Source organism: Ylistrum balloti, unplaced genomic scaffold (genome assembly GCF_031769215.1).
Source record: "Ylistrum balloti isolate Yb309-2 unplaced genomic scaffold, AGI_CSIRO_Ybal_v1 Utg370104, whole genome shotgun sequence".
NCBI classification, from domain to species: domain Eukaryota; kingdom Metazoa; phylum Mollusca; class Bivalvia; order Pectinida; family Pectinidae; genus Ylistrum; species Ylistrum balloti.
The window spans coordinates 1,483,948-1,547,872 of record NW_026782129.1 but is presented as its reverse complement, the minus strand read 5'-3'; the positions used below and the strand labels follow the sequence as shown (position 1 = coordinate 1,547,872).

Here is a 63,925-nt window from a genome sequence, read left to right as displayed (position 1 = left end):
AGTAAACAAGGTTTGTATATTAGAAGAAACGGAGTAAAACTTGTCGGAACATCTACCTGTAATATGTTCATTGAGCATTCCAACACAAGTGTTTCAGAGTAATCAAGCAGGAAATATGAGATTCAATTGGAAAAAAAGCTATGTCTGATGGTCTGTTACAAAAATATAAATACTCACTGCATGTTAAGTTGTGCGAAATACGTACTTGTGATAATAAATTGATGGAATAGAGAGATATAGTAACGATATTGTTTCAGCATTAATAAGTGCGTCCAAAGAATGTTTACATATGAAAAAGTTTAACAAGTATTTGAAGCCCTATTGGAATGAGCAGCTTTCGTTGTTTCATGACGCAATGATTAAAGTGAGGACGGTGTGGGTAAGTCATGGGAAACCACGTGACGTACACGGAGACAGCTACCGTAAGTACAAACAGGCAAAAGCTGACTTCAGAAGAAGTCTTAAAAAAGCATTTAATAATTACATGTCAAAGCAGTTTTTAGAGATTGAAAAATCAGAGGAGATTAACAAAAAATGTTTTGGCAACTATTTAAAAATTAAGCATTAAGGAAACAGTATGCTCAAACAGAACTGAAATACGATGGAGTCACCTATCGTAACCCCAGTGATATAGTTGATAAGTGGGCGGACCATTTTGAAAACATATTTGCTGACAAATCAGACAATTGCTTTAACAATAAGTTCCAAAGCGAGATTTTGAAATGTGTTGATAACATTGAACTTAACATCTCGAAGGAGAATGACCCTTATCTGGATGAACCTTTTACAGAGCGTGAGGTAAGATATATTTGTTGCAAATTAAGATTAAATAAAGCAGGAGGGGACGATTGTACGTTTTATGAGCATTTTAAATATGGAAATAGCTCGCTATATAGCCATCTGTGTAAACTGTATAATTCTGTTATCAAAATTCAGCATATTCCAGTTGATTGGAAGAAGGGTGTTATAATAACTTTGTATAAGGGCAACGGTAAACCGAAGGATGACCCAAACAGTTATCGGGAGGGGGTGGGGGGGGGGTGGCACTTTTACCAGTAATTTATAAAACCTTTGAAATGATTTTATCTAAGAGGTTTAACCCTGTCCTCAACTCTAGTAGATTTCCTAATATACAACAATCAGCATATCAGAAAGGGTTATGTAGTCTTTTAATCTTCAAGAATTTGGATAACGAAGAGGTTCGGCGAGGACGTTATGTTACAGTGGCTGGACGAAGGCGTACTTGTGGGTCACTGACTAAAGGGAACCATGGTCAAGCCGCTACATCCCTGTTTGTGTAGAAGAGCACGCCCAACTTCTCACAGGAGGAACAATTAGAAAAGATAATAGGGTACGTTTTTTAGGTGACAAGGCGCTTTGTGGTTCCCAGAGATGCCCCCTTACGAACAAGAGCAATATATCTTGTGTAATTTGTTTGAAATAAATAATTGAAGAGTATTCAATATTTTGTTTCTTTATTTATAAAGGAAACAATTCTTCATCATCTTATCTAATTCAATTTTCTTAGAAATCTTTATTGATAAAACAGGTAGATGAGATGTTGACATTCATATTACAGTATATACATTCCAAATCCTATAGATACACCAGGAAGAAAATTCCGTATTTGTCATGTTTCGTTCCATTTTCGTTAGAGAACGATATCGCGAGTTTTTAGTTCCATTTTGACAAGTTTTAAAGGTAAATGGAGAAGAGAGTATCAAACGGAGGCAGCCATTTTGTTGCGCCATTTTTCGATTCATGGTATATAATACTGTTGACGTAAACACAAAAAATATTCTATGGGCATAATTAATAGATAGCATACGGAATGTGCTTTAAGTACATGATATATTATGTATGATAAAGGGAAATAAGATGCTGGTTGATGAAGACAACGTAGATGTTTTACGGTAGTCGTCAGAAGAAGATATGCATTTATATATAAAACAAGCAAAAAAGAGCATAATGTATATTTTTATGCATGTATAATATTTCACTTCGTTATATTTTAGCTAGCTATGAATTGTACTTCAGATAAACAAGCGAACAGCGTATTTCCGTACAGATTTTATCCTAGATATTTCGTGTATGCCAAATTATCAAGCATGCAGCTGTTTGTTCCTGATTTGTAGGAATCTACGAAAAGGAATACGAGTAAGGGGTTATGATTTGAGTTGAGTTTAACCGCCCGTTATCATGAACGCTGGACAAAAAAATAATAAGTTTAAGTATTCTTATATATCTGAAAATTTAAGCACAACGTCAAGTACATCTGCGTTGCAGTTACGCAGTTTTCGGTATATCATATGTGTTACAAAAAGGTAAAGGCATTTGTCAATAATTCGTATCGTGGACCTCAATGAATGAGGATATTGAGAAAAGGAACGGAAATTTCATCTTGATATAAATCGTGTATTTCACAACATGAATATTTCTATAACTACTAGAAAGGTTCGATAACCAGAGGAAGAAGGTACTAGATACAGTACATGGTTTAGAGATGTTTTATGGACTTTAATATACTAAATTGTAACTGAAAAATATTGAATCTGAAGGATTGGCATATTTTGATTGGCTGAAGACGTATAGTCCAGCTGTTTTATTATTATTATCTAAGCTTTGATAGGAATGTGTTTTAGTTTCATGCTAGTGTGAAAAACATGATTTGTAAAATGGTACTTTCATGATACGTTTGCAAATAGGTTTTTCTTTTATAGCAGCTGGAAACTAAAAACATTCCTATCAAAGCTTATAACTAATTTCTCAGTTGGGTTTCAAAAACAAAACAAACACATCATGTATAGATTTGATATTGTCATGAAAAATGATTTCATAACAAATCACTACGCAGCTAATTCGTTCTAATTTCACTCATTCAAAATTCATTCATTTAGTGGGCCTGTCACATTTTAAACGGAAATTTAAAAAAAAACCTATCATATAACATATTTTCCCCCTGATAAATCCGTTATTTATTCGTTGTTTATTGTTTGTGTACATGTACATTGTCAGATATTTGGATATTTTATGACGTGGTAGTCAGTTTTTGGTTTACATTTACTGTGGAAAGAGATATTCCATTCATATAAAAAGGAAGTTCCAACAGAAACGCCGCGAGGTGGCGTGTTGCCATTGACTCCTCCAATAATTATTAAGTGGGCGGAGTTAGATGTTTTCTGGAAAAGAAAACGTCGACGAATCTACAAGCTGCATATTGCGTACAAACAACGAAAAATGAATGATTTCTTATATATCTAATCAAATCTTCTGTCGTTTTAAAGAAACGAAGTGCCAGAGCAACTTAACCAAAATTTGCATTTCAAATACATATTAATCTTTAATATATGCGGGTCACGGTGTCAGTGAGAGATAGCCATATGGTGTACAGAAGGCACTTTCTTATCGTCCGACTTAGTTTTAGTTTTCAGGTAACCTCTTTAGATAATTTTTTCACCATATCATCTGCAAAATGGTTTTGGCCGTCATCGTGGCACTGTCCATGTTGTTAGCATATGTTACTTGTAATGAAAACATCGAGAAGAGGATTCTTCTGAGCGACCCCGCCTACTTGCAACAACAATTAGCCCACCTTCAAGGAGAATTACAGACCTTACAGGCAAAAGTAGAGGCACAGACGAGTGAAATATCCTCACTAAAACAGGGAAACAGTTGTAAGTTGCTGTAATATTATTCGATATTATGTTAACAATGTACAACAGAATGTATCATATCGATACCTTAAAACGCAAACTTTAAAAAATCGACTAAATTATATCATTTCAACAATATCAATTTTCTTGTTTTGTTCATTGCGTCGACAATTATGAAATCTAAATTTTTCCTTTTTATTTTCTTAGGAAACTTGTCAATAGTATAAGTTCACTCTAATACCGAATAAATATGAAATCAAATTATACTTTTCCCAAATCAGAGGGTTTCCTGGTAATTTGTAATGGAAAAATCACATATAGTACAAATAAATAGGTCATATGACCGTGGGATACCATATGATAACTATGAGAGCAATACAACGTTATAGTTTTAAAAGTATTATACAGTGTGTATATATTTTATAGCCTGATATTCAAAGATCAATGCATCCTATTACATCAGTACCGACAACGTGGAAATGAAGTATGCAAGATGCATGGTGTATTCATTAATTACAAATATGTAACAAGTAATTAGTGAGTGTATTTAATTGATTATTGATACAGGAACTTAGACTGGGCTTCCATACATACCGAAGAGTGATTAGAAATAATTTAAAAAATATAGCCTTTAATACATTTTACTGACAACAAATAAACGGTCTTAAACATAACCTGATTTTCATGTATTTTTTTTCTTCTTTGTTTTATTCTTGAGATATTTACTAAATTTATTTGTGAGACTGTTTTTCTTTTCTCTTTCATTTGAACTTGTGCCCAATCCTCTTGTCACTGCTTTGGCTAATAAACCTTAAACCAACAAGATACACGAATATATATATTACAATGAATTAAAGGGAAATAACTCTATATACTATACTTTCCTTAGGTGTTTACCGGTAAAACATACGGATATCTTTAAATGGAATTCATGGAGAGCAGTAGAGCATAGTTGTTTATCCCAATCAGAAACGTTTAAATTGCGGGTATTACATACGCCCATGCTAAAGTTTTCTTACAAGAAAATCAGTGAATACTGCTATTAGTACAAAACAATGTACTAGTGTTACACTTCTAACCATTATTTCGTGTTGATGGTGATGTCATGATCTCAGTCATGACGTTCAAACTTTGTTCTCTGTATGTGACATAGGAATAAACAGGAATGATATTAGATTGGAAATTTAAACAGCACCATTCACATAAGCAGGCCAGTACGTGGCGGTGACGCGACTTCAGCGGCACTGACCAAAACGTATTTCATATTTATAATAACTGAAATTCATTTAAAACAAAATACTCCAGAAGACAGCATCGGAACTGAAATCACTTATTCAAAGGTTGATTAATAAAATTAATTCTATTTATTGATTTTTTGCATAACAGTACATCATAAAAAATTAAATTACGAGCGGATACTGATGTGCAAAGTGACCAAATAGTCTTAACGAATTAAAAACATGATAGGTGAATGAATGAATGAATGGGTTTTATTTTTAAATACAAAGGTATAATACATGAAGATTTATTTAAACGCTTTCGAAAACGCAAACACAAATATCAACAATATTTCGTTGGACATTTATGTGAAAACTTCATTAGAACTAATTAATGCATTTTGTATTCTTTACAGTTAGAGGCGGGTCCATATTTGTCCGCTGGGGACGAACAGATTGCCCTGCCAACCTTACCGAACTTGTGTATTCTGGTATGTATGATATCGAATTTTAACCAAGAATTTGCTAAATATTTCACCTCCTTAATCATGTCAAGTTGATTCTTACCGTTATGTATTAACTGAGGTCTGAAATGAAAAATAATCAACGGAAATATCTATTTTTCATTTTGATAATTACAAAAAAAAAAGAACTTAAAATATCGAAAAGAATTGGATGTATTGTCGACGAATCTTAAATACTGGTGTTTAAAAAAAAAACTCTCATCAACACTGATTTAACCACTTTGGTCTTATTGCCCTCGTCTTAATAGAGTTCAAAGGTCAAATAATTTGTGTATAGATATAGAACATTAAACAATAAAGCAAACACACAATTGGTAGAAACAAGAATGTTATAGGTACATCATGTAACAGTAAGGTTAAGACGTAAAGTGATCCTTGATAACGTCACTTTAGTATGATAACATTAACAGTGATTGTATAAAGGGCACAGAAGAGAATGATATGTTTCTATATCAATTTTCAATTGATAATGTAGAGCCAAATACATAATTCATCTGTTGTATATAAATGTATCCTCTTTCTAAGACACCTCAGTAATGTTAATAATTAATCTGTACCATATACCTGTTTCTTCTTTCTAGGACACGTCAGTGATGTTGATAATTATCTGCCACGTGAAAAAAACCGATTATAGTTGAGAAATCTTGTATAGTGGGAAGTAGTGTGGATTTAAGAAGAGAAAACTTGTTTCCTTTCCCTAAGACACGTCAGTAAATGCTAATAATTAATCTGCAGTACATACCTGTTCCCTCTTTCTAAGACACGTCAGTAAATGCTAATAATCAATCTGCAGTACATACCTGTTCCCTCTTTCTAAGACACGTCAGTAAATGCTAACAATTAATCTGCTTAGGGCATAAAATTTTAAAATTGTCGAAAGAAATGTTAGAATTTAGATCATCATGTGAACAAGCCCTTGATATAAAAACATTTTGTATTGAACATAAGTCAAGAAAAGGACATGTTTGCGTCCATGGATATGTCTTTTTTCTTTCAGAATATTTTATTGTCATGGTGGTATTGACAGTAGGAATTGGGCAACAGGCAGAGCCTATGAAAGCCCTCTCCTTAAATGATATGTCTCTTGAAACACCAACCGTCAAACTTAGAGAATGCATTGGCAACCACATACTCGATAATTCTTACAATGATTTTACAAAAGATAAACTTTTAAATTGCACTTTTAAGTATAACTTTAGAGATTAATACAATTGAGTCAAACAATGAATTGAACTGCATCATACAGTTGTTATATATATATACTTCACAACCATATACATGACGGTGTTTCGGTAGTTTGAAATGGGTTATGCTAATAGAATATTTGTATAGAGAAAAGGTTTTCATACGAAGATGTGCAAGATTGATATTCAGTTTTTGGAAATTCCTTAAAATTAAATTTTCATTAATTACACTTATCGACTGTACTATAAATGTTAGTAAGAGGTCTGGATATATATTCGTGTCGGTTGAACATAGCTGGATCAAGGCTATCAGTTGATAATGAATAGTTACATGTGAATGATTTGTCTTGTATTGTGTTTTTATATATCTCATGTTTATGTAAAATATTTCACGTTTTATGCTAGCGTGTGGTTCGGTTAAAAAGACCTTATATAGACTGATGTTTAAACCTTTCTCCGTCTATATGGGTACATCTGTGTCAGTATTTTGTTAAATGATGCCCTGATGTCTATAAGCTTTTCTATTCATTAAGCGTTGTGTGAAAAAAAAATCATCATCATCATCAGTATCAGAAGATTATCATCGGCAATATTAGTTACCTGTTACAGTTACATGTAAACCTAGCTATGAACGATGACAGATTCGGTGACATTTAATATACAGTAATATATAGATACTAATTACCGGTTAAGTTGTTAATCACCAATTAAATATCTATGATATGAATTTTTATGTTAATGAGAGTATCTACTAGAAATAACTTATCTGAGTAGATCTTGACTAAAACAGATGGACAGACCACATGGGAACACCGAACAAGGCTTACCTGCCAAAATATATGTTATTGTAAGTCCAATTCATGTCGTCTGTTTTCTTCCATTGCCAAATTGATCAATTGTGCGTTTGAAATAGTTAATGTTGTAAAGTTTCTAAATTATCATCCTCAAAAGACTTTCTAAACATAAGAGTTAATTTCGATTGTCTATTATTGTCTATTGCTTTGCCTATCAATTCATAGTTCATTAAATCAAATTTCATCTGAACACGAAAAACTGAATTTCGTTTTCACTTACATCACATAAATCTCTCTTTTTCAAAAAATAAAACAAAAGCTGTTTCACCTCCAATAGTTATGCTCCTATACTGTGCACACAAAGTAAGGAATCAGTTTTTAAAGATATTTTGTGTATCAAAAGGCAGAGGCATTTGGAACATGAAATTTAAGAATGCAGTAAAATAATACGAAAACATCACCATGGTTATGGTAAAATGAAGCATTACACTATTTTCTTATTCATTATTATAATTTTTGTTTTATTTTCATGATTTCATGTTATACGAATTCACCTTTTTTTCATTTTTATAAGAAATGTTATATATCTTTCCTCGTCCGCTGAAAGGCTGAAAGGCCATAATAGTGGACGTAAAATCCGTTAAATAAACTTACTTGATCTTTGAATACATTTTCCCTGTTTGATATGTGTACTAATTCCCCAGCCTTATTCGACTTACACACATTCTCTATTTTCCCTTCTACCGACCTATATTTACCCATCTCTCTTTACTCACCTTACATTCTCTTTTGAGTTAACGATTTCACATTTTGTAATTGTCTTTCACATTCTGTTATAATTAACCAAATGATCAGTTTATGACTTCATTTAGATTGGCTTAAAGACACTACGTCAAATTGCTAGTCTGAACTGCTTTTCTGAGGCTATCTGTAACCGTTTCTTATTCTTTATTCATCTTAACTCTTCACACTTGGCTTTCGGTATGATCTACTTCTCTGGGTTCTTTCTTAAATTCTATTCTTTATTAATCTTAACTGTTCACATTTGGCTTTTGGTATGTAGGACACGGATTCAAATGGAAATGGAAAATCGTACCATGATATGTTTTACTTCGCATGAAAACAATACAAATTTCAAATTTCTGAGCGTTAAAAAATCCGTTAAATAATAAATAGATAAATAATAAGTCATTCAGCTTTCTTTGTTATAGTCATTGATATTTTTAGTAAAATATTTCAGCGACATTCCGGTTTCTTGGTCAATAAAAAGCTTGCTCCTTTGCTCCTTTCATGTTCTTATGTGTGAAATATCATATCATAAACAAATTATCAACCTTATTTACAAAAAAAAATAAAGTTAATTGACAAGAAAATAGCCAAATGTTTCGTTTTGCCATGGTAATGTGAAGCCTCCCGCCCCACCCTATATTTCTTCACCTTTTTTATTTCTTTTGTCTAATCTTATTGAGTATTTAGGAACATAATTAAGTAACTGATAAAAAATTAGTGAAGAAACAGCGATTGAAAACAAACAACAAAGTATAAAGCAGTTTCACTTTACCATGGGGGACAGGGGAGGGTGTGTGTGTGTGTGTGTGTGTGTGTGTGTGTGTGTGTGTGTGTGTGTGTGTGTGTGTGTGTGTGTGTGTGTGTGATTTCACCACAATGGTGGTTCACTTTACCATTATACTACACCGGGCCTTATTCCGGAAATCAGAAAACAAACACGTTCTTATCATGATTGATTATAATTCGTTTCAAAACATTAATGTATATGATTGTTATTTGAACTATTTAAGACCTTAATTGTAAATATATTTGAATTTTGAAGCTTGGTTATTAAAATTCCAAGCAACTGGTCGACAGTTCTCATTACGCTTGCTATAAAAACTTACATAACCCTTCACTTTCCATGATTTTCCCCGTGCAATTTGTTCCCGTGACTTTTCTCTTTTTTTTTCTCTAGGTTATGCGGGCGGTTCTTGGTATGCTCACAGTGGAGCAGCCGCTGACCAACTTTGTCTACCTCCGGATCCAGAATGGTTAAACACAACAGTTGTACCAGACGATTACACAGGGAGGCTGTACGGTGCGGAGTACGATTCTAATAACGATCATGCATTCTTTGGATCAAAATCACACGACGAAGAGATTCCCTGTGCTGTCTGTAGATCTACCTCTTTTGTCTCCTCTGTGATGATACCGGCGAGGACATCATGTTACAGTGGCTGGACGAAGGCGTACAGTGGGTCATTGGCATCAGGCTACTATGGTTATGCCGCTGCTACCGAGTATGTCTGTGTAGATGAACACGCACAACCTCTTGCAGGAGGAGCAGATAGAGATGATAACGGTGTGCTATTTCTTGGTGTCAAGGCGTTTTGTGGTTCTCTGAGATGTCCCCCGTACGAGCAAGATAAATATATATCTTGTGTAGTTTGTTTGAAATAAATAATTCAAGATATATCTATGCTTCCGTTTTTGAAAAGGGAATCAACTTTACATTTCTATGTTTTATTTGAAAGTTGTACATGGTCTATTGACATTAATGATGTATAAGCACTAATTTGAGTTACATTCCTAATTACATGGATATGTTTAAATCCTATATATTTGACTAGTTGAGTTCTATTTGCGTTCAAGTTTTGTTAGTCGATTTTACTGAAATTTAATATCGCTTGATATTTCTTTTCATTTCCAGTGGCCAAAGTCATTGTGACAATGACCGACATGTTTTTTTTTTTCCATTTTTGAACACTTGATTCGATATTCAAGGACCTGTTCACAATACCACTAATAAACTCGAAACACAAGGATTCCGGAGATACAGGTTTAGTGTTGACAATATTTCATTCAGTAATTTAACATTGTACTTTAGCTAGTAGTGAATAGTACAAAAGAAAAACCACCTAAATCATATTTTCTCATACATTCTTATATGAAAAAAGGTAAAAACTTAAAAGGTACTTCATAATTACCGAAACAGAGAAGGATTTGGACCGAAACAGGGGATCAATACAATATAATGAACTTATGCATACAATCAGTATACTGTATATTTGTTAACGTTGGAGCTATGCCGCGTTCATAAAAATCTAGAGTTAAATTTCAGTATTAATTGATTAATAGATTTTTAGACTGTCTGCGTCTATATGTTTGATTTAAGGTTTTCCGCCACCGTAACTCTTCCTTTTTCTAGGCGTTGTCTCGCAGACAAACATCAATGTTCTGGTGACGTAAGGGGGGGGGGGTTGCCACAAAGCATCAAAACGATACAATGCATCATCACCACCCTGTATCCGTCTGTCCGGAAGTCCGTAATATCGTACCGTAAATTTCGAGTTGTCTTAGTAGAAAGTGGCCGGGCCTAATCATGCCTTATCATGGCAATGGTGTAGATGGTGTTCGCCTCGTCTTACCAGTTGATTCTTGGCTTTTTAGATGAAAGGAGCAAGGGGCGGGGTGGGGCTTACATAATGTCAATTGACTTTTTCGAATAATTTCGACGTCCATCGAATGCCCTAATAAAAGAAATATCTTACCTTAACTATATTGCCTTACTATTGAACGGCAACTTTTCTTTGAAAACCACAAAGGGGCCTTCATCGTGCGAGAATGGACAGATCTCGCACGACTCGCCCTTTGAAGTCCCGTTACCAGGACTGTTCATCTTGAATAATTTCCAAATATTCGACTGAATATTTTGACGCTTTAACTTATGTCCAGTTCTTTCTGACAACCATTCCACGTAGGCTGCATACATCTGTTCACAATTCTCACTTTTAATAGTTATACGTGACTTTTGCACGCGCGTGCTGATTTAGGGGATTTATAACAAGCTAAGGCTATGCAAGTTACGATGAAATAGAACATATTGTGATAGGATGAGACGAGCTAGGATAGACGGGACTGAAAAACACCATATGTGTAGATTGGTTGGGTTATGTAATAAGGCATGAGTGAAGAAATTTATTCTTATTGGTTATGTGGGGTGAAGAAATAAACAGAAATTGAACCAACTATTCTGTCATATACACTTAGCCATTAGTTAAAGGCTATCAACTTCAATAGGAACTTTCTAATCAAAACTTATTTCTTCTTTTGTAGAAATTGCAGCCTTTTGTGTTACCGTATGGCACCAAGTGATGCACACAATATAACCCATGTTAATTTGGGGTACCCATACTCTAACACACCATAAGTTTACTTTGCAGCGTTTGCACGTTTATCACTGGTAAATCATACACGTCTTCATACAGTATCTAAAAATGATGAAAATTTGTAATTGTGCAAGGTGGCCCGACATACAGGCAAGTAGCTGCACATTTAATGTCACAAATTCTGTTCATTGCTGCGTTTGAAACAAACCGGACATATTGATGAGAGTACCAAGTCTGGCAGACCTTGAAATTAAAAAGATGAATAAGACTTTTTATGTAGACAGATAACACGAGCAGCCAAATTCACCAAAGCCAACAGGCACAGAGTACAGCGAAACGTCAATGGTCGCGTTAGCTGGCGTACCGTCAACAGACATTTAAACAATAGGAAACTTCGCTCTCGTTGATCGGTAAAATGTCCTGTGTTGAATGTTATTGCACAAACAAGGAAGACAACAAATGGCATGTGATCACCGAACGTGGATTATTAGGTGTTGGCGGAGATACCACTGGTTTGATGAAATTAACATTTTTACCAATAATACGGCATACCATTCTAATAACATTCTTTGCACATCATAATTAAGTAGTGGCAGTTTTATTGTTTGGAGATGTCTTTCTCTAAACTGTCAGCTTCACTTGCATGCCTTTAATGGAACTTTAAATGGACAGAAGTATACTATATACTTCGACCTAAAGTTGCTGCATTTTAATATCTTTTCATGGGCAGATCGGTATATCCTTATGGATGATAATCCCAAACCACACAGAACCAGCCTACTGCCAAATACTTCATTGTGAAATATTAGATATTGTCCCAATGCTATCAGACATTAACCCAATTAAGCATGTGGGACTATCTCGGACAAAAATTCAATGCACGGGATTCAAAATGCCTAACAACGGGATAGTTAAGGGCTATTTAGGGGTGGCCGAGGATGCCGCAGAACATGCTTAGAAGCCAGGTCAATAGTAGAGATTTACCATATTGAAGCCATAGGTAGCTATAGTAATCGTAATACAGACAACACTAGGACAAGCAGTTTTTCGGGTAATCATTATTTGATTATATTTGGATTTAATGACCAGCTAGGGGTGCTTCTGACATATTAAGGAATAAATATTCAGTAATTTGGGGAATTTATACCCTTTAAATTCATCATTATTGATAGTTATTGATATGTGTAATGAATATGTTTGAGTGTGCAATCATGAGTGTGTTTCTTCAGCAATAATACGGACCAGATCAAAATTGCAGTTTGACTACTGAAACTGTCGGATATGGATAACCAAACCACATCAAATGATAGTTTACATGATTACCTCCTCGCGCAAGTCATCGATTTATTGATGAAGCTGTGTGTTTGAACCATTGACTCGGTCGTGTTTGATAGTTCTGTAGACAGAACATTGGAGCCTGTATTCCATTTTGATACTCGCAGTGGATCCAGATGTTTTAAAGTCAATCAGTGCCAGGGCTACTTTCTGCTGTAGCCGAGGATTCGAAGTTGTCTCCTATAGAGAACTTATAACTTGTGCATGTGTATTACATGTTATATATATTCATTTACAAATATTTGTTAATAAAATACATTTTTGTTTTAACCTCGCTTCTACAACGTTACATTCTTTAAAGATAAAGATGGATACAACATGCACCAAAGCAAAGTTTGTGGTATTTTTATATTTCAAGGATATAATTCTAATCTCGACCACTTGATCTCTTTATAAAAAAAATCCAGAGATCGTCGAGAGAAACATATGAATATTATTTGTAAACACGTATGGGAAGGGACGCAACCCTATCTAAAAATACCATTTAGGCATTATATCAGGTGCCTTTGGCTGAACTTGTAAAATAGATATTTCATATGGCGAATAATGCACTACAGTGCTGTTGATTCTTGGCGAACTCGCCTGTGATGCTGACAGCTTGGTTTGTGGTAAGTTCAAAGGTCAAATTGGATTGGTTTGGCTCGAGTTTGGAAATTACCATTGATTTTCCTCAGTCGCCTCCTAGGTTTTAAAAATCAAGGCCCTTATCATTACACTGAGTGAAAAGATATGAAAAAAAACTGAGAACATAATGAAAGTGTTCATTTGAAAGCATGGAATTCTAAGGAAAGTCAGGATCGATAGATGATTAAACGGACATTTAAACAATAAAATGCTACCAGATGGAGTAACAGTTAATCATTTATATTTCCGTTCTCAAATATTTATAAAACAATCAAAACGAAACGAAAACCAGTTAATATGCCGTTTAAATTTCCCGCTCAGCCAACATCTGACGTCACCAAAGTCCAAATTCGAGAACAGCCGTAATGTTAGAGTTTCTCGTGTCATCATAAATAGCAATTGTTTGAAATAGTATAGTCACACAAATAACTTGATTGATATAAAAATTGAAACTCTTACATTTGTTTTAAAGATAATTACATTATTTTCGATGTATATTTCGTTCGTTTGAAATAAAATTGCAAATCGATATTTCATTTAAAAATGATGCGGCTTTCAGAGTTTTAACGAATTGATATGTCTTTTTTTCTTTCAGGAACTATTTATGTTCTCGTGTCGCGGAATAGGTTGAGGCGATTTTCAGAATAGAAGAAAACCACGGAAATTACAAATTCTACATTTGTAATTTGAACTGCAAGATCGACGTCTACTGTAGCAGACAAAGTTGATCAAGCTTGGTAATCAAGTATATTATGACGACAATAATGATTTTTGTGCTAAAATCACATGTTTGACAATAACTTTGGTCTGTTATTAATTTATAGCTTTGTAAGTAATGTTACTTTTTATTTGTGAAAGTCTTACTTACGTCCAACAACTTCATATATGTCAGTACATGTATATTGATACCAAAGTGAAAGTGCAGGTGGTTAGTTTTGTTTACCTAGGAGACATCTAGTGTACATTTACAGTATACAGTCTCATATTCTACAATTTGGTGAAATGCAAAAGCAATACAGAATGTAAATATTCCATTTATATCTACTAGGATAACTTTTTAGTGGACGTCTCAACTTGTTGTATACCTTGGTCTCATTTGAGAACGTGATATAACTTACATGGATTGACCAAATTTTACATGGCTGATGTTGTGGATGAAGCAGAAGACGCTTACTCTTCCAGAACATTCAGGAGACTCCGTGTAAATTTTCCCGTTTGTTTTAGTTTATTGTCTATCAAATAAACAAAAACGTGACATGCAGGTTCAGCAAACTGTAGGAACTAATCGTCTACCAGCTGTGTCTACCAGCTGTGTCTACCACCTGCATTCTAAAAAATTGTACAAAAGACACGCAAGTGAATAGCAAAATTTAATGCGAATTTAGAATTAAAATGCGTCATACAGTTGTTGCACTAGCCCAATATTTCAATAAATTGCGTTTTTTAAGTATGTTTAAAGAACACCAATCTCCAATATCAGCGGTGCAGGTCTTACAATTTAACAAAAAATAACTAGAAAGCCGATCGTTTGCCGTTTTTGCCGAACAGGGACCAAGCAGTCTCCTGCATATCGATATGTTGTGTTCTGACAAAGAAACGAATTGCCGCAACAAATTTACAATCACATTCTCACGATCATTGTCCGGTAGATACCGTAGATAGAATATTTTCCCCAAGACACATGCATATAAATCGGTAATGTAATGTAACGTAATGCTTCAATTCCATATTCCGATGTACATGAAAATGAACATGACTACATATATTACGGTGCCATTAAAAGTAAGACAAATATGCACATGGGAGAATTGCATGGTGCACAGCAGGAACGTTCCTATCTTGAAGCACGATGTCAGTTTTCTGATAACCTCTCCAGGTATTGTTGCCATTATTTCATTAACAGAAGGGTACCGTACACACACAAAATGGTTTTTGACCACGTAAGACTTAGTTTGGCTGTAATCGTCATCCTATTGTCAATCTACGCTGCTTGTGATGAACGTTTCCAGAAGAGGATTCTTTTGACTGATCCTAGCGATCTCCAACAACTGATAAACAACCTCCAGGGAGAAATACAGACCCTAAAGGCAAAGGTTGAGACACAAACAAGTGAAATAGCTTCCCTTAAACAGGCAAACAATGAAAAGCTAATGTAACATTTGTCGATATTGTATACTATATCGATACCTTAGAACTCAAAGTAGTAGCAAAGCAACCCAAAATCGGAATTCCCTTAAATCTAACCTTGCATCCAAATAATTTTGCTTCTTTATATTATAGACAATTATGCGATGCAAGATACATCAAAACCCACAAATATGTCAAATAATCCTTATTACAAATTGACGACTTCTTTGTCAATTGTAGAAGTATCATCACGTGACTGACTATATATGACCATGAAATACGAAATAGTATAAAATGAGAATGACTGTAATACAAGGTTATGGCTTTTTGAAAGTGTGATATCATTCTGGCAGATCGAAATTATTTGGAAGGTAAGAGAGTTGCTTACCTCACAAAAAAGGAGTGTTTGATTACTTTCTCAGATACCAGTATCAAACATTCTAATTATCATTTCATACTGATGGCAGTAAGTGGTGGTAAGGTTGTAACGGTTGTAAATGATTGAAAGCCACACGAAATAATCCTGACGAAAACATCGTCGTTTGCGCCTTGTATAGATTTCAGGACATCAAGGTTAAAGAAGAAGTAATTGTAATCTCGCTTCTGCCACCATGTTGACCGAGTCTGAATTAAGTAAACACGCAAATACAAGGTCACATGATGTTGCGGAATGGGTGTTATTTATACGGAGACGAACGATATTATAACAATTTAACACAGATAGTGCGTTCAGATTGTGGAAGCGGTATAAACGACCAATGACACCAACTTTAAATTAATTTAAAATTTATACACATTGGCGGCATTCATAACAGCAAGACATAAAACACTATGAAAACAGTGTTAGGCACGTAGAAATAACGTGACTCCAGAGCCACTTAACAAAAACATTATAACATCCCCAACAAAATAATCGTCGTTCATATTTTTAGGAACATAATTTCATTTCAACACAAAATATCAGACGATAACATTGGATCTATATCGGTTATTCAAAGGTTGATTTATAACGTTTGTTCGGTTTATGAATATTTTGGAAAGCGGTCATTTTTTAATAAAAGCTTTTAATCAATTATTTTTTACACAGAGAAATATGTCAGGAAATGTAAAGATAACGAAGAGATACAAATGTGTTTGTGTAAAATGACCATATACTCTTCCCAAAAGTACATTAACAATACACAGGAAAAGAAGAAAGAAACGGGAATAAATAAATAAAAAAAAAATAAGAGCAAGAACAGTAACGCGGAGAACTTCGAAAATTCAGACCATGATGATGAATATATCTGGTCAACCGCGACCAAGATCAAGAAAAAATAACAGATGGATATTCAGAACCCTTCGGACTAGATGATGACTATGAAGCTTAGCAAGGTACATTCGGGACTACCAGTTGCATTTTTAACGTAATGGTTCAATACATGAAGATTCATTTTAATTCTAACGATATTGAAGACGCAAATATTATTCATACGTCATATCTCATTTATTCAACTGATCAGGAATTATTACAACCACTTAGTAATCATTAATGCACTAGTTTTGTATTATTTACAGGTGGAGGTGGGTCCACATTTGTCCGTTGGGGACGAACAGATTGTCCCGCCCATGTGACCGAACTGGTGTATTCTGGTATGTATGGTATCGAATATTTACTTAGACATTACTAAATATTTCATCATCTTTTTCAATCTTTATTGTAAAGGAAAATATCCTTAAATATATTACTTGAGTTTTAACATTTATCTTTCAAAATAAACTCGTAGTTGAGTCTGTAGGATTTATTTTAAACGATGTGTAACTATTGGTGTTCGAATAAGTCCCAGTAAAACCAATTTCACATAGTGATCCCGTCATGACAGAGTAACAGTGACATGATAATTACATGTAGTTTGTGTATGTAACAAAAAAAAATACCAGCGCGGAAAAGATCTAAATGTTCAACACAAAATTGGTTATTAATATATACGTGTATTGTCTTTTCCAACACCAAATTTCAAAATAATTGCATAAAAATTGAAAATAAATTTTGGGTTTTCGTTATTTTTCCCTAAATATTTGAGTTTTTTCATGTTGACATGTTGATATTCAAAGGTTTGTTCCAAGTATCACGATTTTCGTGAAAGACGACGGCAACTATCCGCCAATCTCACAACACAGGCTTTTAAGAGGTGCACGTTGATGAAGAGTATATGGGTGTTTTACGTGATCTAGTTGGGAAATATTCTAATTTGGTTCCGTTGTTGTTTACCATGTTCTCATTTGAGAACATGACAGTACTTACTTGGATTGATTTATACTGCGGGTGTCGTCCATGAAGCAGAAGACGCGTACTCTTCTGGAACACCTGGACAGATTCAATTATGATTTTGTATACAAGTCGGTATTACCTTTGTTGTTTAGGAATGGCTTTTTTTCTAGGTTATGCGGGCGGTTCTTGGTATGCTCACTATGGAGCAGCCGCTGACCAACTTTGTCTACCTCCGGATCCAGAATGGTTAAACACAACAGTTGTACCAGACGATTACACAGGGAGGCTGTACGGTGCGGAGTACGAATCTCATACCGGTCATACATTATTCGGATCAAAATCACAAGACGAAGAGATTCCCTGTGCTGTCTGTAGATCTACTTCTTTTGTCTCCTCTGTGATGATACCGGCGAGGACGACATGTTACAGTGGCTGGACGAAGGCGTATGGTGGGTCTCTGGCATCTGGCTACTATGGTCATTACGCTGCTACGGAATACGTTTGTGTAGACGAGCATGCGCAGCCAGTCGCCGGAGGAGCAGATAGAGATGATGATGGTGTATTGTTTTTTGGAGTCAAGGCGTTTTGTGGTTCTCTAAGATGTCCTCCATACGAGCAAGACAAATATATCACTTGTGTAGTTTGCATGAAATGAATTAAAAAAAGAAGTTTAATGTATGTGTGTTTATTTTTTTTATAAAAGAAATTACTTGGATTATACGTTATCAGTTACATAATTCATTTTAATTCTCAGTCATTGTGTGTTCACGTATGTTTCATTCACTTTGATAATTTCAAATACACTTGGTCATCAGTTAGGCATCACCAATTTTAGAATGTAAATTTCACGGTTCCATTTTAATAAAAAGTAAACAAAAAACAAAATAAAAACAAAAACAAAAAACAAAAAACAACAACAAAAACAAATAAATAAACTTGTATCTCCTTTTTTGATAGAGTGTCGTATGCCACTATGTGATATTCCCAATGTAACGATTTAGATTTTTAGATTTTTTTTATTTGATAAAACACAATATTAAAATACATACAAACATGTAAAATAATAATTTTGTTGAACCAGGATAACACAGTAAAGTCCGAAGACTTATTTCCGCTGTGGTCCCTTTCCATAAAAAACGTTACAATACAACATAAAATACAGTGACCTTACATAATACAAAATGCACAAATATTATTGATATAAAATATATATTTTGTAAAGAACCTAAAACTATTTAAACTAAAAGTTTGGCAGGAATATCATTGTATCACAGAAAATGTATCCAATTATGAGGTATTTTGTAAAAAATCTCGAACAGCTTTTTTAAAACTTTGTTTCCCGCTAGACAAACGTATTTCCACGGGAAGAGAGTTCCAGGCCTTTACTCCGTTAAAATAAAACGTTTTTGAAATTTGACCTTTACAAGAAGGCACAACAAAATTCAGACAAGAATTCCTTGTACTATAATAGTGTTGGTCACAAACTTTTGTAAATCTGGACAAAAAGTAACTAGGACATGTTCCATGGAATACATTGTACATATGATTGAGACATAATTGTTTTGCTCTATTTTCCACGTTTAAGATATTTAACTGTGATAACACATTTTTATTTATACTATCTCTAGGACTAAGGTTACAAATAAAACGCACACACCTATTTTGTGCAACTTGCAGCTGTTGTTTCATTTTTTGGCTCAGACCGTGGTACCAGCCTGTACAACAATAATCAGAGTGACACAGAACAAGAGAATTACAAAGTGTTTTCCTAATACCCAATGGGAGATCTTTACATTGCCTATAAAGGAAGTGGAGTCTAGAATTAACTTTCTTTATTATGTTATCAACAATATGTTCACCTGTTAAGCACTTATCTATATCGATACCGAGATAGCCCACTCGATCTGATGTTTGAATAGGTTGGTCATTAATAGTTACTTCAAAAGAGTCTATTTTGCTTAGTTTTTGCTTTGTACCAAAAAGAATTACTTCTGTTTTTCCAAGGTGCAAAGACAATTTATTATTTACTAGCCAAGTGTGACAATTAGATAACTTCTCCGATAGTTTTGCCTTGATTTCATTAGGATTTTTGCTTGAAAATAGAATCGTGCTATCATCTGCGTATAAAAGTAATTTAGAATCTTTACTAATTGAAAGCTCCATGTCATTTACATAACAAAGAAACAGAAGGGGGCCAAGAATGCTCCCCTGGGGTACCCCACATGTTACTTTTTGAGATGAAGACATCGCATTTTTTATTGAGACAACTTGGTCTCTAGATGATAGATATGAAGAAAACCACGATGTACACTCGACCCCCATGGACTTTAGTTTCTCACATAGTATCTGGTGGTCCACAGTGTCAAAGGCCTTTTGTAAATCCAAAAATATCATGCCAGTATATAAGCCTTTTGACGATTGACACTTTAAGTAATCAAATAGATCTATCAGGGCCGTATCCCTGAACATACTTGGATATCCCATAAAAACACAAGTTTGCTCTGTCATCTAAAGCAACGTTAGTACTTGCATACTATATTTTATAAATGAAAATGAAAATTTAAAAAAAATACTGAAAGAGGACAACTTTTTGGAATGGTTCAGAGTAAGGATGATGACATATAGGCACGAAGTTCGTGTTTTTAATAACAGGATTTCTTTGTGTCAGGCATTGTGTTATTTCTCTAAAATCTACTATTTTTTGTATAGGTTAAATATAACAGCTAGAGAATGCTGTGAATATTGCATTTTCAAAGTCAAGGGATCAAAACTGAGCGACACATAGAAGTAAAATGTCAAATTTCTTCGAATCCGTTTTTTTTTTTTTTTTTTATTCAGCCAAGTTGAAACGCCCGATATATTTATCTGGGTGTCACATGCTGCCGAAGCATGTGCATTTAGGTTTAAGCTTTTAAGGAAACCCGACTTCCTTGAGAAAAAGAGACGTTGGAATCTGAACATCCCGTCTTTACTTATTTGGATGTCATCAAAGGTCACAGAAAGATAGTGTTTTTGCCATGGAACATTCTCCCTTAATAATCATATAACTGACTCATTCATTACTTGATGTAAACGAGTAATAGGGTTGCAATGTCAGATCAATGTCAAAGATTTTCTGCCAACCATCCTGTCCTAAAATTACAACAAGGGACCAAAGATGCTTATACTGTATGTAGTTTCTAGGAAAATCACCTTTTTCTTTGGTTTGTGTATGGAGGTACATTTACATCTACATTACTGTACAGGCTTTTTATGAGGAAAAAAACATAAAATGTTTTTGCAGGATAAAAATTTCATACTGAAAATATGCAACAAAGCCTGGTATCCCATGATTGATGCTTTCTATTACATCAGTACCGACAATATGTAAATGGAGTATGCTATATGCATCCGTATTCATTAATTGCAAATATGTAACAAGTAATTAGTGAGTGTAATTAGTTGATTATTGATACAGGATCTTACTTAGACTGGGCTTCCATACATTCCGAAAAGCGTCCAGAAATAAAAAAAAATGATAGCCTTTACTGCATTTTAAATGTTTGAAAAGAAGTCAGAAAAAATCAATACTTTCGATCTTGAGATGATAATCATTTTTGTAGTCCGGGGACAACATCCTGATCACCTGAAGTTACTGCCCTTCGTTACACTCCGACAGATAGTAAAAAAGGGAAACAGTGTAATGGGCCCAGGTTGAGGCTTTGAGATGCTTTTCCAATATTGAACATGCGTCGTTCTGACTGGTCAAATGATAGATACTTCATTAATGAAATTGTATGAGTGAAAGTCGTAGTTTTAAAATTTCCCTCTTTCGTCGCAACTCAAATCACATAAACGTCGTAAGGGCAACAGTATTGTTTGTGTCAACCAGTTCTAGCTCACTAAAATATTGCGTTTGTTAACGAAAAAAAAAATACAATTTCTTTTCCCAAACATTTTGACCTCGACATTTTCTAAAGGTCCATAAAATGTGATGACTTGAATAGCGTATTATATGAGACAGACCTTAATGTGCCTGGCTCCAAAACATGAAATTAGGCTTATCGCTGAATGAACAGGATTAGTCCAAATTGACATCAGTTCTTTTGAAAAATTAAAATCTCAATTGAAGGGAACTAAACATTCAGACACGTGGCCTTCTCCTGAAGTATACGACTTCTGCATCATTCTTCGCGCGCGTTGAAATGTTCAAGCGTTCTGTCTTCGTTCTGGCTATGAACTTAATTGTACAAGAAGCTTGTCTGTTTGCCGAAGAATATGGAATCTTGCGGCAATGCTGAGCGTTTGATAATATATTTCTCACTTTCTTCCTTTAATTAAGACTGATTAGAAGTTTGCCCGAGTTCAGGAATCGTTTCTAATGACGTCATCGTTTCATTTGATATGGGGAGTGTCGTCGATAAACAGAAGACTTTTGGAAACCTTGGCGTTAATCTCTTACACTCATCCTCCTCTCAGAATGGCAATAGTCATGTTTTTAAAATTTTTGTGTGGGTTTTTTTTTAATGTCTTGAGTTGAGAAAAGATAACTGCCCATATCCCTGCAACAATTCGTTTGAAAACAACATATCGAGTTTAAGAAATAAAAGAATGATAAGTATCAGGACATTATGTATAACAACTGATGTTAAGTATGCCATGCACTATTTTGATAAATAGACCAGTAAAAAAAGACAGGAGAAGTTATATTCTGTCACGATACAAGGAGTTATTTACAGTGCAAATAAGTGAAAAGGACCAACGTTTTCGTTCATGATGAACCGCCGTTCGGACCTTGTGATAAAGAAATGGCGCGTTCGTCCTTATCAGTTGTCAATGAACCACAACTATCTGTCATTCTATCACTAATTACCACATTCAACCTCAAATTAATTGATAAAATGGTAACTTTTACGTCAGAATAAAGTACTTTTCCCGCCACAAGTGATGTTATACATTGTCTGATTTCGGTAAAAAAAAATAGACTTACTACTATTCAAACATATTTAGTATATTCAGTATTTCGCACGTAGAAACATTTCATTGAGTACTTTGATCTAAGGATAAACAGTAATTTGCTCAACTTTTACCTCCTTCAAACGCTTAATATCCAGCCTTCACTTTGTAAACCTGGTAAAAACATCCCTAGAGATACAAAGACACGTGTGATGGAGGAGTATTATCTGTATTATTTAGTTGTTGGTGGGTGGACATGTCTTGGCTGGGGAAGGACTGACTGCCCTGCCAACCTGACAAAACTTGTGTGTTCTGGTATTTATAGACAGTACAGAAGACTTACAAGTAAACAACACCTTTAAATAAAAATTGAGAGTTAGATTCAGTAGAGCCAAACCATGACATAAACTTCATCATACATCTGTTTCCCCCTTCTAGGACTCGTAGGTGATGCTAAGGGCCCTAAATTTTGAAGCCTAGAAGGTGACCAAGGAAAATCCAAAGTGATTGAAAGAAAAATCAAATGCTAATAACACATGGTCTCTAATGTGTAAATGATGATGAACAAGAAATGAATTATGTTTATGTGAATAAATTATCATATATTTGTACAGAACTAATAAACTGAAAGGTTTACATTACAAGCCTAATGTTTCTTACATTATACTGGCATTTTAATCTAAAACATTTGGTAAATCATTTCAAGGGACACCATTAAACAATATAAATGGTATCATTTTCAATCTATCTTGAAGACAAGATATGCCAGGTTTGCATTACATGTACGTGTATATAGATTTGTATTTCCTGAGTAAAGATAAACTTCTATTAAATGCTTTTTCTCTTTCTAGGCTATGTTGGGGTACCCAAAGTAATTCATCTTTTTATCTAGGAAATTTTCTTCTCAATATTGTCCTTGCATATTTTCTACACAAATTGATATATATGTCACGCTAGATTGTATCTGAAATATGTCCAGAATGTTGATCTGTTCTGAAAATGGAAGGCATTTCTCATCGTCATTCAGTGTTTTGTCCTTTGACAACAATGAAGAAAGTATGTTAATTATTATGTGGTGTCAATAATTTATATATCTGAAGAAACAAGTCCATGAACATGACCTTCGGAATTTAACTGTAACAGGGCAAGTACCATATGCGCCCCACCCCCATCCCGCGCCCCATCCCCATCCCCCGCCCCCTTGAACCTTGAATTTAAGTCAAGTCCTTGTGCTCAAATAGTCAAAATACAAATGTACTGCATTTAAATTTAAACACATATCCATCCTAATTCATTGACATTGTTTGAGTTTTATATCAAGTCTCTACACCAAATTAAATCAATTGAATTTTTGACCAAATTAAGACTAGTGAAACCTAGTTATTTACTTCATCAGCAATTAGCATGTAACCATTAGTATTAAAAATATACACATATATACCAGTTCCACCAAAATCAGTACCCCAGTTCAATTTTTGACCAATCTGAGATTGTGGAGGTTTTTTCGCCAATCTTGAAATCGATCATACTTACCGGTATGTTGGTTATACCATGATACACTTCTATTACATACAGCACCAGATATTATCTAGATAATTACAGATCAATGATAAAAGTTCCGCCAATTAGAGGGCAGCGAATGGGGGCCATTTCATCACACCAAGAAACTGTGGTCATTTGTGTTTTTTTTTTTTTTTTTTGTCAAAATAGATCTACAAACAAAATTCCATCAAAATAGGACAATGATTAAAAATTTATACAATCAAAGTATCAAATGGCAATTGTGTCAAATCAGGGAACTTCAATTACAGACTTATTTGCCATCTTAAGTTTGACCAACTAAAGGGAAGTCAATGGTAAGCATTTTGTCAAATCAGCAAAGGGAAACAGATATTACTGTATTCGATCCAATAAGCGCCCAGGACGCTTACAAAAACATTCAGTGCTAAAAAATCTACTGTACGGTTTATGTCTTTATATAATCACTAGGTTTTTACATGCAATAAAACCATATTGGACCATCTTAGATACAAAAATGTTTTTACGTTTTTCTGGAGTACATCTCCTTATAAACAGACTTAAAACAATTCTTGATCGTGAATAAAAGGTAAGTGAATATAGACTTTTAGGTATCTGAAGGGTTGAGGGGGCGCTTATAGGGACATGGGCGCTTATTGGGTCGAATACTGTAGATGTTTGCTATGTGTTAGGTGACCGAACAATCACTAATGGTTATAAACTAATGTAGGCACTATGCACCAGTCTACTTTATTTTTTATAGTGCTTAAAAGTGTTTAAAATACTTTTTTTTCTTAATTAGATACGAATATTAAATCAATGATTTTGTATCTTCATTCACATAAAGCAAAAAATATCAAAGTGCTATGTCAACAGACCTGATACTATAACAGGAATATTGTAGTGTTTTATCATAAAAATCATTTTGTAAAGATAGGGAGATAACTTCAATAACATGGTAAATGTAATGTATATGTAAAATGTGCATAACGTTAGCTCCCATCTCATGTTTATAATTTTTACCAATTTAAGTTGGAGTGATTTTCATTGTGTTAGAGAGATAAATCTCATTACATTCTACGACCAAGTTTTTTTTTTTTTTTTGGTAAATAAATAAGTAATGTGAAGTCATGGTAAATATGTTATGATTGGTTACCTCGGTTTGGCGGTTCAGAACTTTGTACGGACAGTAGACTTGGACACTTTACAGTAAGACGAGAGAGAAAGCGGCGGCAATGAGAGGTAGGAAGTAATTTGTCTTTTCTGTCCTTTTCTTTGCTATTATCATCAATTATTCAAAATTTCATTTCACATTCGGCCATTATATGTCTCAATAAATTTGGTTTAGGGTGTTTTTGAGAAGTAAAAAATGTCAATTTTTTATCGACCAATGAAGGCACACAAAAGGCAAATGCATCCAGGTCACTCAAGACTGATGAACTAAAACTGGAAACATGAAGAAATAAAAAATAAATGAACACCCTACACATGAAAGCTAAATAACAAAAGAAAAAATAATACTTAAATCAGTGTTTTTTTATTTCTGAAACAGATCTTTACTGCAGTGAGAGCTTCATGTTATTAACTTGAAACATACAAATTTTCTCTCACTGAAGTTTCTCCATCAAAAATCTTATAGAAGAGAACATGAATGATGATATTTTTCCTTTAGAAAATATCTTTCTTTCTACTAGAAAGCTCAAAGTCTTTATTTCATAGGACTAACACATGAAACATGAATAGTACCTCATGTACAAGTTTCCCTGACTGGGTAACAACAAAAAAATGTTGATCAGTATTGACAATGTAAAAAACACATCATAAATATAGCATGATATATTCATTTCATACAGTTTATGTATAAAACAGTCAGCTGCTGAATCAAAACCTGCATTGTTACCATACCACAGTCATTGTTCTTTCAATAATGTAACATTAGCGAATCACGTCGAGTGAAACAAATATTATGTTCACAAATCACAGCGGTGAAGTGGTATAAAACTTTCGACATCCAGAAAGATACTGAAATGTACCATCAATGTGGAATTACAGAAATAATTTCTATTTTCACAGTTGAAAAATGTTCAACATCCTCCAATATCTTTTTTCTTCTTCCTATGAAATCTAGTTTCTGTAGGATCGAATCCCTGTTCCTTGGCCCCAAATACCGCCCATGCTGGGGTCTTAGCCATGTAGTCCTCAGCACTAAAAGTCTCTTGTCCATCACTTGACATAAAGGCCTGTACAAGTTTGTGGAACTTCTCATAATCTATCCATGTCCACCATTCTCCTTTCACTTTAAACTGTAACAGAAATTCCACGTTACTGACAATGATTAATATTTCCATGGATTTACAACAAAAAAAAAACATGTACTGCAAATGTACTTTATTGATTTTTTGGTCAATTTGTGCAACAACAAATTTGCATATCAACAATAATTACTATGTAATCAGAGTAAAGAAACTGTTATTAGTACAATCATAATTTTATTCAATACTTCTAGTGGAAAAAACGCTTAAATAAAATTACTGCTAAAACATGCATATTTACAGAAAAATTAAGAAATGATTTCCCTCATTTTAAAAGTTAAATTAACAAGAGGCCCATGGGCCTTAACGGTCATCTGACAAAAAGCAAGCCAAACCTAGAAAGTGGGTTGAGGTCATTCATTTGAACAAACTTGGTAGCCTCTCCTCCAAGCATCTTACAGGCCCAATATCAGCACTCATGGACTTTTGCTTGTTGAGAAGAAGTCGTTTGTATATTTTAACATATTTGACCCCTGTGACCTTGAAAGTGGGTTGAGGTCATTCATTTGAATAAACTTGGTAGCCTTTCCTCCAAGCATGCTACAGACCCAATATCGGCACTCATAGACTTTTGCTTATTGAGATGAAGTCCTTTGTATATTTTAACATATTTGACCCCTGTGACCTTGAAAGTGGGCCAAGGTCATTCATTTGAACAAACTTTGTAGGGCTCCATGCCAGCATGCTATGGGCCAAGTATTAGCCCCCTAGGCCTTCTAGTATTTGAGAAGAAGTTATTTAAAGATTTTGCCATATTTGACCCCTGCGACCTTGAAAGTTGTTCAAGGTCATTCATTTAAATAAACTTGGTAGCCTTTCCTCCCAGCATGCTACAGACCCAATATCGGCACTCATAGACTTTTGCTTATTGAGATGAAGTCCTTTGTATATTTTAACATATTTGACCCCTGTGACCTTGAAAGTGGGCCAAGGTCATTCATTTGAACAAACTTTGTAGGGCTCCATGCCAGCATGCTATGGGCCAAGTATTAGCCCCCTAGGCCTTCTAGTATTTGAGAAGTTATTTAAAGATTTTGACATATTTGACCCCTGTGACCTTTAAAGTGGGTCAAGGTCATTCATTTGAACAAACTTGGTAGTCCTTCATCCCAGCATGCTACAGGCCTTATTTTAGTTGCCTGGGCCTTTTGATTACTGAGAAGAAGTCCTTTGAAGATTTAAAGACATTTGACCCCTGTGACCTTGAATGAAGGTCAAGGTCATTCATTTGAACAAACTTGGTAGGGTTTCATCAAAGCAAGCTACAGGCTACATATTAGTTGCCTGGGCCCTCCAGTTATTGAGAAGAAGTTGTTTGAAGATTTTAAGACATTTGACCCCTGTGACCTTGAATGAAGGTCAAGGTCATTCTTTTTAACAAACTTGGTAGGGCTTCATCAAAGCAAGCTACAGGCCAAATATTAGTTGCCTGGGCCTTCCAATTATTGAGAAGAAGTCGTTTGAATGAAAAGTTTACGGACGGCGCACGGCGGACGACGACGGACGAAGCATGATGACTATAGGTCATCGGACCCTTCGGGTCAGATGACCTAACAATGGATCCTGCAGTTAGATGGACAGTCTATTTAAGCCCTTCTTGTTTTTGCATCAACATAGGAACTACTGGTTTTTCATTCATAAAAATAATCAAACTAGGAGATTTAATATGGCACCCATTGGAAGTGTTAATAGAAATCAACAAAACATTTCAAGAAAATTTCACAGAATAAGAAAGAAATTGCAAAAACATGACGAAATCTTGAGATTCCCAATCTCTGCAAGAAGAAGTAAATAGCTGAAATGATCAATTTTTACATAAACGCTTATTAATTATCAAAATTATGATACACATATATCTTTAAAATACTTACGTTTATTAATTATTTATCATCCTGGACATACACAAATATTGTTAATTACCTTTTTATGAGCCATAAGCAGACAATTCGAATGTTCATGTTCTGAAGCAATCTCGTAATCGTCAAGTTCTTCTTCAAGAAGCTTGACAAACCTGATAACCTCCTCATGCCAGGGTACATTCTCCATTGTCAGTGTGGAGGCCTTCGACTCTCCGCAGTAAGTCACACCCTGGAGAAATAGTCAATAAGAAATTCATCAGAAGAATAATGTGTGAATAACATTATTTTGGATATGGCATTACTTTAACAGGTTCTAACATACAAAATTTGATAATAGTTGGTGATGCAGAATGTGATATATATTCTTGTCAAGTTCACATATAGTAACAAAGGTAAATGGTTCTATCTCGTAATAGTTGGTGATGCAGAATGTGATATATATTCTTGTCAAGGTCACATATAGTAACAAAGGTAAATGGTTCTATCTCGTAATAGTTGGTGATGCAGAATGTGATATATATTCTTGTCAAGGTCACATACAGTAACAAAGGTAAATGGTTCTATCTCGTAATAGTTGGTGATGCAGAATGTGATATATATTGTCAAGGTCACATATAGTAACAAAGGTAAATGGTTCTATCTCGTAATAGTTGGTGATGCAGAATGTGATATATATTCTTGTCAAGTTCACATATAGTAACAAAGGTAAATGGTTCTATCTCGTAATAGTTGGTGATGCAGAATGTGATATATATTCTTGTCAAGGTCACATATAGTAACAAAGGTAAATGGTTCTATCTCGTAATAGTTGGTGATGCAGAATGTGATATATATTCTTGTCAAGGTCACATACAGTAACAAAGGTAAATGGTTCTATCTCGTAATAGTTGGTGATGCAGAATGTGATATATATTGTCAAGGTCACATATAGTAACAAAGGTAAATGGTTCTATCTCGTTAAGGATATTCTGCCGTCCTTAACGGTATGATTATCATCAACATGCTAGAAACTAGGCAATTAGCAGACCAACAGAGTTGTGAATATTCAATAAGTAAGGACAAAACGTCACTTAAAAGACATATCTTGATCTTTATTTATGTAGAATTTGTTGGTCTTCTTGATCTACTTGTACTGACCTTGACCTCTATGAAATCAGGTTTGCCCTTGGAAACAAGCTTGGCATAGTTTTCAATTTCCTCTGTATTCCATGCCTTAACAAGTGTTAGTCTGTAGACAGTTCTTTGTCGTTTCTCACCAAGGGCAACCAAGCTTTCCAGAAACCTATCCCAGAAGTCCCTAAATAGCGGCCTATCAATCTTCTTGAGACTTTCTTTGGTGCTGGCGTCGACACTAACATACAGCTGGGTGACTGGAGACATGTTCCTGTAACAGACACCTCAAGCCTTACAACAGATGCACATACTTTTTTAATATATAAAGTTTGAATTACCAAAGTCATAATTAAATCTTACTTATTCCTTTTAAATCAAACTACAACATGTATGAGAAATTATTATTTCATATGTTTGTAAATAATTTTAAGTCATTATTTCACAACAGTTACAATAACTTGCGTTTCACTTTGTCTAAATGATGGCTGTTATTTAGCATTCCATACACTGATATATGTACATGAAATATATAAGTGTACATCAGTGTTTTTTAAATAATATAATTTATTGAATAAAAAAACAAATATGTCCTTTTTCAATGTGAGGTTTTATGTGTAAATTGAGATTATTGAGTTTCAGTGTAGAAATGGGCTCTGGTAAAAAACAGAATTCAAAAAAAAAAAAAAAATAAAGAAATAAAATGGTGTTTCAAAAAAGTCCTGGGGGAATTCTAGCTTATATTGGGCATTAAGGCCATTCCTGCTACTAAGTCAGCCTATGTCTATTGGAGTACAGTAGAATTACAATGGTTTTGTTGAGAAGCAATATGCCAATCCCTTGACTTAGAACCAGAAAGAGTGTTGGTCCCCTCGGCTTACTGCAGGATATATACAATAATGAAAGTATATATATATTGAGAGAGGAACTTACTTGATGGCATCAGGGAACTGTGCATTAGTGACAAGGAAGGAAGAGATGCCTTTTTCGTGTAACATGTCCACAAATTTATTGATTTCTGGATACATAATGGGCTCCCCGACAAGGGAAAGAGCACAGTGTTTGATGTCGTGGCCTTCCTGTAACCTCTCCGGTAGGACACCCGGCACACCTGACCACAAAACAACACAACTTTCACATGTCATTCCAGCAATATTCTTCCGCTATCTTTTTTTATCCATTATTTTATATCATTGAACAAAATGTGGGTATTCATTGTACATGTATAGAATCTGTCATCAGCTTTTAGACTACAAACAGAAACTGTCATAATTTTTTAGACTACAAACTGAAATTATCATCAATTGTTTTTCATTCTCATTTACCTTTGAACTGTTTAATGAGATTTCTGTGGTTTTGGATTGCTCCCTCTATCACAGTTTCAGCACTGTCCATCTTCCATCTCCACTCTGTTCCCACAGGGTTTGTGTGATGCCTGTGTACCAAATAGGATTCATTATCAAACCCATCACTTACTGTTGAGGAAACTCAACTGATGCTGTTAAGGTTGTTGATTTAAATGGTATTTATTTTCATTGTTTTATTAACTTCATTCAATTTGAAATAATCATTGAATAACTCACATTAAATATTATTAATTACTCTAGTTGGTGTGAATGAACAGCACATAGAGACCCACTTCAGGAGATGCTACAGAATATGTGAAAACACAACTGCTCATAGCCTTTCATTACATATATCAAGGACTGTTTTCATTTATCAACTTGATCAGTTGGACCAGGGCTGTTTCTGTTTGAAATAAGGACAAGCCTCAAGGCCTACAGGTCCATTCAGATTTATATTTTAAATGTTACTATTAATCTCTTGATATAACCAGTTTTCCTGTAAATAGGAATGTGACCCTTGAAGAAAGTAGACTAATGATAAAAAAACATTCTGGTTAATCGCTTCCATAACAGATCAATAACTGATTGACTTACCTCCAACAGAAGACACATTTATTTGCACAGGCCAGACTGGGTGTGGTTTCCATGCATCGATGACTCTCAATACCGTAGAAGGTGTGTTTGTAACATCCCCCTCTTCCCCGTAACATTGACTGGAACAAGATAATTCAATACCAAGAGTAATATTTCAATTTGTATTTAACCCAGAGAAAACAGGATACCAACCACCTATTCAAATGCAAAGTTTGTAGCCTCATTTACGACCTTGTGACCTTTATTCCATACACTCGGATAGAAAACACACCTGTAATTAACATCTTAGTGAGATTTGCGTATAACACACTATTTAACCGAATCTTTACAGAGCTTCAAACAGAAGTTGGAGCAACATGTAAACAGTAGTTTATCCTGGGCAAATGTAATATCATTAACTAAACAATATAGGGATTTTTTTTTATCTAACAAACAATGAACTTTTAATATGCCTGATATACTACAGCAGTCAGGTAATGTAATATCTGTTGGCCATGGCTTATCTGCCCTTGGCAGTTGTTTAAGTTAACTACTTATCTACAATGTCAAAATAGAAAATGAACCCCAATTTTAGACCTTCAGAGGTAGCATCATATGTATTGGTTACCTGATGAAGCTTTACATCAGAGGTGAAACTTGTGGGCTAATAGATATCCCATTCATCGGTGACGCTTGGTGTGTGTTGTGATTGAACTCATTTGGATTAATTTTTAAATTTTATTTCAAAACCCTGCATACTTTCTGTATCTACATCCAACGCCCTGAGCCCCACTTATCAACCAACTCACTCTGAACTGGCACTGGTTCTACATTTTTTTGTTAATTTTTTTTTTGTAAAGTCAGAGCTAGTGATAAGAGATAATATATTGTTACCTTGGTCCAGCGACACAGTTTCACACCCGAATGACTGCCAATCAATCGGTACCCTTGTTTTTCCAATGCTTTTCTGAGCGCTGGAGTGACCATCTCTTTAGGTTCACCACTTCCTTTGGCAAGGTCTTCTCTTTTCCTTCGCACCTAGATAAAATACCATAATAAGTATCTTAATTAGTTGTAAGGGATAGAAAATAAAGGTTATCTTCATTATAGTGACCACATAAAACGTTACCTGAATATTCGTAAGGATCATCTCTTTTGATAAAACAATATTTCATAAATGATAAAGCATCATGACGGAGTAACAGGAAGAATTTCACGATTTTACTGTATAAAGACAGGGGAAGATTAATTTCAAGGTTTTACTGTATAACGACAGGGAAGGTTAATTTCAAGGTTTTTACTGTATAACGACAGGGAAGGTTAATTTCAAGGTTTTACTGTATAAAGACAGGGGGAGCTTAATTTCAAGGTTTTACTGTATAACGACAGGGAAGGTTAATTTCAAGGTTTTTACTGTATAAAGACGGGGGCAGGGGGTGGGGGGGGGGGGCTTAATTTCAAAGTTTTACTGTATAAAGATATGGGGCTTAATTTCAAAGTTTTACTGTATAAAGACAGAGAGGGGGGAGGGGGGGGGAGGTTGGGCACTTAATTTCAAAGTTTTACTGTATAAAGACAGAGAGGGGGGGAGGGGGTTGGGCACTTAATTTCAAAGTTTTGAAGAGTCCCAATACTCAAAAATAAAAGAGAGGTTTTAAAATTTGAGAGGGTCCCACAAGAAAAGTAGGCGTTCAGGACTCCAATATCTGTGTCTTAAAAATCATTGGTCCTTCTGTAGACTTAAGTGGTTAAGGTAGTAGTGAATTGTGTCTTTGTAAAGAACCTTGAACATTGACCAGTCATTTGGAATACCTTTGCTTTTTTCATATTTTTCATGACTTTTCCCAAGTCCTCCACATCCACAACACCATTGCTCTTTTGTAGTGACATGTCACTGCCATCTTCATTTCCCTCCTCCTCGTCATCTTCATCTTCTTCCTCAGACGTTGTCTCATACAACTCCTAAAATAACAATGTCTAAAACACTGTGACAGGAAGAAACAAATGCACAGACCCTACTGGAAATTGACCACAAAACCTCATTATTCTCTACAGGTGTCAACCCGTAGAAGCTTGACTTACTCTTCGGGCTCTATAGGGTTGGATGTGGCCCCTATTCCCAATGGGATGTGTTTCTTAATATGGCCAAATTCCAAATATACATAGTTTTCAATAGAGTTTCCTTCCTCATTCAACAATTTCTTGTAAAAATCCAGATAAAAGGCCTTTCCCAAATGAGTGAAAAAAATAAGTCTTCTTTTTTTAGTTTGTTTGTTCTGGTTTTGCCTTTAGTTTCAACAAATTTAAGTTTGGATTATGATTATGTTGACAAGTTGGTATTTTCTTGTTGTGTTTGAACTCTAAATATAGTCACCCAAATCAATGAAGCTAAGTGGTCACTAATGGCTGACTTAATCTAAATAGATGTTTCAAAACTTTTTAAAACTACCACAGTATTTTCATAACTATAAAGACATTAAAACATACAACACCATTGTAAACTCTATCACTGACCTCTTCACTGCTACAGGCCTCCCCAGAGTTCTTCCGCTTGCACTTTCCACCACATTTACTGTCTCCATCTGAACATTTCTCAGTTTGCTTCTGTTGAACATTTTTCTTATTAAATGGTAAGTTTTTCAGTGACTTCATCTTTCTCCAGAATTCAGCTCGCCACGCATCAAAATCGGCTTCTATTCCTGAAAATTAAACATTAATGGCTTCCTCTTATAAAGTTTAATTTCAAGAAAGTATGTTACATTTCATTACTGATATCCTTTTAAAAAAATGAAGGGATTTGTGAATGGTCTGTACATTTAACTATATTAATATCCTACCTCCATGTTTACTATCAGCGACATTCTCGTCTCCGACACCAACATTCACAATTCTGTTCCCAGACAACTGGTGTAGTAAGCTGTCAACTTTCTTCCCTACCTGTGGTAACAAAAACACAAAATAAATGCTGTAACTGGTGCTGTGGGTAAACAAGATCAAGAAAGAAAAACAAACACATCTGACTGTTGATCAATTTTTGAAAAGTAACGACAGTAATGAACAACATATCAAACATAAAGAATTCCAAAAACATCTGTTTTGGGTGTTTTTCTTATATTCCAAATAATATGAGATATTTTGATAAACAGAATCTTACACTCCTGTCCATAGCATTATATTGAATATATCAAGCTTGTGCAATAGCTTGTTACAAAAATAATATAGAGACTTGAAGCTTGTGTGATATAAAATCAGTGAATTATTTTTCATGAATTGAATATACATAAAGGCCACTGGGATGTAATATATATATATATATATATATATAACATATTGTGCATCAGGTTTAGATAATAAAATGATGTCACTCTCTCACAGATTACATTGTGATGTAACAATGTCAACCATAGACATAGAGCCGACATGACTTATTGTTTGATGTTGAAATGATCATTTTCTTCAAAGCCTGTGGAACCAAATGTGTGGTAAAAATGACCCTAAATTTATTTCCACGCGATAGGTGTTAAATTGAAACTCATGTTGAAATGAATCAGGGCCTTAAAGACCGTTTCCTAGTTTCCATAGTGATAAAGGCATTTAGGCCACCTGCTAGACCAGGAATTTTCCCCTAGCAAGTCCATATCCTCCTACAGTAACACCTCTAAAGTGCTTCCATCCTGGATAGCACCAGTGATTCATGTAAGCAATAACCTTGTTTCACAATTGTTATAAAATGCATTGTATATATATAGATCATGTTTTTAATCTTCAATTTCATTTTCTTAAATCTTCACGTTCATTGCGTATCACCGTAACATGTTACATGAAGGAAACTCCTTAACATCTTACTTAGGAACAAGAGTCAGTCTGAAGGGTTTAGTCTTTAAGGGTGGGATTGTTTATCTATATTCATCATTATTCTTATCAATAGCACCAGGCTATAATATGGCTTTCTGTTTTATGGTTCCTTTAAGCGAAGTCTTTCACAGTGTTTCCAAACGTATTAAGTGCTACTTCATATAATAATCACAACAAAATAAAGGTACTGTTTATAAATTTCTTTGACAAATACGCATTGTTTACTTTTTTCGAAATGTTTCAAGTACATTGTATTATTTTTCAATATCTAAATACAATGCAGATTGAAAAGTCCTCAGTTTCCAAGTCTGATTAAATATATTGTCATTAACTCATTCAATCTCACTGTACTACATATAGGTTAAAATGATAAAGAATAAAATTTCTAACACTAAACATTTACATCATCATCAATGATCAACAGCATTAACATACTATTGTACAACTTACCACACAGAAGTTATCCTTGTAAAGTGAGTTTCCTAATCCAAAAACAGCATAACTGAGTTCCTTCAGTAATGTTTTCTGTACACGGAAATCAGAAGAAGTATCTTCCAGCCATTTAAGGAACCAAGCACTGCCCTCTGGTGGCTGACCATCAGTGTAAGTGGAGATAATCACAACAAGATAACAGTCCTCTGCCTGAAAATAAAATAACTGACTAAGAAAGCTAGTAAAAAAAGATTGTTCTCCATTTTATTTGAATAGAATCTGTCGGAAAATAAACAAAAAAAGGTTAAGAACTTGATAATATCTGTAGCTTTTGTACATGCAAGTGCAGGTAGTGTGGATTACGAGTCACCAAACTTCTCAAAAAGATGCATTTTTTGCAAAAGATAAACATGGGTATCCTGTGAGGAATCATCAACTGACATGATTCAGTATTCAGGGTCATAATCTCTCAGGTCTATAAAGTGTTGTGATGTATGTCTTACCTCTTCTGCCAAGTTATCCTCGGGGTCGTAATCTTTCAGATCCTGTATCTCGGATGTGAAGCCTTTACGTTCAGCATCTTTGGCTAAAAGCCCAGCAAAAGCCTTTAACCAAAAATCTTTAAGTGTTCATAATGTTAAACTTTTCAGCATCTTCAATACTTGTTTATATAGGACTCACTGTGTATTTAGCCTGTTTTTTCTCCATTTTAATGACTTTGATCTTAGTCTCTAGAATTACCATTCTTCAAAGAGATGTTTCAAAACAACAATCTGTGGAAACTACAATTTTACATATCTATAAATCTGTTCAATTCAGCACAGGGGACATTCAAATTGGCTCCAATACTGCCAGAGTTTATCATGATTCATCATATGATACAACCTGTTTATTTATACAAAAGATCCCAGAATTGGAATATTAGAGCTCACCATTGTAACTAACTCAAAAGACATGTACTAGATATTTACGTTTGTATCTTTCTACTCTTCATTTGGTCTGTTGGATTGAATCCAGCACACATGTGACTGTGCTTGTCATTATAAATTCAAAATGGAATTATGAAATTACCTTTGACCAATTTGAATAAAACTTTGTGTTTTAGAAACAGTTTTTTTGCGGGATGTTATGAATACAGCCAATCTCAACATCAAACCTCACAATCAAACATGTACAACTAAGGACCAAAGGCAACTTATATATGAATCATAGCATTTGCAAAAGATTGATCAAAAATAGCAACAACAACCATCATTTAAAAAATATATATATATATGCATATATATCAAGTGAGAAATCTCTGCCATTTTGTTTTTTTCCCATAAGTCTCTACATCAAAATCAAACATGAAAATTAATCACGTCTGTGTTCTGAATGAGGACAAACTTTATTTTCTGCGATGCGATCATATCATACTGTTCTAGGAAATGGACAAACTCTTCTTCTAGGAAATGGACAAACTTTTCCTCAATCAATTAAAATTCATGACTTTTGATGATGTTTTAACAATGCTTGTACCATTTCCTTTAATTCAACTATTTTACCTTTGATTTTCCTGTCTGTGTTCCAAACAAGACCTTCAGTTTCTTTTGCCTTGTTTGCGTTGCATCAGATTTACTTGGCTCAACTTTTTCATCCGCAGTCTCTGGTGGCAGACTGTATCCCTTCTAAAATACCACACAGAATAACTGACATCAATAATATTCAACTTAGCCTTAGGTAAACATGAGATACACAAATATTACCTGCTGCATTAGTGCTTCTATGTAGTATATATCATGAGGAGGGAAATTTGGCTGTAAAGCTCTAAAACAGTATTAACACAAGTGAAGCTGATGCCAAAGTCAATGTTGCTATAGTCTTGGTTATAAATAATTGGACTCCAGTTTAGTTGGAAATATTTGGTGGGGATTTAATTTTGTTACTTGCAGTCATTAAAGTAGCATGAAATTCAATACCCAGAAAATATTTCCACTGTTTAACAAATTCTCAGGAAACAAAAAACCATAAAATGCCATGTTTTTCACTGCTTAAGAGGTGTTCCATGAAAATGAATCTCTAACAGATTCAACGACGAAATATTAGCCTGGCAAAATTAAACAACTATGCAGTACTATACAGCATCCTTTACTGAACATTGCTGTGTAGCTTCCAATGTTCCTGTTCCGGACATTCTTATTCACTCGAGTTCCTCTAGGATTCAAACATATATCATTCTATAAGTGTTATGTCTCTTGATTCAATGTTCTGACATATACCAGCAATCAGTAAACATGACTAGAATGTCCATGGACATTCAGGATAAGTTGACCAATGATTTCTGAAAATTTCAGAAGCTGAATCACAAACCTAAATGATCTATAAACAAAGAGCTATTTTTGGGAGTCATAAACATCAGTATCAATGGTCTTCAATTTTGAATCCAGAGAAATCTATTGGCTTCAACTTGCTATCTGATTCCATTAAACTATGATCTCTTGACTCTATCAACCTTTTGACGAAACTTCTTCATGATTAAATGTACCTTTGGGTTAAGTCCTTTCCTGCCAGTGTGAAGAAGCCATACTAAACAGCCAGTGGCTAAAGCTACCGTCCACACCGGTAGCTGAATGTATTCTGACACAGTAGCTGTCAAAATTTTCTCCAACATACTGGTTTATTAGAGATAACTTTATTTACTATCGTCAGGATACTTTACTCTGAAACACACAACATAGATAATTAAGGTACCATTGTGCCAAAAGTGCTACACAATCTGATCAGCAAAATGTTTTTTCTAATTAAATTCAATTTCATTTAATACCTGTTTTGACAGATAAATTTCCTATTTCATTTTGTATACTGGTATGCAGTCTTTTCAACTTCCATCTGACATGACATTTGAATGATTTTTTTAATGATATTGGATGGAATTACATATTCTAGTGCTAATTTATTTTTACAATATAAAGAAACATTGTTCATGACCATGAAATTTAGTAATAAGTCAAGGAAATGCATAAATTTTCTGTCAGAAAGTATTCCCTCAAAACAATACCATACCAAGCTGTTCTAATCAGATTTTGTGAATTTGTAGCTGACATAAAGAAGTTTATTCCTCAAATTATGATTTGAGTGATTAGTTAATGAACTGCTAGTCCCAACAGCCGAGACTATTAGATTAAAGTAAAGACTAGTAAATTATCAATATGATCCTAATATTTTGTCCTTAAAAATCTTTTGAATGCTAATAGATGATACCAAATAAAACTGCCTAGCTTTGTGAAAATAGCAAGTATACCCTTTTCAATTATTTTCCTGAGAAAAAGTATTTTGATAAAGTGAAAAAATACAGGTTACACAGCATGTGATTTCACTCGGAAAGAAAGATGTATGACTAACTTTGACAATATTGTACCTAAAGCAGAAGTGTATATTTTTCATCAGAGTTGTTGATTTCATGGTTTGCTGATCAAAACAGAAATCTTAATAGGTAAAGCCGGTTTTCAGGAGTAAGTCTCAGTATATTCTAATCATTTCAAACACAAAATCAGATAAGTATTGCAGAAACTTTTACATCTTCGTTTCCTCTGATGATTGGTTTTCAGTAGGTTTAGGAATGTTGCACTGTATAAGATATACAACACATACTACGTGCAATTCACTAGAACTAGTTGCTGTTGTGTCAACCATCCGTGGATTTCAGAGAGTGCAATGGAACACCACACACCCTTATCTCAGATGACAAAATATGTCTTAAATCTGGCACATTTACACACAATAAAGTCGATAAACTACTTATAAATGTGTATATTCAGAGCTGACAAAACTAAAGGCGAAAGCAGCAACATTACTCTTGATAATGAACAACCCTATCGCTACCTTAGATAATTTTAACATTGTCTGTTAAGTGTGGGGGAGACAAGAGAGACATATCTTATGACGGTGTAACAAGTATCGAATTAATTATTTCGAGTTTTATATCGTTTTTCACGATTCAGTTTTCGTTGTTTGTAAAGTGAAGAGCGGACAAGAGAGACATATCTTATGACGGTGTAACAAGCATCGAATTAATCATTTAGAGTTTTATATCGGTTTATACGATTTGGTTTACCTTTATAATGTAAATTCTATATCATTTTGAGAGCATAACATCGCATACTCCACGGACGATGCTTCTTGTCGCTATATTACAAAAGTTCGCCTTGTCCACATGCAACTTCCGGTGAAAATAAGAACATGACAGAAAAACCAGTATTAAAATCCGGATATTACAAATATTATTATTACTATTTTTATTTAACGTATTTTTAAACTCTCGTGATTGATGAGTATTTATATTTTCATCTTTCGTCACTTATGCTGGTAAAGCCTATACATTAATGACAATGAGAGTCATGATCACGAGCTAATTATAAAGTTTATTCACACTTTCGTTACAAGAGCTCGTTTGACAGAGACTTTTTTACTTTCTTTTTTGACTTGTGGGCAAAAGGTAGACTTAGCAGGAAGTAGAAATAAATTCTTAATTATTGGAAATTATAAAAGGCACTCTTTGGTTTGGAAAAAACATGAAGGACTAAAAGTAAGTACCTAAAACTTCCTCAGCGTCTAAGCGAGAAGGATAATTATAATACGCTATTCCATTTGCCTCGTCTGTCAATATACCAAACCCCGTTACCTGTAACCAGGGACGTATATATATATGTCTCTGCCTGTAATAAATGAGTGTAATTATTAACCAGCTGGAACGTAAAATACGAGAAAATAAGAAACTACCAATATCTCTTTGTAATGTTATAATGAAGAAATTCGAATTAAATAGACTTTTTGTGTTTATAAACCATTTTCTCCAAAAGAACATCGAAATAAGCAATAGTAGAAAGCTTGATAATTTTTTAATTGATTGCGGTGAGTTTGTTGATAAATATTTTTTGTAAACTTTTCATATCCATAAAACAAAACATGCGTGTTTGAGCTATTTACAGCTTAAGTAGCGCCTTATATTGTATACCACTTTTAGTCCAAAATATTAGGAAAACAATCAATAAATAAATGCCATTAAAAAGCTGAGTTAATTTCCAATTACTCATATAATCTTTGTGATGAGTCACTTTAATCTATTAGTATTATTTTTGAGAGATTCAATCCTCACTGGCCAACAAAATGGCACTGGTTAGACTGGTCACTACAAAGTCCACACTTGATTTATGAGCATGGGTATATTAGGGCAGATACCAACTGTGATGGAGAAGAGGCTTTGGTGATCTCACTCTCAGTGAACAATCAAAAAAGCTAAATCCACTGGGTCTAGTTTCTTATCCCTCTTTATTATATGTCCTTGTATTAACTGATTAAGTCATGTCAAATCTCTACCATGATTTTGCTGTTATTGTAAAAAAAAATATTTTATTTTCATTTCACTCCAATTAATTTCCATTTTATTTTCAGTTTCATTTTTTTCCTATTTCATTCATATTAAATCTTTTTTTTAACATTATAGGTTTCTTCTTTTCCATATTAGTGGTCCCCCTAACCTCCCCTCCCCTACCCCCAGTATTATAGCGCACATCAGGATATCAACATAATATTCATAGGATCAAGGAAGTCAATTAAAGGTTAGATGTTAATTCAAATGTCAAATTCATTATATACTGATTTCAGATAGAGCACCATGCTTTCCATCATTGAACCTTTTTACCTTTCACTTTGATTTAAATATAACATGAACAAATTTCAAATATTGATTAACTTTTTGACATTTCATAACCTATTTATTGATCTTTAATGTAAATGGCTGACCTCTTCGATCTCTGACTTTTTGTGATTTACATATTTTTCTTTAGCATAACTTTACATTGTTTTAGGTATGTAAATGAACAGTAGAGTATTTTGATTTATAAGTATCAATGGCCAGTTTAACCCTTGACGACCAGCATTATATATAGTGACATTTTGCTTAATTTATATTTTGGTGAGTTGTGTGACTAAACCCAACACAAACTATTGCCTGCAGTATAATTTGTGACCTTATATACATACTGATCTGATATTTATCGTCAGAGATGTACATGTATATGCCTTATATATTCAAACAAACGCCTCCTTCATTATTAACCCCCTCCCTTTATTTTAGATACTTTTTCTTGTATGCCATCGAGGGCAATGACATTTTTATATAATTTTACAATTTTGTTTTGAAATTAGAAATACTGTGTAGTACAACTTAATAATGATATGTTGATGACCTAGATATTGACCATAGGATATATACTTTCATTATTGACGTTGTTATAAATAATTGATATCAATTTCAAACTCAATTTCTGATAATTGTTCAACATATATTAGTTTCAGTTTTACGAAAGGTTTAAAGAATCAAGAAATGACAATTTTTAATTTTGGTGATCCTCATATGAGCTTCAATAAAAAATATGTGTAAATTTTCATAAATCACTTCTATGAAGTAGAATAGAATTTAAGATCATAATTTCAGAAATCCATGTAAAACTTGAAGTCATCTCCACTCTATATCTATGATAAAAATTACATCATGGTAATGTAACCTGTGAGATGTGACATTGTTTTCTTATCTGTCATGACCTTACAATAGGTGATTTACAATGTATTGTAGTATTGAGTTCAAATGTAAAAATATTTGATGAGTAATTTCAGGGATGTATGATAGAATTGTATGTCCCTGATAATATGTACTCACAGAATAATACACCGAACTGATATGTATACAATTGGTATAAACCCACACACTAATGTGAAAATTCATTGTTTGTTCATTTCAAAATTTTATCATGATTGTGTTGTATGAAGTTTTATCTTCTTTTGTATTTTGAACTTTCAATGAATACTGAGATAACTTGGTACACTATCAGAACAATATCAACTATTAACAGTTATTAACAGTACAACATGACAATCACTGCTTTCACTTGTTTCAATCTGTAGTGGCAACTGGGGGATCACCAGATCCAAGTCGTCATGGAGACGACAAAATAGGGAAAAAAACTTCATTGGCTATTTCTGGTTCGGTAGTCACCTCTCCCTCTGAAGTTTGGTACGAGAGATCATCTGGCACTAGTTCTGGTCAACAACCATCAATGGCATCACAATCCTACATTCAAAGACTTCAACCATTGTCTGAGGAATTCCCACTAAAAGTGTTTCTGATGAAACTTGCAAAGGAAATTGATGAAGATGAATTAAAGGAAATGAAATTTATGATGAAAGGTACAGATGATTCATTTTATTATTTGCCTTGTTTGGTAAAGTTATATAATACAAAAATATGATTATTACAGTAGGAAATTTGACTAGAGATCATAAAAAGTAAAAAGTGATGTTTGCAAGGGTAAAGATAAAGTATTTTTTATCTAATTAAGTCATTGAAATTTAGAGTTGGTAGATTGATACTTGTATAGTTCATTTCAATAATTCTGTTTAGAAAAAATTGCATTTATGAAAAATTCACAGAATTTTTAAAAAGAGATTAAAAAAAATGATTTTTTTATTATGATTTGGTGAAAACATTAGTACAGGTATGCAACAATTTAATGCTGATTTTTGGAACTGATGTCAGAACTTTCCTTCTAGGTGAGATGGGAATGGGGAAGAGAACAATTTCTGAAATAAAGACTGTTAAAGAGTTCTTTATCCATCTGATGGAAATCAACTTTGTGGACAAGTACAATTTGTTACAGCTTCAAAGCTTACTCTGGCACATTGAAAGGAAGGACTTGCATAGCCAGCTTGTAACCTTTGCAAGGGACTATCGGACACGCCCACTGCACTTCTTCATACCGAAGTCTGAGCCAAGTGAGTGTGATGTTTCTGTATTATCTGGCTGAATATAGTTGATCATTTCCCAATGTAATCAAAGATAAATGCATTATCTCTGTCTGTACCCAAAGTAAATACACTGTTGCCTTGATCTGTACCCCAAGTAACTACACTGTTGCCTTGATCTGTGCCCCAAGTAGCTAAATGGATGCCTTAATCTGTACCCAAAGTAACTACATTGTTGCCTTAATCTGTACCCCAAGTAACTACACTGTTGCCTTTATCTGTACCCCAAGTAACTACAATGTTGCCTTGATCTGTACCCAAAGTAACTACAATGTTGCCTTGATCTGTACCCAAAGTAACTACACTGTTGCCTTGATCTGTACCCAAAGTAACTACACTGTTGCTTGATCTGTACCCAAAGTAACTACACTGTTGCTTGATCTGTACCCCAAGTAACTACAATGTTGCCTTGATCTGTACCCAAAGTAACTACACTGTTGCTTGATCTGTACCCAAAGTAACTACACTGTTGCTTGATCTGTACCCAAAGTAACTACACTGTTGCCTTGATCTGTACCCAAAGTAACTACACTGTTGCTTGATCTGTACCCAAAGTAACTAAATGGATGCCTTGATCTGTACCCCAAGTAGCTAAATGGATGCCTTGATCTGTACCCCAAATAAATACATTGTTGCTTTGATCTGTACCCCAAGTAACTACACTGTTGCTTGATCTGTACCCCAAGTAACTACACTGTTGCTTGATCTGTACCCTAAGTAACTACAATGTTGCCTTGATCTGTACCCAAAGTAACTACACTGTTGCTTGATCTGTACCCAAAGTAACTACACTGTTGCCTTGATCTGTACCCAAAGTAACTACACTGTTGCTTGATCTGTACCCAAAGTAACTAAATGGATGCCTTGATCTGTACCCCAAGTAGCTAAATGGATGCCTTGATCTGTACCCCAAATAAATACATTGTTGCCTTGATCTGTACCCCAAGTAACTACACTGTTGCTTGATCTGTACCCCAAGTAACTACACTGTTGCCTTGATATGTACCCCAAGTAACTACACTGTTGCCTTGATCTGTACCCCAAGTAACTACACTGTTGCTTGATCTGTACCCCAAGTAACTACACTGTTGCCTTGATATGTACCCCAAGTAACTACACTGTTGCCTTGATCTGTACCCCAAGTAAATACACTGTTGCCTTAATCTGTACCCCAAGTAACTACACTGTTGCTTTGATCTGCACCCAAAGTAACTACACTGTTGCCTTGATCTGTACCCCAAGTAACTACAATGTTGCCTTGATCTGTACCCAAAGTAACTACACTGTTGCTTGATCTGTACCCAAAGTAACTACACTGTTGCTTGATCTGTACCCAAAGTAACTACACTGTTGCCTTGATCTGTACCCAAAGTAACTACACTGTTGCCTTGATCTGTACCCCAAGTAACTACAATGTTGCCTTGATCTGTACCCAAAGTAACTACACTGTTGCCTTAATCTGTACCCCAAGTAACTACACTGTTGCCTTGATCTGTACCCAAAGTAACTACACTGTTGCCTTTATCTGTACCCCAAGTAAATACACTGTTGCCTTAATCTGTACCCAAAGTAACTACAATGTTGCCTTGATCTGTACCCAAAGTAACTACACTGTTGCTTGATGTGTACCCAAAGTAACTACACTGTTGCTTGAACTGTACCCAAAGTAACTACACTGTTGCCTTGATCTGTACCCAAAGTAACTACACTGTTGCTTGATCTGTACCCAACGTAACTAAATGGATGCCTTGATCTGTACCCCAAGTAGCTAAATGGATGCCTTGATCTGTACCCCAAGTAAATACATTGTTGCCTTGATCTGTACCCCATGTAACTACAATGTTGCCTTGATCTGTACCCCAAGTAACTACACTGTTGCCTTGATCTGTACCCAAAGTAACTACACTGTTGCCTTTATCTGTACCCCAAGTAAATACACTGTTGCCTTAATCTGTACCCAAAGTAACTACAATGTTGCCTTTATCTGTACCCCAAGTAACTACACTGTTGCTTTGATCTGTACCCAAAGTAACTACACTGTTGCCTTGATCTGTACCCCAAGTAACTACAATGTTGCCTTGATCTGTACCCAAAGTAACTACACTGTTGCTTGATCTGTACCCAAAGTAACTACACTGTTGCCTTGATCTGTACCCAAAGTAACTACACTGTTGCTTGATCTGTACCCAAAGTAACTAAATGGATGCCTTGATCTGTACCCCAAGTAGCTAAATGGATGCCTTGATCTGTACCCCAAGTAAATACATTGTTGCCTTTATCTGTACCCCAAGTAACTACACTGTTGCTTGATCTGTACCCCAAGTAACTACAATGTTGCTTTGATCTGTACCCAAAGTAACTACAATGTTGCCTTGATCTGTACCCCAAGTAAATACACTGTTGCCTTAATCTGTACCCAATGTAACTACAATGTTGCCTTAGTAACTACAATGTTGCCTTAATCTGTACCCAGAGTATCTAAATGGATGCCTTGATATGTACCCCAAGTAACTAAATGGATGCCTTGATCTGCACCCCAAGTAAATACACTGTTGCCTTGATATGTACCCCAAGTAACCAAATGGATGCCTTGATCTGTACCCCAAGTAGCTAAATGGATGCCTTGATCTGTACCCCAAGTAACTAAATGGATGCCTTGATCTGTACCCAGAGTATCTAAATGGATGCCTTGATATGTACCCCAAGTAACTAAATGGATGCCTTGATCTGTACCCAGAGTATCTAAATGGATGCCTTGATATGTACCCCAAGTAACTAAATGGATGCCTTGATCTGCGCCCCAAGTAAATACACTGTTGCCTTGATATGTACCCCAAGTAACCAAATGGATGCCTTGATCTGTACCCCAAGTAGCTAAATGGATGCCTTGATCTGTACCCCAAGTAACTAAATGGATGCCTTGATCTGTACCTCAAGTAACTACACTGTTGCCTTGATATGTACCCAAAGTAAATAAATGGATGGCTTGATCCGTACCCAGAGTATCTAAATGGATGCCTTGATATGTACCCCAAGTAACTAAATGGATGCCTTGATCTGTACCCCAAGTAACTAAATGGATGCCTTGATCTGTACCCCAAGTAGCTAAATGGATGCGTTGATCTTTACCCCAAGTAACTAAATGGATGCCTTGATCTGTACCCCAAGTAAGTACAGGGCTAACTTGATTTATACCCTAAGTAAGTACAGGGCTAACTTGATTTGTTCCCAAAGTAAGTACAGGGCTAACTTGATTTGTTCCCAAAGTAAGTACAGGGCTAACTTGATTTGTTCCCAAAGTAAGTACAGGGCTAACTTGATTTGTTCCCAAAGTAAGTACAGGGCACTGGGTTGTGTTGATCATTACCCCAAATAACTTTTATAAGAACATAATTATCTTGATTCTTTACCTGGATTATTTCTCAAGGATTATCTGAATCATTCCAACTCAGTACATTAATTGCTTATGTATACGTCTACCTGAAGTTTAAGAAAATGTTTGTGTCCCTACTCAGTTTTAATTTCATTAAACACCTAGTTTGTATTGGCATTATAGAAAAGGTTAGACATGGTTGATTAAATGTATATATTCATTATCATATCATTATATTTATGATGAAAATGTAAACATTGTCTATTAAGAGCATGATTAAAACAGAAATAACTTTCCATTGATGTCTGATTTAATTGCCACTGTTCAATTATCCACTATCAACATAATTTATATACAGGAAATGGTTACGTGTATGCTCACTTCCATATTGGGGGAGAACTGGAAACTACATCTGTACCGCACCTGGAAAAACTAAGGCAAACCATTGCTGACTATCTGTGTGTTCCTGCTAAATTCATTTTCATCAAAGGCATCGAGCCACTGCATAGTTTGATTGTGACTCTGATGGTGCCGGAGTCAGCTGTATTTGCCCTGTTTGAACTGTCAGACATTGAGAAGTCTACCCTTCAGAGCCTCAGAATTAACTCATTTAGAGTGGGTAGAAAACGTGTGATACTTTCAGGTAATTTTCGTTTCAGAGGCTTTTCCAGATTTTTTATAGAAAGAAATGCTGTACAGAATCGAAATTCCTGTAATATCGACGGTGTTAACACAACATTGGAAATAAACATCTGTAATTCCAAAACAACATCTGTAATTCCTGGAATTTTTTCACTACAATGAAGAGTGGACTAAAATTAAAATTTTTATCGAGTTTGGAGTTAAAGATGAAATTATTTATTTATTTTTTATTTTTATGATTTAAAGGTGATTTTAACTTTTGGCAAAAATGAACTCTTTTATGCAAAGATAGAAAAAGTTTAAACAAATTATTTTCCAGAATTGAGTAATATTCTTCAATCTCTTTTGAGAATTTTGTGTCTATGGAGCACAAGTGTTAAACTGAGAAAACCCATTATAAGCAGTGTTTACATATTAGAACAGTTATTTGATGCAAGTGAAGTGATTTACCTTTCTCTAATTGTCTCATATCTTATTCCAGAGTTAAAATTTGAAAAGGCAGCCACGCTAAGTGAAGAAGAAGAAATAAACCGAATTTTAAAGAAGGAAGAGTTCCTGACATCAGAATTAGATAAAAGCCAGGCAAGACTAGTAGAACGAAGTAAAGCCCTCTCTTCCTCACAGGAAGAATTGGCAAAAGTGAAGGTCACATCTGATCAGCTGAAAATGGCCAATGACCGAGCTATGATGATTTTAGCCACTCTTGTATATCAAGATTTAATCGTTAATTCTAGCACTACAGATTCGCTGTGTAGGCTAAGTATCATTGCCTATTTCAAATTCTGTCTTAGACAGTTCCGTTCACGATTCCCGGAGGCTGCAAAACATGTTGGAGATTTACTAGAAGCAAATGCTTTGGTTGTGCGAAGAACAGAGAGAGACTCTCACAGGAATTATGTAGAACGTTTACAGATTCATCAACTAGCTTTAGAACATCGTTGTCAAACTGTACAGCCTACTTACACTCTCTGTGACCATCTGTTCCAACAAGCATCTGCATCTGTTAGACAGCAGTATACTAATCCCAGAAATCAACAGCAAACAACTCGACCATCATCGTTTACTCCAGAATCCCAACATATACCATCTTCTTCCAGAAGGAAACTTTTTGATCGAAGGGCAGAAAAAAAATCAGGTATAGTGAATTTTTTCTTAAATTTCCAATTTGCAAGAAGCTAACTTCATTTTGTTTTCTCACCTTATTTTGTATATGATCATTTTTGTTATCCAATCACAACAATGACAATTATAAAACATTGATTCCAGTTTTTGGAATTATTCATGACCATCATCAAATACTTGTAGGATTTGAGTACTTCAAAGTTTCCAAACTGTAGAACTTTATCAAAGAATAGGTGGAGTGGCTGTGGGTCAGCAATCTTTTCTTTTTGAAAATAATTATTTTAATAGAATATTGATTAAATTTAATTTTCCAGATAAAATATAAATCGTTCATTTTTGTTTTGTTTTTTGTTTTTTTTTTTTTTTTTTTTGCAAATCCTTAAGAAAAAATGAAAGTGTCAGAGTTTCTTTCTTTCATTATTGTAGAAAGTGAGAAAAAACCACATCCTTACAAAAGTGTCCTGAAGGAAATCTCCCTGAAACTCACAGATGCTCAAAGGGAAAAACTTCTTGGCAACATACGCTTCAACAAGGTTGAAGAAAAGGAAGTTGTCAAAAGACCAGAGAAATTTTTACAACTATTATTTGAAAATGAAATGGGTGAAATTCCTGCAGATCCATGTAAGTAATTCTAGTTCAACATAAAATAATAATAGTACACTGTATAAAAGTATGACTAGCTATTTTTATATTTAACCATTATTATGTAAACTGGTAAGTAATTTCTAGTGTGTACCATTAGTATGAGACTGTAACTGGTAAGTAATTTCTAGTGTGTACCATAAGTATGAGACTGTAACTGGTAAGTAATTTCTAGTGTGTACCATTAGTATGAGACTGTAACTGGTAAGTAATTTCTAGTGTGTACCATTAGTATGAGACTGTAACTGGTAAGTAATTTCTAGTGTGTACCATTAGTATGAGACCGTAACTGGTAAGTAATTTCTAGTGTGCACCATTAGTATGAGACTGAAACTAGTAAATAAGTTCTAGTGTGTACCATTAGTATGAGACCGTAACTGGTAAGTAATTTCTAGTGTGTACCATTAGTATGAGACTGTAACTGGTAAGTAATTTCTAGTGTGTACCATTAGTATGAGACGTTCTAGTGTGCACCATTAGTATGAGACTGAAACTGGTAAGTAATTTCTAGTGTGTACCATTAGTATGAGACTGTAACTGGTAAGTAATTTCTAGTGTGTACCATTAGTATGAGACTGAAACTAGTAAATAAGTTCTAGTGTGTACCATTAGTATGAGACCGTAACTGGTAAGTAATTTCTAGTGTGTACCATTAGTATGAGACCGAAACTGGTAAGTAATTTCTAGTGTGTACCATTAGTATGAGACCGTAACTGGTAAGTAATTTCTAGTGTGTACCATTAGTATGAGACTGTAACTGGTAAGTAATTTCTAGTGTGCACCATAAGTATGAGACTGTAACTGGTAAGTAATTTCTAGTGTGTACCATTAGTATGAGACCGAAACTGGTAAGTAATTTCTAGTGTGCACCATTAGTATGAGACTGAAACTGGTAAGTAATTTCTAGTGTGCACCAATAGTATGAGACTGTAACTGGTAAGTAATTTCTAGTGTGTACCATTAGTATGAGACCGAAACTGGTAAGTAATTTCTAGTGTGTACCATTAGTATGAGACTGTAACTGGTAAGTAATTTCTAGTGTGTACCATTAGTATGAGACTGTAACTGGTAAGTAATTTCTAGTGTGTACCATTAGTATGAGACCGTAACTGGTAAGTAATTTCTAGTGTGTACCATTAGTATGAGACTGTAACTGGTAAGTAATTTCTAGTGTGCACCATTAGTATGAGACTGTAACTGGTAAGTAATTTCTAGTGTGTACCATTAGTATGAGATTGAAACTGGTAAGTAATTTCTAGTGTGTACCATTAGTATGAGACTGTAACTGGTAAGTAATTTCTAGTGTGTACCATTAGTATGAGACCATAACTGGTAAGTAATTTCTAGTGTGTACCATTAGTATGAGACTGTAACTGGTAAGTAATTTCTAGTGTGTACCATTAGTATGAGACCGTAACTGGTAAGTAATTTCTAGTGTGTACCATTAGTATGAGACTGTAACTGGTAAGTAATTTCTAGTGTGTACCATTAGTATGAGACCGAAACTGGTAAGTAATTTCTAGTGTGCACCATTAGTATGAGACCGAAACTGGTAAGTAATTTCTAGTGTGCACCATTAGTATACGACTGTAACTGGTAAGTAATTTCTAGTGTGTACCATTAGTATGAGACCGAAACTGGTAAGTAATTTCTAGTGTGCACCATTAGTATGAGACTGTAACTGGTAAGTAATTTCTAGTGTGTACCATTAGTATGAGACTGTAACTGGTAAGTAATTTCTAGTGTGCACCATTAGTATGAGACTGTAACTGGTAAGTAATTTCTAGTGTGTACCATTAGTATGAGACTGTAACTGGTAAGTAATTTCTAGTGTGTACCATTAGTATGAGACTGTAACTGGTAAGTAATTTCTAGTGTGTACCATTAGTATGAGACCATAACTGGTAAGTAATTTCTAGTGTGTACCATTAGTATGAGACCGTAACTGGTAAGTAATTTCTAGTGTGTACCATTAGTATGAGACTGAAACTGGTAAGTAATTTCTAGTGTGTACCATTAGTATGAGACTGTAACTGGTAAGTAATTTCTAGTGTGCACCATAAGTATGAGACTGTAACTGGTAAGTAATTTCTAGTGTGTACCATTAGTATGAGACTGAAACTGGTAAGTAATTTCTAGTGTGTACCATTAGTATGAGACCGTAACTGGTAAGTAATTTCTAGTGTGCACCATAAGTATGTGGATGTAACTGCAAGTATAGCAAAAATTATAACAAAATTGATTCAAAGCCCAGCATAGTAGAATGACGTATTTCTTCACATGAAAATGTGTCTTCTTTAAAAAATGAATTTTAATCAGTCTCCTTAAGCAGCATTACAGTAGCTAGTGTTTACAGAAGAGAGTTTACAAATATTTTGCATCATTGTTTTTCAGGCCACCAACACCATGCCAATAAAAATAACTTTTTATATCATTGTCAATGATTATTCTGAGTTTTAAAGAGTTGTTCTTATAAAGAGACCACACATAGCTCAATATTATTCCCCATACATATGAACATCAAAACTTTAGCCTTGGTGTAACTACGGAGGTTTACATACATGCTAAAGTCATCATTTATACTGTCTGTATCAACAGACAAATGTATAAAATGTAGAGGGTAGGGATGTGTGTTATTAATTTCATCCATGTTTTATGTTGTTTTGATTTACAACAGGTGAACACGTCCTGAAAAAACTCAAAATTATAGGAAATAAAGATTTAGATTTATCTGCTCACAAACTTTTATCGAAACAGCAAAAAGACTTGAAGCAAGAGGCAGAAAGCTCAACTAGCAGCTCAGGCCACCAAAAACCTTCAAACACTTTTGCTAAATCATTCTACAAATCTACAACTCCTACCAGACAGCTCCAGCCATCCTTTACTACTGACCAATCACCAGCTGTTACCAATCCAATGGAACTAAGGGGACAGAGGTATGGTGAACCAGACGTTCATGGTGTGCATAGAAGTGCCAGTGAATCAGTTTTACAACAACATGACTTACATTGTAGCACACAGGAGAAGTTGGACAAACTTTTGTCAGATGTTGAGTCACTTAAATCAATGATACAGCCAATGTATCGTTCCCCTGTAGGTGTAAGACCATTAAAGTTTCCGTCTCCGACAGAGCTCGGGAGCAACATGTTACAAGTTATGTATCAATCCCCTGTGGATGCACAGCAGTTACTGTTTCCCATGGCCTTTTCCCCTCCAACAGATCTGGGGAGCAGTGCATATCAGTTTTAAATTATCTTAACTGACTTCCTGCGATGAGTTACAGAATTTGTGACAGGTAACATTACACTGGTAAATTTAAGTTAGCTGGCTACAGCTGGTAAGCTGGTAACTTTTCGTTACTCCTAATTCCGGGAATAAACATTTTCAGTACCATGTACAAAATGCAGGAGATATTTAAGTAGGGTGTAACAATGGATGAAGTTTTAGCGAAAACCAAATTGATCAACAGCAAACTACAACCAAAAAACTTTAAAAAAAACTCCTGTATGAATCCAAGTTTTGTTCTAATCATACACATATCATGTAAATTGTAACAAAATGTTGAGATCAAAAGTGTGGAAAATTTCAATATATATAGTGGAAGGAGAAGCCCAGTACTTCAGAGGAACAAAATTCATTGTGAACAGGAATATATGTCATGTCAGCCATGCCCCGATTGTGAAGAATATTATTTCAGGGAAACGAACAACACTACAGACAGGCATATGAGTTCACAAACAGCACATACAGTTTCCAGAGTACAGAAAAATTCAACTATGTGAACGTTTAGACATTTGCAGAAAGAAGACATTTAAAATTTTCCCGTTTGATGAAATCAATCTATTCAGAGAATTCAATTGGAAGAAGAGAAAAGGAAATGTATTTTATAAAACTTTTAAACCTTAACTAAACAGTATTGTTTAAAAGTTTAACAGACTGCCTGATGATGTCCCATTCAATTATGATGTCACAATCATTATTGTTGTGATGTGATAGATAATGTATCTAGGCAATTTATGAAAACTGAAATATGATCGCGCTTATGCTTAATTTGATGTGTAGTTTGAAATTATTTTGATATATTTCACAGGACACTGTGAATTCAACTTTTATATTTGAATAACATATTCCATAAAATCTGATATGAAATGAAAGCAATTTTGATCCTGTATTAAACATCATTGTGATATTTCAATTATTTACAAGAATTTTTATATCTTTATACACATATCTATCTGTCATTATATATAATACATACTGTATATGTACACAAGATCAGCTATTTCATTATCTTATTGTATTTGTTGGTAATATATTACTAAGTTATCAATTTCTGAGTGATAAATACTGAAATTATGTGATAGTTTGATTCAGCCAAGCTGATTACATTTATAAACCATCAAGAACAAAATTCTTATATGTTGTGTACAAACATGTCAAGGTGTGCCAAGCTGTGTTTGACTGCCTCACATGTCTTGTAAAATTCTGTTCATCTGGAAAAATATCCTGATGTTTTAAACAAAGAAGGAAATTTTGTTTTGTCTGGTAAGCCTTTAAAAAGTTATACACACACCGACAGGTGTTGTATCTTATGGCAAATTTTTTATCATTCCTATATCAAGCAATTTCCTATCTTGTGATGTTGCCAGTCATTTTCCTCCGACATTGGCACCAGATGAAAATTGCACAATTTTTTACATACTGTAGTAAAAATGGGTTGTCTATCAAGACAAGAAATTTCAAGTCGTGACGTTTTTCATTTTTTCACACCAATAGCAAATATAAGCCATTTTGGAATAAGCGTAAGACTTAAGTTTAACACTTTTGTCAGTATACTTCATTTTTCGTTTTTATTTTTGTGCTTATTCCAGAATACCTGAAAAATTTACGCTACACTTTCTGTTAAAAATAAAATTTGTGACTTCTAACTAAGTACACCAGTAGTCTATACTCTGAGCTTGTGTATTGACATCTTAAAATCTTCTGTATTAAAATATTGTCCTATTTGAATCAGTCTAGGTTTTAAAACTACATTATAAAGCAGTTGTTGTGAACAATTTTTAACACAGAATTGTATGTGTAACTGTATTGTGTAACAATACAGCCAAATCCTCAAATTTGTTCTGAAACTTTTTTTCTGATTTTTAAGAAATTAAGAAGATGGATTTTAATTATGTAGTGTGTAACATACAGAGATTGTCATATTTAGTGGGGACTCAGAAACACCCTTATGAAGACCACAACATAATAATGTATGTCCGTCACATCCTGTCCCAACATTTCCTGATACGTCTTATTGTCATATCTAGAGAATCTCTCTAACAGATTTGTTTTTTATTAACTTTTAGTATCGTCAAGTTCTACACTTGGTCACTTATTTCACTTCCTTGTTGATATCAGGGTTTGCACCAAGTGTTTTCCAAATGGGGTCCTTTTCAGATTAAATGGGGTTCTTTAGTATAGTTTGAATGGGGTTTCTGAAAATAAGTGGGGTTAGTCTTATTTGCTATGTTTCAATTCAATGGCTTGAATGTAAGAATGCAGAAAAAACAATAGAATTTCCAGAAACTTCTGATAAATTACAGAATTAGTTATCACAGTATTTTACAGTACTATTTTATTCTTTCTTCTCGTGTTTACTTATTTTCAGAGAGAGAGAATAAAACCATAGTAACACTTCTACATGTTGTGACACACTGCTGTTGTCCTTTTATTGACTTAAGCAGGAGAAAGAATTGTCAGATATTTCTAATGTCTTATTTGTGATAATATATATGGATATGTTTTTACCAGTACACTCATAATGATCAATAAGTTGTATCCCAGTGAATATGAAGTCACTAACTTTATAACATCATACTCTTTTGTATTATCTATGACTTTTTATTGGAGCTTGTACTGTAATACCCACACTTATCCAATGATAAGCGCATGCCTGGTAATAAGCCCACTTATATATCTGTTTATTGAAATTACAAATTACTGCTATTTCACTGTCCTGTAATAAACCTACTCACTAAGATGTAATGTGTCTCTTCTGGGCTTAATGTCCTGAATAAGTCGACTCTGTTACTTTAGGCAAGACATGATGTGTTGCCCCTGCCCCCATTTCTATTGGACATGTTTTGTTTACCCAGGCTTATTCACCAGAAGTAAGCACACACAATACTTTAAGTAAGAGATATTTGGTTGTCTCCCTTCGCACTTAGGCTTATTCTCTCATAATAAGTCAACTGATTACTTTAAGTAATAGGTAACATGTTGGTCCCCATGGGCTTATTGCCATGTTACAAGCCCACTCCCTTACTTTGAGTAAGAAGAAATGTGTTGGTCCCTAGGGCTCCTTGCCATGTTACAAGCCCACTCCCTTACTTTGAGTAAGAAGAAATGTGTTGGTCCCTAGGGCTTGTTGCCATGTTACAAGCCCACTCCCTTACTTTGAGTAAAAAAGAAATGTGTTGTTTCCTAGGGCTTGTTGCCATGTTACAAACCCACTACCTTACTTTGAGTAAAAAAGAAATGTGTTGTTCCCTATTGCTTGTTGCCATGTTACAAGCCCACTGCCTTACTTTGAGTAAGAAGAAATGTGTTGGTCCCTAGGGCTTGTTGCTATGTTACACGCCCACTCCCTTACTTTGAGTAAGAAGAAATGTGTTGTTCCCTAGGGCTCCTTGCCATGTTACAAGCCCACTCCCTTATTTTGAGTAAGAAGAAATGTGTTGTTCCCTAGGGCTTGTTGCCATGTTACAAGCCCACTCCCTTACTTTGAGTAAGAAGAAATGTGTTGGTCCCTAGGGCTTGTTGCTATGTTACAAGCCCACTCCCTTACTTTGAGTAAGAAGAAATGTGTTGGTCCCTAGGGCTTGTTGCTATGTTACACGCCCACTGCCTTACTTTGAGTAAGAAGAAATGTGTTGTTCCTAAGGGCTCCTTGCCATGTTACAAGCCCACTCCCTTATTTTGAGTAAGAAGAAATGTGTTGTTCCCTAGGGCTTGTTGCCATGTTACAAGCCCACTACCTTACTTTGAGTAATAAGTAATGTGTTGGTGCCTTGGGCTTGTTGCCATGATACAAGCCCACTGCCTTACTTTGAGTAAGAAGAAATGTGTTGGTCCCTAGGGCTTGTTGCTATGTTACACGCCCACTCCCTTACTTTGAGTAAGAAGAAATGTGTTGTTCCCTAGGGCTTGTTGCCATGTTACAAGCCCACTTCCTTACTTTGAGTAAGAAGAAATGTGTTGGTCCCTAGGGCTTGTTGCCATGTTACAAGCACACTACCTTACTTTGAGTAAGAAGAAATGTGATGTTCCCTAGGGCTTGTTGCCATGTTACAAGCCCACTGCCTTACTTTGAGTAAGAAGAAATGTGTTGGTCCCTAGGGCTTGTTGCCATGTTACAAGCCCACTACCTTACTTTGAGTAAGAAGAAATGTGTTGTTCCCTAGGGCTTGTTGCCATGTTACAAGCCCACTACCTTACTTTGAGTAAGAAGAAATGTGTTGTTCCCTAGGGCTTGTTGCCATGTTACAAGCCCACTACCTTACTTTGAGTAAGAAGAAATGTGTTGGTCCCTAGGGCTTGTTGCCATGTTACAAGCCCACTACCTTACTTTGAGTAAGAAGAAATGTGTTGGTCCCTAGGGCTCCTTGCCATGTTACACGCCCACTCCCTTACTTTGAGTAAGAAGAAATGTGTTGTTCCCTAGGGCTTGTTGCCATGTTACAAGCCCCCTCCCTTACTTTGAGTAAGAAGAAATGTGTTGGTCCCTAGGGCTTGTTGCCATGTTACAAGCCCACTACCTTACTTTGAGTAAGAAGAAATGTGTTGTTCCCTAGGGCTTGTTGCCATGTTACAAGCCCACTGCCTTACTTTGAGTTAGAAGAAATGTGTTGGTCCCTAGGGCTTGTTGCCATGTTACAAGCCCACTACCTTACTTTGAGTAATAAGTAATGTGTTGGTGCCTTGGGCTTGTTGCCATGTTACAAGCCCACTCCCTTACTTTGAGTAAGAAGAAATGTGTTGGTGCCTTGGGCTTGTTGCCTTGTTACAAGCCCACTCCCTTACTTTGAGTAATAGGTAATGTGTTGGTGCCTTGGGCTTGTTGCCTTGTTACAAGCCCACTCCCTTACTTTGAGTAAGAAGAAATGTGTTGGTGCCTTGGGCTTGTTGCCTTGTTACAAGCCCACTCCCTTACTTTGAGTAATAGGTAATGTGTTGGTGCCTTGGGCTTGTTGCCTTGTTACAAGCCCACTCCCTTACTTTGAGTAAGAAGAAATGTGTTGGTCCCTAGGGCTTGTTGCCTTGTTACAAGCCCACTCCCTTACTTTGAGTAAGAAGAAATGTGTTGGTCCCTAGGGCTTGTTGCCTTGTTACAAGCCCACTCCCTTACTTTGAGTAATAAGTAATGTGTTGTTCCCCTGGGCTTATTGTATACTTAAATGAGATGAAACGACTTGTTTCTGATTGGAATTTTCTGTTTTCTGTTAAACTACACAAAATGAATGAAATTGATATAAGATATTGTAGTATTATAACCTTTATAATACAGGACATTGCACCGCCAGAGAAAGTGTCACAATAATTGGAAAACTAGGTCAAGAATGACGTGAAAGTGAAAATAAATTTTTATTGTGTCGCCTGCAGAGCAGGCGGACACTTAGGGATCACCTGTCTGTCGTCACTCATCGGCAGCGTCTGTACAAAAGTTTTCAGGACTTTTTTGGTTATGCTTTGAATTATCAATATGAAATTTAGTATATGGCTTCTTGTTGGAAGGGTAGAGATTAAGTTCGATTTCCGGCTGTCTGTGACCCTTCTTGGTAGAGTAATGCCCCTTTGAACTTAGAAAATTCTCTTGGAATATTGTTTTCCAGACTTTTTCGGGTTATGCTTTGAGTTATAGAAATGAAATTTGGTATATGGCTTCTTGTTGGAAGGGTACAAATTAGTTTTGACATCCAGTTCGATTTCTGGGTGACCATGACACTTTTTGCAGGTGACACATACAGTTCCGAATGAATGGTTACTTTCGATTTTCTAATTTAAAGTATAACAAACAAAATGACTATTAAACATTTATCTTTGCCATCTTTGATTTCACTCAAGAACTATTTGATGAATCATTCATCAATTTCATTTGAAAGTTGCTCTTTGTTAAAGTTATGCATGTTTAATTTCAAGACTGATCAGAAAAGCAAAATGGCTGACAGAAAATCACATTTGATTTTGGAAGCTGAAGGTAAAATGTTGTTTTTGAGAGGTATTTAGTGGATCTTTCACAAATTTAATTTACATGTTCTCCATTTTTCCTTGTTATTCATTGATTTTAGCATCTATTTAACAGAGAATTGAAGGAAAAGATCAAAATTATAAAGAATAATTGAAGATCATATGATGTTGGGGAACTATACCTCTTGGAGATGCGTTATTTATCCGTTGCCAATAATTAAATTAATGATAATAATGGAGATAATTATATGCCTTATAAGAAGAAATGTATTGTTTTGAGAAAGTTTCTTTATTAATTGTACTTGTCTTAATTGGAATAGGGGTTAGATAGATCCTAGATTGAATGACAATATCAGTTTATGATTGCAGTAACCACAACTGACCTACGGGTGTATAGGCCAGTTATCTGTCTAATGAATTCAATCAATGTAAATAAAGTAGTGTGATCCGTAATTGATGGACGTTTGTTTTTGATATTTCAACATCAGATGATGGTCTGTTCAAATCGCACTTCATCCATAGTCTAGCTTCTGTCTCACTGTTCTTTCTCCCATCCTTAAATAATGTTATTATTTCTATAGCAATTCTAAATGCTAGATCCTTCCCAAATATCATGTTTAGATGTATAGACTTGGTCCCTAGTTGTGCATTGTCGATTCTTGGGACTAAATAGAATAAATCCAACTAGCAGACAGAAGGACTTTTTTAATTTTTTGTCTGTTAGAGTTTGTTGTTCATATTTCTTGAGAAGAATTTAATGTATCATTCTCAAATTCTATATGTAGGTCACCCTTACTCCCTACTTGTGCATCATTATCATTTTGGAACTGATCCGAAAACAAATTGCAGATAGGTAGCCATATTAGATTTTGAATATTATAGTTTACAATGGATATTTCTTAAAAAATGCTCGATGAATCATTCTCAGATTTCATATGTAGATTCCTCTTGGTTGATTGATTGATTGATTGATAAGAAAAAATGGCCGACCAGCAGCCATCTTAGTTTGTTGTTAGTTATAGTATGTTTTCATATTCTTCCACAGTTCAGAATAGATTATTCTCAAATTTCTGATGTACATATAGGCTGCCATTGGTCCTTAGTTGATGCATTCTTGATTAAGGACTGGTCAACCTATCAGCATGTTTAGATTAAGTTTGTGATTATGGTTCCTTCTGTTTGTCTATTTGATGGAATATTATCAAATTCGATATAATTAAGAGAAAATAAGAGGAAAGTTAGGTAAACATCAATCCAAATCTGCATTCTATTGAATTTTTTCTTACATCAGTCTGGGGTTCATCAAACCAATTTATTTGTCATTCATATCAATAACTTTCCAGACAATACAAAATCTAAACCATTTTGACTTGTAGATGATACCAAAAGATTTAGAGATATAAAAGGTAGCAAAGATTATAGATCACTTCAACAAAAAAATGGCCAAATTGCAAATATGGTCTGTTAATTGGCTGTAAAAGAGTTCATCCTCAGAAATGTGAAGTATCATATACATGCCATATAAGGGACAGCAGCAAATGTACTACATGAAAAAGGAAGGAGGAAGGAAAAATCTAGAAAATAAAAGAACAGGACAGGAGTGTTTGGGAGTGGGATAAAGATTGGGTATTTGGCAGCAGGATACAGAAGAAGTGTTAGGGAGCAGGATTCATAAAGGGTGTTTGGGAGCTGTATACTGAAGGGATGTTTGGGAGAGGGATACTGAAGAAGTGTTTGGGTGTGAGATACTAAAGAAGTTTTTCATAGCGTGATGCTGAAGGTGTGTTGCAGAGCGGGATACTGAATGGGTGTTTGGGAGCGGGATACAGAAGGAGAATTTGGGAGCTATATACTAAAGGGTGTTTGGGAGCGGGATGCTGAAGGTGTGTTGAGGAGCGGGATACTGAATGGGTGTTTGGGAGCGGGATACAGAAGGAGAGTTTGGGAGCAATATACTAAAGGGTGTTTGGGAGCGGGATGCTGAAGGTGTGTTGAGGAGCGGGATACTGAATGGGTGTTTGGGAGCGGGATACAGAAGGAGAGTTTGGGAGCAGAATGCAGAAAGGGTGTTTTGGGGCAGGATACAGAAGGAGAGTTTGGGAGCGGAATGCAGAACGGGTGTTTTGTGGCAGGATACAGAAGGAGAGTTTGGGAGCGGAATGCAGAAAGGGTGTTTTGGGGCAGGATACAGAAGGAGAGTTTGGGAGCAGAATGCAGAAACGGTGTTTTGGGGCAGGATACAGAAGGAGAGTTTGGAAGAGGAATGCAGAAAGGGTGTTTGGGAGCGGGATACTAAGGGGTGTTTTTGGGCAGGATACTGAAGGGGTGTTTGGGAGCGGAATGCAGAAAGGGTGTTTGGGAACAGGATACTGAAAGGGTGTTTGGGAGCAGGATACTGAATGGGTGTTTGGGAGTGGGATACAGAAGGGGTGTTTGGAAGCAGGTTACTGAAAGGTGTGTTTGGGAGCGGGATACTAAGGGGTGTTTTTGGGCAGGATACTGAAGGGGTGTTTGGGAGCGGGATACTGAAGAGGTGTTTTGGGGCAGGATACTAAAGGGGTGTTTGGTAGCGGGATACTGAAGGAATGTTTGGGAGCGGGATACTGAATGGGTGTTTGGGAGCGGGATACAGAAGGGGCTATGGCGTAGACGAGATGAGCCAAACTGGAGCCCAGACAATAGCAAGCAGTGATTGATTACCACTGCTGACCCGCCAACCAGAGGGCGTCGTGGAATAGGGGTCGAAACGGCCGATGATGGTTGGAATCCACCTGACGATGCTGACAACAGAAGGCTCCAGAGCTCCATGTCATCAGTGCCTAACCGCAGTAGCGGTTGGGTTACCATTAGCAGAGAAATATGTAAGTTCACAATACCTGAGACTGAGAGGTGTTAGTAGAAATGAATTTAAAACTATGGACAACCAACATGACAGAAACAAAATGTAACTTCGAGCTTGATACATCAACTATAAGAAACGAACAAGTACGGAAAATCAGGAAAAATTGCAAGCATAATATTCAGATATAATCTTTTATCTTTATGTTTTTATATAGCCAACATAATTAATCTTGATACGCAATGGAAAATAAGAGGAATACAACTATTTTGCCAGTCCATAATGATAATGAATGATACTTTCTTAATTAATAACTAAATCATAATCCAAACTCAGATTCAATAACATGTACCAAGGTACTTGGAATATAAGGCCATGTGTTTCGAAAGAGTGAGCGTCCTCTGCTTCATCAACGACAACCGCCATGTAAACCTTTATCAATCCGAGTAGTAATGTAACGTTCTCAAAACAGAACAAGGTATGCAACAAAGCCATCAGGCACACTAACGAACATCTAACATGCCCAGCTTCATATAGCACAAAGACCTGGTCTTATTCTCCTTATATATTCTAGGTCTTTTTTGTTCATATTTCGCCGTAGTTTCATTGATTTTAAGTTCAAATAAACATCAACATGTTTTTGTTATTTTTCTTTTTCAATTTTTTGATGTTATGTGATATTCGATATTCATTGATGACAATGGATATCAGAATTTGTCTATTGGAGAAAAAAAAATGTCGAAAAAAGGAGACAACTCTAGGTTAGCTCAGAGTTGTAGAATTTGACCAAATTTGGCCTTAAGGGTTCCGTATCCATTTCTATTTTTTATACATCTCATTTCTTCATCAACTCTATGAATTGTTCATCTAATCGAAGGGCAAGAAACATTTTAAAATCAATCTGTTTCATCACTAATTTAGATTTTGATATCCAAGTCCATCATTTCAGGAATTGTAACAACGACTGATTGTATATTTTTCATTCTCTGGCCGATAAAAAGACACGTGATTATGCATGATTTTAACGATCTAGTTTATCATGTAAAAGTATCGTAAATTGATACAGGATAATAGAAATATTTTTAGAAATAATTTTGTACAATGATTCCAATTAATTCGTGACAAAGTTTATGTTTTCTGTCATGAATAAATTAGAAAACACCAGCTAAATCATTGAAATTAATATTCCCTGTAACGAAGTATTCACTTGTTACTTGGTATTGTAAATAAAAATCAATATTTATTTATTCGTGTATTTATTGTAAAGCTTTTAAAAAAATCAATATGAAATTAATATTGTAAAGGTGATCATAACTTGTTACTAGACAGTAATTGTCTGTAAACGTGACATCTCTGGATATAAGATAATCTGAAAGAATATGGACAAAATCTGTTTCTGTAATGGGATGGATACCAGTTAAAATTGGCGACTGATATCCATAAGATATCTCCAAAACATGGAAACGCGGACTGACAAGAAAATGATCTACATACAATTATTCACCGTAAAAGACAAACCATTGCTAACATGAATATTTTCTGTAAAGGTATTGTAAACTGATACCAAATAACAAATATAGAAAGTGTAATGCTGCAACTGGGTTTCCACCCCAATATCTGACTCTTGTTGTTATTTATAAAATCAATAACACCGATGTTCTGCTTTATAAGCATCAAATATAGAAACATACTTTCAGTGTCCTCCACACGAACCAGCAACAAAGACAAGTGATTAACAACCTACACAAAATCATACACGGCGCTATTTCCGTTATAAAGAAGATCTCCCCATCCTTTTATCCCGAGACAACAAACATACACACGAGAATACACACCAAAAGCACGCTAGTAAACCCCAGGCTCGAAAACACTCTGTCTTCCCATAACAATCTTAGTTTTCAACGCTTTTTTTTTTTACATTTGACACATTCCTCACACCACATCAACTGCTTCTTTTAAAGTAAGACCTATTCTTACGATACTAGTCTCTCCTGTCTCTATTCTAGCACTATCTAAACATATCCTCCAAGTCATGTCGGTTTGTCTCAGAAGAACGAACCAGCCACATGTTTAATTCATCGTTAGACTTTACTGTATCTAACTCTAAATTTGTATTAAATGGTGCTGTTTACTTGTGTATTTGTTATATAATATTTGTCATGTAGATAATGATGTACATGTAGATCGACATCAAGAAGAAGAAAAAGCTTAAACGATGAGTAACAGCAGAAAATAATAAGATTTTCTACAAATTGATATTAGAACATAGACACCAGAAAATCAAGATACGTAATGTTTTGTCTACATCTGAAATTTAAACGGATACTAGAAAATTCTAAGAAAACAATTTTCGCCGTTTATCGAAATCGTAAGTGACTCAATCAAATCAATGTGTAACTTTTTTACCTAAAACGTAAATTGATATTAGAAC

The 63,925-nt window shown here is 34.9% G+C and overlaps 3 protein-coding genes across 3 annotated transcripts; 2 read left to right on the top strand and 1 right to left on the bottom strand.

The window, feature by feature from the left end:
- Nucleotides 1-3,502: 3,502 nt before the first annotated feature.
- LOC132550100 (short-chain collagen C4-like) lies at nucleotides 3,503-9,823 on the top strand. Its single transcript, XM_060214113.1, has 3 exons — nucleotides 3,503-3,674; nucleotides 5,287-5,361; nucleotides 9,339-9,823. Exons 1-3 carry the CDS (start codon nucleotides 3,503-3,505, stop codon nucleotides 9,821-9,823), a joined length of 732 nt encoding a protein of 243 aa, XP_060070096.1.
- A 5,593-nt stretch (nucleotides 9,824-15,416) lies between these two features.
- LOC132550143 (short-chain collagen C4-like) lies at nucleotides 15,417-18,524 on the top strand. The gene is made up of 4 exons (XM_060214160.1): nucleotides 15,417-15,623; nucleotides 17,121-17,139; nucleotides 17,176-17,250; nucleotides 18,040-18,524. Exons 1-4 carry the CDS (start codon nucleotides 15,417-15,419, stop codon nucleotides 18,522-18,524), a joined length of 786 nt encoding a protein of 261 aa, XP_060070143.1.
- A 7,331-nt stretch (nucleotides 18,525-25,855) lies between these two features.
- LOC132550077 (S-adenosyl-L-methionine-dependent tRNA 4-demethylwyosine synthase TYW1-like) lies at nucleotides 25,856-39,989 on the bottom strand. The gene is made up of 15 exons (XM_060214086.1): nucleotides 39,903-39,989; nucleotides 38,334-38,508; nucleotides 37,354-37,476; nucleotides 36,313-36,414; nucleotides 35,828-36,019; nucleotides 34,360-34,459; nucleotides 34,037-34,221; nucleotides 33,335-33,484; nucleotides 32,417-32,560; nucleotides 31,544-31,662; nucleotides 30,929-31,038; nucleotides 30,537-30,714; nucleotides 29,631-29,877; nucleotides 28,555-28,722; nucleotides 25,856-26,625 (listed from the first exon to the last, which is right to left on the bottom strand). The coding sequence occupies exons 2-15, from the start codon at nucleotides 38,457-38,459 to the stop codon at nucleotides 26,407-26,409; spliced, it is 2,163 nt and encodes a 720-aa protein (XP_060070069.1). The 5' UTR covers nucleotides 38,460-38,508; nucleotides 39,903-39,989; the 3' UTR covers nucleotides 25,856-26,406.
- Nucleotides 39,990-63,925: the final 23,936 nt, after the last annotated feature.

Bases quoted from the DNA above. Each gene is read 5' to 3' on its own strand.
- LOC132550100 (XM_060214113.1), top strand. From the start codon at position 3,503: ATGTTGTTAGCATATGTTACTTGTAATGAAAACATCGAGAAGAGGATT. The intron at 3,675-5,286 runs GTAAGTTGCTGT...TATTCTTTACAG, and splicing joins ACTAAAACAGGGAAACAGTT to TTAGAGGCGGGTCCATATTT. The intron at 5,362-9,338 runs GTATGTATGATA...TTTTTTCTCTAG, and splicing joins TACCGAACTTGTGTATTCTG to GTTATGCGGGCGGTTCTTGG.
- LOC132550143 (XM_060214160.1), top strand. From the start codon at position 15,417: ATGGTTTTTGACCACGTAAGACTTAGTTTGGCTGTAATCGTCATCCTA. The intron at 17,251-18,039 runs GTATGTATGGTA...CTTTTTTTCTAG, and splicing joins GACCGAACTGGTGTATTCTG to GTTATGCGGGCGGTTCTTGG.
- LOC132550077 (XM_060214086.1), bottom strand. From the start codon at position 38,459: ATGTTGGAGAAAATTTTGACAGCTACTGTGTCAGAATACATTCAGCTA. The intron at 32,561-33,334 runs GTATTCCAAATG...TATTTTATCTAG, and splicing joins AAAATATGAAAAAAGCAAAG to GTGCGAAGGAAAAGAGAAGA. The intron at 28,723-29,630 runs GTCAGTACAAGT...CTATTTCTCCAG, and splicing joins CTGATTTCATAGAGGTCAAG to GGTGTGACTTACTGCGGAGA.